Source organism: Thamnophis elegans, chromosome 6, assembly GCF_009769535.1.
Source record: "Thamnophis elegans isolate rThaEle1 chromosome 6, rThaEle1.pri, whole genome shotgun sequence".
Classification (NCBI taxonomy): Eukaryota; Metazoa; Chordata; class Lepidosauria; order Squamata; family Colubridae; genus Thamnophis; species Thamnophis elegans.
Genome location: NC_045546.1, coordinates 33,952,654 through 34,024,742, shown reverse-complemented (window position 1 = coordinate 34,024,742; position 72,089 = coordinate 33,952,654).

The following is a 72,089-nucleotide window of genomic DNA, read 5'->3' as shown; positions in this document are numbered from 1 at the left end:
CTGATGAAGAAGATGAGGAACAGCTGGGTCCAGTGCCTGATGTGTGGATGTGCAAAAAGCATAGGAGAGGAAATCAGTGGAAATCTATGGGCCAATCCTTGGGAAGAAAGAGCCACTGCTGCTAGTGAAACCCCACCCTAGCCCTGGGGGATAAAAGGCAGGGGGCGGAGATAAATAGATCTGGCAGACAATTCATCTCCAGGGTGGCTGGACTTGTTCGCCTTCATTGAGGAAGAAACGTTTTGCTGTGACTTCTGGGGCTCATATAAAGGAACATTGGCATTAACTTCAGAGGGTTTGTCGTGTTTGGGGAGATGGGTCACAACAATGACATTTGGTTAGTGGCTTCCTGTATGTAGGAGGAAAATATTTTCTGTATTGGCGATGGTTTGTCCATTGACATATTTATCTATTACTATTCTCCTGCTTTGGTTGTAATGCTCACCTGATTTCTCTTATAGAGTATGCATTGATTTGCAGAGCCTCATTAATATGCCTTAATTCTCAGACCATTTCTCACAGGCTTGCAGATGCATCCGGTATAGCTATTTGGTATTTTGATCATGCTCTTCTTCTGGCCAGGATGATGATTGGAATCTTTGTGTAGATAGTGATCTTCAGAGATGGATTTCTAGAATTCTGTGCTACTTAGCTTTAAATTCTTATTTTTGATGAAATTAGGATATTCAAAAAGGAAATTTCTAATCCTTGTCCACTTCTGAATTTTAGGTGGACATCATTCAGATGTTCTGGGAACTTTAGAAGTTGTAGGAATAGTAAAGACAAACTGGGGGAATTTCTAGAATGCCTGATTCAGTTGGATTTATTGGAATGTGATCCATAGGCTTAGTATGTGCATGTTTGCAAATTTATAAGATTGGTCTGGCTTTCTAGTTTCCAAATTTCTCAGAGAAACCATTTCACTAATGGACTAGCAAGTGTACATATAATATAATCAGTGATGCAACATACCTACAGCTATTGCATTTGTCTCATATGAATTCAGAACAATCTGATAAATTACTTACATTATTATTGTATTTAGATTACATCCCATTTAACATCAAATGCTCAGAAAAGAAGTTGCTGTGTAATCTTATCTATTATTCTGTCTATGTTTGTGCTTGCTGTAGGAAGAGTGGAAACAGAAATCTGCTGCATTGGAAACAAATAACTTTTTCCATTAATAATAAAGTCATGTTTGGTTATGTTTTCCATCATGCCCTTCAGATTGTGAATGCGTTTTATCTCCTTAGTTTGGATAATTATTTGGGAAGCAATATTTGGATATTAGACAAAGAGGAGTAACTCTTATTTAATACCCAAGAAACAACATTGATACTTTAGAACTGAAATCTACTTATATAATGTCTGGAAAAAGACTTTATTGCAGAAACAACATTTTTAAAATTGATCATTACTTGACTTCTTGCCCCTTTAAAAAGAAGTATAATACTAATGTTCGCAAGCAATATTCCAGACATGAATGGTATGGAGAACAAGAATGATCACAAAGGTGGCAGAAGTGAGGAAACAGGGACAAAAAAATAAATCAAGAATCAAGATTGAGGCTGCAATCATGTGATACGTGGATCCCTGTGGCCAAAGCATAGAACACATTCTAATTTTTAATTAAACAGAAAACATACAAATTAAATATAATTACCATTGTCCCTGTACTTAATTTTCTTTTTTATTCACCTTAAAAGTTGAAATCAGTAAAGAATGTCTGAAGTTAGCTTTGGACTTTGGCTTCAAAATAATAAAATCAGGACAGCCATTTTAGCTTTGTAGCTTCTGAAAGTTATTGCTTTTTACTGCAAAGATTTGACAAGGTTGAAAAGAGGCAAAGTCTATCTCTAAAAAGCTATCTCTTTTTATATTGATTGAATTACCTCATATATAATCAACATAAAGTATACAGTAGCAAGAGCACAATATTCACTAACTTTTGGATAATTTCCCTTCAAAGAAAATGTATCAACCTTAACAGAACATTTTCTATTGCACTAAGGATTTGCCTTAATATTCCAAGTAATTAAACCTTGAGTTATTTATTAATATTTGCATATCTAGCATCTCTGATGGCTTTAGGATACAAAGTTAGGTGACCTGGATAGTGCAGCAGTCTGAAGTTTTAAATAAAGTTGCTGAGCTGTGGAAATGTTAGCATGTGTTCGTTTCCTTTGAGAATCTGTGTTGGCATAGTTTAAAATCTCCTTGCCAGAAAAAAATCCTGGAAAGTATATAACTATTCACATTATTAAAAAAATTTTTCCTACTTTATGCATTTTAATGTATCAATAGATTAGGTCAACTACTAAAATCTGGATCTTCTTTAATACTTATTGAAAAAAATCCATACAGGATGTTTCCTAATCAAGTTATAGATCTGATTTAAATTCAGGAAAGAAAAACTAATCAAAGAATTAGTCATGCATCTCTTCTGCCATGTCTCTGTATTAATCTTTTTAAAAAGTCTTCATAAAATTCTGCCATTAATAGGTGTGGGTTAAATTAAATCAAAGTTTAAATTAAATAAAATATGTGTATAAGTAGTATCTGCAATTGAGATAGATCAGTTCTGTGCAGAAAAACAAGCACTCTTCAAAGATTGAATTGACTTTTGGAAGGCTGGAAAATCCTTAAAAATAGAAAATAGTCTCCCTTTCCTCCTCCCTCCCGCCTAGCCCCATCCTCTGCTGTTACTTTGCTTCTGGAATGCAGACCCTTCTTCCTGTGAATCCAGATTACATTCAACCATAAAGGCTAATGAACAGAGGTGGGTTGCTTCCGGTTCAGCCCGGTTCGACTGAACTGGTAGTGGAGGTGGCAGGAGGCTCTGCCCACCTTCCCAGGTACTTCTGCACATGCGCAGAAGCATTGTGTGCAAGCATGAGAATGAGCAAACTGGTGGTAGTAACTGTCGTTACTTTTAAAGCCCTACATGGTATCGGACCTGGCTACCTGAGAGACCGCCTCCTGCCAATTACCTCGCAAAGACCGATTAGATCGCACAGACTAGGTCTTCTCCGGATTCCATCTGCCAGCCAATGTCGGCTGGCGACCCCCCGGGGGAGGGCCTTCTCTGTTGCAGCTCCGGCCCTCTGGAACGATCTCCCTGTTGAGATCTGGACCCTTACTACCCTTCCGGCCTTCCATAAAGCTATCAAGACCTGGCTGTTCTGGCAGGCCTGGGGCTGTTGAAGTTTCCAGCCCCACTTTAAGTTATGAATGTTGCTATAATTTTAAATTGTTGTATTGTCTTATATATTCCCCCTCCCTTTTTTATTGTAAGCTGCCCAGAGTCTTCCGAGAGTGGGCGGCATACAAAACTAATAAATACAAATACAAATACAAATAGTAGGCTGGTTAGCAACCCACCACTATTAGTGAAGGTGGTGAAAGGGAGAGAGGAAGAGAAAATAATTTTATTTATGAAATGTTACTGCTTCTGAGTATTTTGTAATCAAGGAAAAGCATATATTTGCACTTTAAATCCTCAAATACTTCTTTAATATTATTATTGTTTTATCTTAAAAGTTATCACAACTGTTCCAGTTAAACAATATTCCCAATAACTTCTAGATATAATTTTTGAAAATGTTCATATGGTTGTGGCTGATCAGTTTTTCTTACTTCTTATCAGGGAAAGTGGAAACCAAAAAAAAAATGACCATGTTATAATGAATGTTTCTGGCTTCCAGAGTTGTAAGATTAAAACAAAGCTCTGTGCAATAGTAACATACATGACAATTTTTATTTTCTCACTTTCAAAATAATAATAGTATTCTGAGTACTTGCTTCAAAAGTAACTTGCCTGAAATTCTGATTAGCTACATATATAATATATTTCCATATAATCAATAAGAATTTCAGGCAGGTTACTTTGATCTTATATCCAAGATGTTCTGTTTTCAGATTTCTGGAAGCCTATAATTTGCTGCTTGGCTCAATGATTTAAGTTTCTTTCACAGAAAGTTCTTTTCCTTTGGGATTCCATGTCTCTTGCTTTTTCAGAGGCTTTGTGTAGCCTGAACCTTAATGATTGTTGACTACAACTATCCTCCAAACTGGAATTTGTGTCACAAACTATGCTTGGGTAGAAATTCAGTAGTATTTAATCAGGTCAAGACTGTCAGGTACAAATTATACTAAACTGAAAATTCCTGGAGAAAGTTGTATCTTTTTTCAGAAGCCACTGAAACTGACTGTGCTGTGGTCCTGTTTCTTAAGATATAAAGGCTGAGGGAACCAAGTACAACAATAGCAGCTACAATATTCTTTCAGGATAACCTGGAGTTGATCAGCAGAACTGAAAAAGAAGTTTGCAGCACTAGATGACTTAGGTGAGAAAGTGGATAATGCATAATGTTTGTTTATCAATCACATTTATGTACCACCCATCTCCCTGAAAGAAGAACTCTGAGTGGTGTACAATAAAATGTTAACATATAAAACAGTATATATAAAAGTTAAAAAATATAAGACAAGGAAAGAAATTAAAATTAGTTAAAAGGCAAAGGGAGGGCTTTCGGGAAATTAACCATCTCTATGGCTGTGTGCTACACTGAGCTCCCCAGGTAGAGGCGTGTCTGAGTTCCTTTTCAGAAAGCCATAATGTTGAAGTGCTAAAGTAATATAATGCATTAGGAATACCACTAGTTGGGACCAATATTCAGAATGATAGTGAACAGGTATGAAGGGAAAGTGGAGATGGTTATTGAATACCCAGAGTTTGAATCATACTGAACTGGGAACAGTATTAATATGGCTGTGTTTCTTGTTGAAATGTATCTTGATTGTCCGGACACATGAGAGCATGATCCATGGACATATCTACTAGATATCTTCATATGACTGGCTATAATGCTTAAGTGGCACAAGCTGAAATTGCATAGATGGCATAATGATGAGTTACTTTGGTGGAATGTGACTAAGCTGATGCTTATAAAGCAATATCTTGAAATGCTTTAGGATTTCAGCAGGAGAAGCAATTTGAAGATGAACAGGTTCTAGCAAAGGCGTGTATTACATTCATATGTAATAGTTTATGTGAACTTGTACATTTCCCTGGCTTAATATTACTGCTTTTCATCCTTGTGCAACATTACAAATTAAAAGAGACCCACAAAAAGAATGCTCAATTCACCACACTGGTTTGTGTTAGCCTGACACGTTTATCACCTTTATCCTAATGTAAGATGTAATATAGCTCTTAGCAGAAAACATATTTGCAGAATATTATGCATCCATATTGCATATGCTAATTTGCCTTAAACCTGGACTAAGGGTAACAACCTTTTTCCAAGTAAATTTATCTTGAACTCCCAGAAGAGTTGTCTTGGGAACTTTCTCTGACTACTAAACACGTTAGCACTTTTGCATTCATACTGTTCTTCTTGATAGGCATACTCTTCCTTCCCAGCCTAAAAGTTTCTGTTCTAAAACTTCTGATGTGATGGCAAACACATATGATTGATGAGTTAAATATATTATTTTCTTGATTTTTTTAGAGGACTCACTGTATTTCCCAGTATTTTCATGGTATATTTATTAAACATAGTTACTACTGAAGATGACTTAATGGCAGTGTTTTTTCCCCCCATAGCTACCAAGGGAAGACTAAAATCAGAAGCATTGCCATTTACAATTCTATTTACTATTCATGTGTGATATAAATGATTCTATTTACTATTCATGTGTGATATAAATGAAAATTCTTAGCTTTCATTAGCCCATAATAAAATAAATGCATCAAAATATTAGAACACATAGATATCAGCACTCATCTATGATATTTCACTCAAGAATAATTGAATTTTGAATTGTGAGCCGCCCTGAGTCCCCCCAGGGAAAAGGGCGGCATACAAATAAAGGAAACTAAACTAAAGGAAACTAAACAAGATTTCACATATTCAGATTATTTATTTATTTTTATTTAGCACATGAAAAGATTTTTGCTGAACCTATACTTCTATGTAGTGTTGCAGTACAATTCTATTTAAGATTTTGGAATGCTGTGTGTGTCAAGGCACCTCACCCTGTTCATTGCCAGTTCATTGGCATAATAACTTGCGAATGATTGTTACTTTGACAAAGTGTGTGTGTAATTCTTTCACCAGAAAGACATCCTGAAATAAATTTCCATTGCTTGGTTGAGTTAACATTTCAGAATTTTGAAATAAGATAGAAGAAATCGCAGTCCATATAAACGTTGTTTTATGCTAGCATTGGTATGGACATGATTTAGTGGCCAATAAGAACAGAAGGGAGAACGAAAAATTATTGGACCATGGAAGCCACATAAAAGAGAAAGACTGATGCAGAACATATTTGCTTCTTAAATGTCACAACATTTTGAAGTCCAGTTTAGCAATTTAGCTATATGATTCTAAGCATGACAGAGATTATTTTTCTGATGTATTTATGCCTTCCTCACACATATTGTGACTTCTGATTAGAGATAGAAAAAGAAGAAGCTGCAAACAAAAGTGTATTTCATATCAAGAATCATTAGGAAAAGAACTAAAACTAACACTATAAAAGTGCTTTATACAAATCTACGTTGCAAGTAGACCTCAAATATATATTGCAGAAGAGCAACAACAAATTTATTATATACCTAAGACCAGATATATTGTAGAACTTGAAATGATGACAAATATGACAATCGATGTAATAATTAATACAACTCCACTATGAGGATAAGTTACAATAGTTAGCATTCTAAATGCTAAATAGGAATCCTTCTGAAAAAGTAATTAAAGGAAAACAAGAAATATAAAATAATTTTTACATAGGCATTTTTACATACATCTTCAGGGAGCGGGTGCAACACAGTATCACAAAAGAAATTCTGCCCCTTTTCTATTTGCTTCATAATGTCACATACAAGTATAAGAGGGCAGAGATCATGTTTTGATATCATGATGTGAATTTCATCATTTTGATGAAAAGTGAAATTGCTGCAGTTACAACTATATTCAGTATGCTGAAAATGAGGGTTTTTTCTCTCTTGTTTTTTAAAGTATTAAAATTTATCATGAAACAGGATTGTGGAAGACTCAGGACAGATAAAAATAATTGGATATTTTACAATGTATAGTTAAGCTAAGGAATTTATAGCCACAACATATTGATAATTACCAACTAGTACAATTTAAAAGGGAATTGGACATATGTATGCACCATGAAACTCAATAGCTATTAATGATTATGTATCTTCATTACTCCAGTAACACAGGCAGTAAGTTTCTTGATACCAATTGCTAAGGAAAATAAATTTAATGACACTGTCATTTATTCTGCTTGTGGACTTCCCCAAGGTATTCAATTAATCACTGTAGAAACCAAATGTTGGACAAAATGTTCACCTGATTCAACACAGCTCTTATATGGTTTTTCTATGTCTTTGTTCTTATCCATTCCAGAATATATCCAAAATTGTAGAAATGTGCAAGAAGACACATAGAAAAAGCAATAGTTCCAAAGACACTTATACTGACCATATGCCTGGGTGACTTTGGTTGAACTAAAAACTAAGCAAATTTGGGCCTAATTAATGCTTATTCTTTGAGAAATCCAGACTGGATTAAATTGGAAAGTAAAAAAGAAGTTAAAAAAATACAAGTATACAGTGATGTATTGAACTAACATTTCAAAGAATGCTAGAAGGATTCCTGCTTGGTTTGAGGACTTTACTTTTTATTGACTGAAGATGCATTGTTGATTCAAGGCTATATATTGGATAAAGAATGATCCTACTTGTCACACCTCATTTCTTTGTGTATTTAATCAGGACGACTGAAAAGGAGGGACAGCCAGCTCACATTGGCTCAAATGTGAGATCATCTGTCTCTCTACGACATACTGTGAAGTCAGTAATTCATCTCCTGATCACGACACAGTTGAACTACTGCAACCTGCTTCATGTAGGATAATGCAATCTGGAGATAACTCAGAAGCTTCATTGTCATTGTCAGCCATTCCGTCATGTCCTTGGCTACTCTATGGATCAGCAGTCTCCTTCAGATCTGCCTTAGTCATCCCAGTGTCATCCTTTATAGTGCCCAGCAAATGGTTACTAGTTATCCCCTTCTCTTTTTTCTGCTGATCACTTCCAACATGATGACCTTTCAAGTAAGTCCGCTCACATGACATGGCCAAAGTACGAAAGCTTTTGTTTGATGAACTTGGCTGCAAGTGATATTTTTGGTGAGATTTGGTTGCATATTTTTTTCTTGCTGTCCATGGGTTGCATAGTAGCCATCGTCAACATCATAATTAAAATGCGTCAACTCTTCTGTCTTTTTCACAATCCAAGTTTTGCAACCATAATTAACAATTGGAAGGATTATTTTGTTAATTCATCTGTATTTGGTTGATAGACTGATCTTTACTCTTCCAGATGTAGTTTATGCTGGACACTGTCAGTCATCTAAATGATCTCAGGGCTGAGGTCACCACAATTTGATCAATTTTAGAGCTCAGGAAGATGAATGCCTTTATTGGTTTCAATTAGCCATGTTCCTTTTTTCCCCCAAAGACAGGTGAACACTTCCTAATTTTGGCAAGCTGGACAGACAATTCTTTACCTTTTGAGATGAAGTTACAAATAGTTACTGGCTGAATGGAGAAGGGCTACTTATCAAGCAATGAACTAACAACCGACTTTTGAAAGGAAGTATTTTATTTCAAAATACTGTGTTTGTTATTTATTAAACTCTGTAGGCATTCTTGCATACAATTAGATGCTACCACTAGAAACCCTTAACATTTACGATTCTTTTTGTCCTTGCAGACAAGTCAATCTCTGATTGGGTAACTTTAATAAACAGAAATAATAGTCTTTGTTAAAGAAAACTCTGTTCCATTTGAAAAGACAGAGTTTATTCCTTAAGACCAATAGCATATCTACTCTAACACTTGTAAAGCAGATTGATCATATGACTTACCCTATAAAGTTAATTTAACTCCAAGAAATTGTGGAATTGATTTTTGGATATTAATTTCAGCTTAATTATTTTTCAGAATCACATAAGATTATATTATTAGTTCCTTTGAGTATATCAGTCAATGAAAACAAATATATATATAGGCATACAGCAGGGATGTATAAGCCATGGTTGCATTTCACTTAGCTATCTAGTAAAGTATATCCCATGGTAGTGCAATTTTTAAAATAAATTGATGGTAAAAGGCATATAATTAGACCTATTATAATTAAACAATTAAATAATCTGCAGTTTTTAAGCCTTAACTTCTTTGTTATTTGGGCCTATCTAGCTTTGGAAAATGACCTCATTTTCTCTGAAAGTTGTATATGTTGCTATTGGGTGTCCTCAATGTGCATTATGATCAGCAATATGTCTTTGATATGTGTCTCCATATTGGATGCATCTATGTGTCTCCATATTGGATACCAAGGAGAGACCAAATATGGAAAGACTTAGATTTTAAATTTTCCATAGCCACAAATGTGGAGTAGTTAGGGCACTTTCTTACAGCCTTCATTAGAGAGAGTTATTGTTAAAGAAATAAATAAAAGGGAGCTACTTTGAGCTCTATGGAGAATGGGAAACATAAACACATTTTGTAAAATAATTAAATAAGCAGCTCAAATGCATTTGTGCAAAAAGAGACAGATGGAGACGAAGAGCATAGAGAGCTTAGAAAGATGGAGAGGAAGAACATAATTAGACAAAGGGATGTAAGTAATATCTATCAAACAAACATTAAGTTTCTCTATGAAAGTACCTCTTTGGAGCTCATCTCAGTAAGCTTGCTTCTTTGTTTATAGAAAGGAAATGATGATGAGGCCAGACTGGTGGACTTATGCTCAAATATTACTTTTTAACTATTCTTAAATCTAAGGAAGAGTTGGAGTCAGAAGTATATATCTGTCATTGCTTTACATACTATTGAAAGAAAGGTTTAAACTAGATAAAAAAATGAGTTTGAGTCTGTAAAAAATGTTTCTGTCCTGAGGATAGGACAAGAAGTAATGGACAGAGCTTATCAAAGAGACACCCAAGCTAGAATTAAGGACAAATTTCCTCTCAGTGAGAACAATTAATCTGTGGAATGGGTTGCCTCCAGAAGTTGTGGAAGTTTTTAGGAAGAGATTGAACATCTCTTCTTAAGATTTAAAATTTACATTGAACTATAACTTAAAGGATTTTTTCAAAATAAAATGATGTACCAATGGTAGCTTTTAATATCTGACAAATTTCCAAAAATGTTTGTGTTTCAAATGTATGTTGGAAATGTAAATATAAAGAAGGAACTTTTTATCAGTTTTGTTGGACTTGTGGTAGAGGAAAGAAATACTGACACAAATTTCATATTTTAACACAGGAAATTCTCAAAATGAATATAACACCCAAACCAGAAAAAAGTAGTTTAGGTTTAATGGACAAAAAAACGGGGGGGGGGGAATGGTATAATTTCTTCCAATCAATCATTGTCAGGTGGTGATCAAAATGGAATATTTCAAATTTTCAAGTGTTGCCACAGTGATTGAAAAGATGTCATAGTGAAATATTTATTTATTTAGTTTTATTTACTGGAGTTTATATGCCATGCCACTTCATGCTAACAGAACTGTACTCTTCTGGATATACAAAAATATTATTTTTTATTTATTGAATTTATATTGCCACCTATTCGCCCATGGTGACTCAAGGTGGCTTACAGAATATAAGTTCACCTCTGGGAACGGCTGATTGGGGGTATTCCGGGAGGCCGATCCACCCGCTAATCAGCTGCTCATGCTGTATCTGGCTAATGTGCTGAAGCTGACCAGGCTGTTTGCTAAGGACGCTAGCTAGATGAATACCAGTGGATGCTGGTAGGCAGAGGCAGATTTTCTTTTCTTATTTTCCACCAAAAAACTAAGGTGTGTCTTATATTCCAGAGTGACTTATATTCCAAAAAATATGGTAACAATCTATTGCACAGGAACAAAAGAGCTGCTCAGCACAGGAAAATAAACTGTCACTAAGTAAATACTTTTTTAAAAAAAATGTCCCATGCATATTGGAAACATTGCAATTCATATTAATTTTGCCAAATTTTAAGAAAAGGGTATTTTTAATTATAATTGTGATGCTACCAATTGAAGGATTTACTGTAGTTGTGAAAGAGCCTGAGAAATAAGGCACTTTAGTGTTTTTCTTAAAGAATATTCCTAAGTGTTAAAACATTTGGGAAATAGAATGAAAGAACAGCTAAATGCAGATCCCAGCAAAAAAGGCCTGTTTCCAAAAAAGCAGACAAATGCAATTAAAGCAGTGTAAAATAAAAGAACCTGACTTAGAAAAAAATAAGATTAGTTTGAGAAGTGCTCACATCCTGCAAAAAGCAGAACCTGAAGGCATGACCCAGAAACAGGAAAAGCACAAAGAAAGGAGAGAAGGACAGCATAAGCAGTTAAGTATGAACATTACCATAGGCATCACTGGTAGAGTCTTCTCTAGCCTGGATTTTGAAGGGAAATATCACCACAACATGTATAAGAATTTAATATAGACAAAGCATATTAATAAATTCTTAAAACCAGGCAAAGCAACATTTTCATAGTGTAGTGCAAAGGTGAAGTTAATCATGGCTATGGTGTAAAATGTTCTGCAAAAACAATATTCTGAACTAGATGTCACACATTTTACTAGCCAAGCGTATTATCCTGAACCGCATGTTGTTAGATCTTATTCTGAGTGAAAACAGATTAACTGATGAAAACAGATTAACTGATGCATACCCAGGGGCATACATGTTGCAATTACTAAGGCCAATGCTAGCGTTTTGTTAACATTTTTATTGTTTGTGGCCCTGAAAAGGACCGTTTAGGTAACCAAACATGGTTACTATCATGAAATTGGCCAGCCCTTATTGCTTATCACCCGTTGGCATCACTTCGGCATAGATGGTATAAGCCTTTGCATTTGATCTTTGGTGACAATGTGGTGCCATGCTGCAATAATGGATTCAATCACCTCCTGTTTGGTCTTCAGATGCTTCTTGTTTATTTGGTAACCAATCTTGGCTCACAAGTTCTCAATTGGTTCAAATCCGGGCTCTGAGCTAGCCAATCCAGGAGTCGAACACCATGCTTCTTCATCCACTGCTGGACGGACTTGGCTTGATGACAAGGAGCATTGTCATCCTGGAAGTAAAAGTCCTTCCCTAAAAGTTGCTGAGCTGAAGGAAGCATGGTCTTGTCCAGGACTTCAACATATTGTTTGGAATTAATGATTCCCTGCACAATTTGTATCCAACCAATACCAGAAGCAGCGATACAGATCATCATGTGCATTGGATGCTTCATAGTACTGCCTAAATTCTTCAGCTGAAAATCTTCTGACATACTTATTGCAGAGATTCCCAATGAAGTAGAAATTGCTCTCATCACTGAAGATGACCTTGCTCCACTGTTCATTGGTGCATGGCATACTTCTTGGCCCACGCAGGTCGATAAGAGCAGTGAGCGTCTGTGAGAAAAGATTTATTTCAAGCCCTGCAACCTTTGAGCCCTCTGGCAAACAGTCTGCAATGCACTGTGCCTGTGCACACTTTTACACCACATATTTCACCCCAAATTCTTGTAATCTGAGGTGAGGAGTTTCTTGTCAGCCATCAAAATGCATTGCAGTGTCCGATCTTGCTGTTTTGTTGACCTTTTGGTCTTACAAAGTGGAGACTGTTATCAACTGAACCAGTTATTTGGTATTTTTTAACCACTCTGCTCACTGTGGTGCAATGGCATTTCACTCTCTTGGCTATTTCTGTATAGGAGTAACCCTTTTCATGAAGCACAATGATGCAGTGCCACTGCTCAGTACTGGTGAAAGCAAAAGCCTTCATCCTTTCCCGCAGCCAGAGCTAATTTAAATTTCTCGATACTTTTCATGCCTATTTATAATCAGACAGTATGACAACATTGATTGGCTCATAGATTTAGCTTTTGGGCATTTTGATTGGTCAGCCAAAGCTCGGTGCTGATTGGCTACTTTCAATCCTAACATTCTCAAAGTTATGTTTATTTTAACAATAAACTCACTCAAAACCTTAAAAAGACTTTGGTTATATTAATAAAAATTATGCATCTCAATCCAACTACAGAAATTTTCATCAAAGTACTAATTTTGCATGGTTTCTATGAATGAAAAGTTGATTAAACATGTAAACACAGCTTAAAACTGAAAGCGTGCAGGACTTTTTCACACAGCTGTAGTCAACTAATGGTCATTGCTAATTTAGCATTAGATAAGAGTTAAAGGAATTTGAAAAGGCTGAACCTGGACTGTTTGTGGGAATGTAACAAGTTTATGCTAATTGCTCTCTTGACTTCATCTCCAGGCTCTACCTCTCCTTCTCCTACAATAGGGTGACAAACCCTTTTAGAAATAAATAAATCATAATGAAAGTTTGAAAACTTATTGACGAAGGTCATAGATATTTTCAGATGAAATAAAAGTTAAATTGCTTAACATAATTATGAAAGCAAAAAGTAGCTTAAAAGAAGGGTGAGAAAAGAATATCATGGGCTATTATTAAAAGGACACATACATCTAAAACCTGAAGAAAGAAAATTAGTAAAACCATTTATATCTATTCAGTGTTGAGTTAAAATCCAAGGGGCTATTCAAATTATTTCTGCTGAATATTTGATCCATTTTTGTGAAAATTTAGGAAGTAAAATGTTTCTTTTGGGACCCCTACATGGAATGTCCTTGAAGTAATTCATGTGATAATTTCCATTATGTTACAAATAGGACTGAATGTACAAGAATGTTGCAGTTTTGCTACTCCCCCATATTAGTTTAAGGCAGGGGTAGTCAACCTTTTTATACCTACACCCACTTTTGTATCTCTGTTAGTAGTAAAAATTTCTAACTGCCCACCGGTTCCACAATAATGGTGATTTATAAAGTAGGGAAGTCAATTAAATTTGAAAAAGGAAAGTGCTTCAGTATCGGACAAAACCCGTACCGCCCACCATGAAAGCTGGATCGCCCACTAGTGGGCGGTAGGGACCAGGTTGACTACCACTGGCTTAAGGCAACCATAAATACTGTATGTGGCAAATATATGAATGAATGCTAGCTGGCAACAATGTTAGAATTTTCTATATCTAATTGCTGCAATCCCATGGACATCCATAATTTGAAGCTGACATCTCTATCAGTAATTTTATTCTGTCTTTCTATGGAGAGTAGAAGTTTTGTAAAGAGTGGTAAAATTAATTGGAACTGCAATAAGAACAGGAATAAAAACGTCGTCTCTTATTAGGATTCTGTTCCTAAGCAGACCTCCAAGCTTTGTTCCTTGAAGTTTTGAGAACTGATATATGAATTATAGCTGTCAAGTAAATGTACTTTTTCTACCTCTCATCTTTATACTTTTCTCTGAGAAATGCTCAGTGTGAATTGATAAACTTATCACTGGAAAAGATTTATATGATTATAGGCTATATGTTAATGGCAGTTGTGTGGTAATGGGGGAGAGAGAGATTCCTTATTTTAGCAAATAATTATGTTATTAATAGGGATGCAGAGGCTCAGTGGCTAAGATGCTGAGATTGTTGATCAAAAAGGTTGGCGTTTCGGTGTTTCAAATCCCTAGTGCCGTGTAATGGAGTGAGCTCCCGTTACTTGTCCCAGCTTCTGCTAACCTAGCAGTTCGAAAGCAAATAAAAAATGCAAGTAGAAAAATAGGGACCACCTTTGGTGGGAAGGTAACAGTGTTCCATGTGCCTTTGGCATTTAGTCATGCTGGCCACATGGCCATGGAGACATCTTCGGACAGTGCTGGCTCTTTGGCTTTGAAACATGAGCACTGGTCCCTAGAGTCGGGAACGACTAGCACATATGTGCGAATGAAACCTTTACCTTATGTTATTAAGTTAGAAGGTTTAACCTAATCTCAACATTAAGCAGTGAAGTATTCAATGTAATCTAGGCATATGATAATGCAAGTCTGCATTTTTAAGAATATTTCAGCACTTAAAGAAAATTATGTGTAAATCAATTGCTGAGAGAGTGATCCTGTTGAAGACATCTTTACAAAAAAAAAATATCTACACTCTGTAATTAAATTATACTGCTAAGGTTCCATGCACTGACTTAAGTGTTATCCTTAACGTTATCTTGAAAGCATTGCAACTACCAACAACAAAATCCATAACAGCCTGGGGAAATTTACTGGCATAGTTGGTTTCATACTATTCACAGCAGTTGAAATCTTACACTGATATGAAAGCTCTTAATAAGTCCTTGGTGAAAATAAAATTTCCACACAGTTTCCCTGTTACTAAGACATCTCTATCAGTAAACCTATTAAATATATGGCAGAATAATGTTGATTTACATTTAAGGCACTAAGGAAACTTTTTATTACATTTATTATAGAAAAAAGTTGCCTCTCATGTGGAAACATGCTGCAAAAATAACAAGAAGGTAGTGCCAACAGTAAAAGGAGATTTTGCTGTTCGGATAGTGGGAATTTTATCTTAAATATAATATGAAATAATAGTATTCCAAATATAATTTAAATATTGGCTGGACTAGAAGACCTCCAAGGTCCCTTCCAACTCCATTTTTTTAAAAAAAATTATTTTCAAACAAACATAAACATGCAAAACATATAACATAAAAACTTCTTCAACTACATACAGTATGTCGATTGGTTATAAAATCTTTCTCTGTCCTTTCCATAGTCATCACTTGAGCTTTATCAAAAATCACTTATTGTCAATCAAATATATTTGTATGCATTATTATTGTACTTATTTGTTTAATCACTATTGTTTTACCATTGTAAACAAGGTATTCTAAATATGTATCCATTTATATTATGATTCATTATATCATCTTCAATATATCCAATAATAAAGGTTTTTTTGTATCCTAGTCCAAATCATTATATTATTTTAGCATTAATAATATTCTCTAATAATTTTCAATTCCATGTTTTTTCCATTATTAGTATCATCAATCTAATATATATTTATACAAATTATTATAATGATAAAACTTCCATTAATCATAGCTATTATTGCATCCTTTTTATATGAAGCATATTAAATTTGAAGTAAATTTATATTATGGCATTTCATTACATCATCGTGAAATCATCCAATGAGATTACATCTTTATATTCTATTCTATATAGAATTATTTATCTTTTATAAAAAGGCTTTTCAACATCATCTCCATCATCCTCACTTACCGTTTATATAAAATTTCATATTATCAATCTACTATATATAAATGCTTTATTATCATTATTGATCATTTATTTGACTATAGCTATTATTACTTTATCTTATACATAATACTCTAATTTTATTGTGACATTTCATTTCATCATCCTGTATCCTTCCAGAAATAGTACAGTCCAATATCTCTTGCCATTTGTAGAATCTGTATTCTAAGTGTTTTCTTGGTAAGTCTTATGTGGACTTCTCTTGACAACTTGTTGTTCATTGGATATCTTAAAGGAATTCAAAACCCTCCATGTGTTCCTTTCATCTGCTTGACTTTTGTTATCACTGGTGCTTCTGCCGAAATTACTTTCATTGTTTCTGTCAAATTTTCTTCCCTTTCTTCATCTATAGTTTGACATCTGAGATAGAGTTCCAGTTCATCAATATTTCCTTTCCATATTCCGCACTTATAATTTCCCTCCACACGTGATTTTCTGTAATTATTAAGAGTTTTCGAATTTCTAACATAGTTTTTTGCAATGTTAGTTCCTTTTCTTCTTCATATAGTTCCATTTTTCCAAGTTATAAACACTGCTACTAAAACATCCAAGGCTTTTGCTAGGTTTCAAACAAATTCAGTGAAGTTTTTTCCACTGACCCTTTCAGGCCGATAGCATTGTAATATCAGTTGTTGCCAAACTCTAGCCACTAGATGGCAGTGTTACATCTTTTCCCTTTGTTTTTGGCTCTCTTTTCTAAACTCCGAACTCTGGAAAGGGTTTTTCTCCAGAAAGAGAAAAAAAAATCATTTAAAGATTACGATCCGGATGAACCTTGCGATGAAAGAGGCTTTTAATCCACAAACACAAAAAATGGGAAAAGTATAGAGGAAGAAGGGAAAGAAAAAGACCAGTCCAGTTTAAAAGTAAGAGGCATTTGTAAAAAGTCCATCCATAGAAAACAAACAAAATTACAGTGAAAAAGACAACACAATAGTTTTAAACCAGGGTAAATTAGCTGCTTGTTTCCTTCTGTCTTCAATTTTATTTTAACTCTGAGTCTTTTGGGTTTTCTCTTCTCTAATAATAAAGATTTTTCTCATCATTTCAACACACTGTCTCTCCTGTGCTGCTTCTGTTTCAGGGGCTTGTCCCAAACTTCTGCAGCCATATTGGCTGCTTCTCTTGCAGCCGGCAAAAAGAGCTTTTTCCTGGATCAATCAGGGGCTTTGCAATGCCCTGAGATCAGCAGGACATGCCCTTCACTATCACCGTTCCTTCAGAATGGTTTAGACCAAAAAAGGATAGTCCAGCAACAGAGATATCAACAGCAATCCTGGAACCCCAAGATTGCATGTTGTGTCGTAGCGATGTCAAGCCCCGCCTCCTCCAATCCATTCTGATTGATTGATTTTATCCTATATATATATCCAAGTTATACCACTCAAATTCCTGTTATCCTGATCATTTAAGAGAAGCAGGCAAGTTATTTGAAATATCTAAAATATATGTCTCCATGGAGTCATTTTCATTTTTATAGGAAGACTCTAGTCTAGAACAAATGTTGAATTGTCCAATGCCCAGGGCTTTTTAGAAACTCCTTTCTAGTATTCATTCAGCACTGAAAGTATCAAGGTTGGCATAGCCCTGTTCTTTGCAACTGGAAATAGAACATTTGTTTAGAACTTACACTGTAATATCTCAGTAATCATCTTCACCCTGATTTAAAGCATCACTTCCATTCAAATCATTAAAATAAATTGAATAGTTTCACATATTTTTCAAACATATCCCAAGTCCAATAATCTGATGAATCTTTTCAGTTCAAGAACAACAAAGCAGATGTTTTTGAATCAAATTTCTATATAAGCACCATATTTTTTTTTCATATTGGAAGTTTAAATAATCTAGGTTAGATATATATGAGTGCTATGGTTGGATATATATAAATATATTCCATGCAGAGCATTCATGTACCACACAATATAATCGAGCTAATCAATTCCCAGTTGTCTTAAGACTCCATGGACGCAAGAAGAAGCAAATAATAGTAGCTGGTCCATGGTTGAGTCAATAATACTTTCTGTATCATTTAGACTTGGGTTTTTTCCCTTATACATACTTTTAAAAGCAGCTATTTTTTCATTACATAATAGGAGAAAGTTTGCTAATCATCTCACGAAAAGCTTATTATAAAAATAGCTATGATCTTGCCTACATAGCTGCTTGATTTGTTTGTGCAGACTGGCATTACTGAAATATTAAAAAAACAACCTTTATGTATTTTTCATATTTAGAATCTGGTATATTATGTTATTCAAAGCTACAGTCAAAATTCTTAGCTCTTTGTAACTCATTTTCAATAATTTTAACTCAACTCTTCTGAATTGTTAGTTCATTCAAATGATAACAATATCAAGCTTATTAAAAAAGAGAGAGCGAAAGAACCACAACTAACATAATTCCCATTAAAAAAAGAATAAACAAGCTTTGACAAAATATAAAAATTTTGTCTGAAATGCTGACAATTTTATTGCAGATTTCACAATGTTTTGAAACAAGATAAGTCTGCTTCTTCTCTGCATTATGCGAGCTGCACATGTAATTTATAATACCCATTTCACAAAAATAGGCAGATTCTTTGGATATTCTGGGCATATCTAATTGAGTGGCCATTTGGCGTATCTCAATTTAATTAATTGGAATGAACAAGATGTCCACATATTTTTCCTTTCCTTTTTACTTATTTGACTGTTACTTACAACCAGAAAGCTTTCTACAACAGTAGTCCCTAAAAGTATGTATCTTACAAGTATCAGGTGAAATATTAATTTTATTTGATATTGGTTAAAAATCCTCCATATAATTAGATCTCAGACACTGCCTTGTTCATTTTATTTTATTTTATTTTTAAAAAATACAACTTCAAATATATTTATTTTTAAAAAACGCTTTCAGATTCAATACAGATGATATCAATGTTCTTGTAAAAGAGGGCTGGTGGATGGTTGCAACACCATACTTTGAAATTACAGTTTCTTGAACATAAAAGGAACAAATGTAAATTAGTTAACTAAAAAAAACATTGAAGAGAGAGGATATAGAAGAGATGTTGGAAGAACCACATCAGTTTGTCTTTTCTATGGAGATTCTCAGTCATCCAGGTCATAGTTGTCCCAAAGGTGCTTTTTCAAGAGACAACTGGACTTTCTGTTTTTTTTTTTTCCCTTTGAGGATGTTTTACTTCTCATCCAAGAAGCTTCTTCAGCTCTGACTGGATAGTGGGGAATGGAACGATTTATACTCCTTGTGGACAGTTGGTCATTTGCATTCTTTTAGCAAGTCATTAAGCCACCTGGAGGTTTATTTGTGTCATTGGTATCACCTGAGTATTTCAAATGGGTGTGGAGCCTTTTTGGAACTGTTGAAAGGACAGTATTGTACATTGCAGATAGATGATGTCATATTCCTCCCCCTCTGTTGAGAGGGTGCTATTCAATTTTGACATACAGTAAATGGCGTTGTTGACCACCAGTGGTTCTCTCTGTCCAAATGTGGACTTTATTGTCTTCAGAAGAGTTGCCCTTGTCTTTTGAATGCTGATGGACTGCTGAATCTAGTCCTGATGGGTTTGTTCTCCTAAATTGTGCCAGGCGTTTATGAAATGGTTGTTTTGCACATGACTCACTGCATTGTACTGCATATACCACATTGCTTAGTTTGTCTCTGGCATTTTTATCCTTAGGGTGGACTCTTCTGCCTTAGTGTCCTATAAAATGATGTAGCAGCTTATACCAAATTGTAACTCATAATGGATTGTTAAACTCAAATCTATTTCATCAGCTGTATGACCTGAAAAGTCAACAAAATGTAATTCCAGCCTAAAACTGAAAAAAGAATAGAAAACCAGTTGGTGAATATATTTGAAATCTTTTTCTGCATATAGCAATGTAGCTATGTTTAAAATTTCTAAGGATATATTATATTAGGAGCTACTCAAAGTTTTATATAAGTTGGGTAGCTATATAAATGTTAGGAAGGAAGGAAGGAAGGAAGGAAGGAAGGAAGGAAGGAAGGAAGGAAGGAAGGAAGGAAGGAAGGAAGGAAGGAAGTGACATGTCCACTACTGGCATATAATATATTTTGAAAACAGTGCCATGTGATTAATGAATAGCCTTTGTTACAAAATGCAGCCAAAATTAATTGGACAGAGGAATTAATGTTTGTTTGATATAAATCCTGGACACTAATTATTGCTCAAAGGGAGAAAAAATACCTAGTCATATCTCAGCCTTGGGTAGCACAAATATATCTCTGATGTAATTTTATTTGTTGAAATAAAGTTTATTAATTGCCCTGAAAATAATCACAGAACAAGTTGTGGGTATATGTGGGTGTTTTAAAGATGCACATCTGCTATGTAGGACGTTTTCTGCAATTGCAAAGCTTAACAGCCACAAATATGTTGCTTTGTTTTTAACACCTTTTGCCAAACCTAATTACTGAGTTGTATAGCTGTTTGGTTTAGTGTTGAAAGAAAAAAAGGGCCATTAAAATGTAGTTTTTGCACTCTGAGGTTCAGGAACATGACACTACTGTATGTAGATCTGCACTGATAAACTTCCATCACTTTCTTTAAGATTCAACAGTCACTGAGCGCAAGTTCTCAGTTTTTTTCTGAGATGACTATCCAGATTCAATAGATAACCTTCATACCCCTTCTCTTCAGTGGTGGGTTTCAAACATTTTTAGAACCTCTTCTGCAGGTGTGACTTTCTTTGTGGGAGGGGCTTGCCAGCCATGTGACTTTGTGGGAGTGGCTTGCTAGTCATGTGACCGAATGGGAGTGGTTGGCCACCGTGTGACTGTGTGGGCATGGCTCACTTAACAATACTCTTGCTTGGCAACCAAAATGTTGGCTCAGAAACTCTGGCATTTAAAGCACGCAAGTTTTAAAGCTGTCAAGTTACAAGACTCTTGCATCCCTAACCCTTTAAAAAAAAACCCTAGGGGTGTTCAAAACTGACAGCTTTAAGACTTGTGGACTTCAACTCCCAGAATCTTCCTCCAGTCATGTTGGCTCAGGAACTCTGGCACTGAAGTCTTAAAGCTGTCAAGTTAAAAGACCCTTGCACCCCTAACCCTTTAGAAAAAAACACAGGGATGTTCAAACTTGACAGCTTTAAGACTTTAAGGTTTAGATAGGACTCTTAGAGGTGGGTGGGGTGATTGGTGAGCCAGCCAATCAGTGAGTGGTGGGTGGGGAAAGCGTGGTGCGGAAGGGCGGGGGAAGGGAGCTGGAACCGGTTCTAAATGGCATGGTAGATTTGTGGAACCTCTTCTATGGAAGAGGCTAGAACTGGCAGGAACCCACCCCTGCTTCTCATAGTCAACAGATTTCAGTTTTATTTTTCTTTCTGCAAGTTCCACTAAAGCAAACTGAGCAGTATTCTCGATTTATTGAATTGATAAACAGACTGTAAAATGTTTATGGTATGGTTGTTTGAAGATAAAAGCCATACATTGCCACTGTAACTCTAAAGTCTTAATATTTCTTCTAGCATTTTTGCTGTGGCAGAAATAAAATAGACTTTTTATCACACACACACACACACACACACACACACAATTAAATGTTTGAACAGTCTCTCCATGGAAGCAAATAATTTTTATATTTGTTACCAGTTTCTACAGATCATTCAGAGTAACAGAAACAATTTCAAAGTACATATTAATTGGATAAAAAAGAACAAAAATAATTAAAAGTTCTTGAATAAACTGAAAACTGATGTCTATGCAGAGACAGACATATACATTTGTTTGTTCATTTGTTTGACCAGAAAGAAGTTGTCTCTTGGTTATGATTGCATTACCCGAAGCCTCCTGGGAAAATTAGATTTTTTTCCCCAATCAATCTTGTTTGCTTCATTTGGCATATATTCAGGGTGACTTAGAAAAATCAAAATTTGGTTTTTGGGTAAATATATTATGAGCCTGGTTAGAACTCTAAGATTTGGGACTGTTCCAACTTGTGTTAATATTAGTGTGATTCATTGGTCGGGCCCCTGCTGAGCCCTTTTTTCTTTTTGGGTAGTATTGTTGTGTTTTACTCTTTGAATTAGTTATTTTCTTTTGGAAAGTCAATAGATTGACAACAGGCTCATGGAGTAGGCTTTTCAATCAAAACTGCTCCGCTGAAGAATATATCTCTATATCACAAGCTGGAATAAAGGAATTTCTTCAAATCTGAAGAACTACCAGATATATGTTTTTTATCTGGGCTGATTGTGTTTGTAGGTTTTAACAGTTTGAATTGTTTGCCTTTTTTAATGGATCATGTAAGCTTCCCAGAATCATTTGGACTATGGCTATATTAAGTCAACTACATTAATTTAAATATAATGTTATGGAATTTTCTAAATGAAAAGGAACTCTCTTCTATCTCAGTCTCAGCATTAAGCATATTACTGAGATCTTCCTCAAAGTGCTTTTCCCTTCAGCTTTAGTTTATTATTTATGTCTAGACAATGGAACATATAAAATCCCCTTTTCATTAGAAATCAAGTTGGGGCTGCCTAAATATAAGGACTTTTGTTTATTTGTTTTGAATGCTTGCATATGAATGGTTTATAGAATTGTGCCTTTCACTCCCTCACAAAAAAATGTTTAGCAATAGCAATTAGACATATATACCACTTCATAGTGCTTTACAATCTTCTCAAAGCAGTTTACAGAATCAGCATATTGCCCCTAACAATCTGGCTCCTCATTTTACTGACCTTGGAAGGATGGAAGGCTGAGTCAACCTTGAGCCTAGTGAGATTCAAACTGCAAACTTGCAGGCAGCCAGCAGGCAGCAGAAGTAGTCTGCAGTTCTGCATTCTAACCACTGTGCCACCACAGCTCTTTAAAAAATGTGTTGACTTTTAAGTGTTTTTTTTAAATAGTGTCTTAATTTTCTCAGGTTTTTTCTCTTTTAATCAGGTGGTAAGAAACTATATTGTAAATTGTTTATTGTATCATAAATATGTGGGATGAGCTCAGTTCTTCTTTTTGTTGAAGGTTTCTGGGAGGATGTCATTATTTTATGGTGTTGTCTGGAGTTGTAATGTCTTATTATAAAACTGTCATGAGATGTATTTGTCTGGGAAGTAGTAAGTAAGTATAGTAAATTAATACATGTCATCGAAACATAAGCGGCAAATTAGACAAGATGTTTTTTGTATGCTTATCCTTCACCTATGCAAATATTTTTAAATATTTTTATGCAGTTCGGGATATGTAGCCATAAAGGAGGATGATAAGGAAAACATTAAATTTCATTATTTTCCTTGTCCCATTCAACATTAGATTCCCCATACTTTTTTTTTCCACAGTGGAAGAAAATGTCCCATGCTTATTCACGTTTGTTTGTGATTACTGTGAGAACTGGAAAGAGAGCAGAATTCTGTCAGCATTATTCAACAAAAGTTTATATCAAAATATTATAGTTTATGTATTTATAGAAAAATTACATATTTTTAAAAACAATATAGTATATAAGATTGCTACTATTTGTACCAATGATTTGAATTTATTGCAGTTTATGCAATATTCCTGCCAAATTGATCTGCAGCCTTTGCAAATCAGAAATGCTTGGACTAAATGCTATGGACTTAAGAAATGACTTTATTAGCAAAATCTTTCAAAGTTATGTAATCAATTAAAAATGGGCTATCTGAACATTAAAAAAATATACAGTACATGTTCTACCTATGGAAATTAAACTGTATAAGATACTCTTTTAAAAGTTGAAAATACACTATCAGTTTGTTTTCAATGTCTCATAGAATTTTATGTAACAATTTTCATTTTATTTCATCAATTTCTTTTTAATGGCTAATATCAAATCATGTTATAACTACCTACCCATTTGGTTATATTAGCCTGGATTTGTTCTGACACATTTGAAATTCATGTTATTTTAATTTTAACAAATACAACAATGACTAAATGACTTTTCTCAGTCTTATATTCTATTATTATCACTTGCATAAGCTTTCAATTCTAATGAATGGTGCAATAATTGCTTGGACATGGGATAGTAGAGAATAAAGAGATTTCTAGAAAAATATTTGAATTAAAAACAGAAATGAAATAATGGAATCTTTTCCTTATTCCCTAACTCAAAGGGTTGGTATATATTATATTTACATTTTAAAGACTTTTAAGACATTTCATCTCAAATAAAAGAAGAAAAAGAAGGAAGAAAGAAAAAGACTTGATCCTCAAAACAATCTTTATCTACCATATTAACTACTTATAGTGAATCTATTTTAATACTGGGAAGGGAAAACTATTCTGCATATTTGGCAAATATGGTATTTTTAAAATCAATACAAATTGAGTGTATGTTGCTTAAAATTGCAAACAAAAATACAAAATATAGTCTTATTTGATAAAAATTAAGACTTATTCAAAGGCTAGAATAATCATTGTGTATATTTTATATGCAATTATTTTAAGCATCTAAACAAACTCATTTTTCTATTATGAATCACATGTAATAATTTCAGCTAACCTAACCTAGCTGACCATCCAATAAATCTTGAGAAAGCTGCAAAGAACAGTGAAAGATAGTGATACATTCCTCTGCTTTTGATTCCACAATCTAGTATTATTCTTTTCACAATTTTCAATTTTCAAATTATATGATGACTCTAGAAGCAATGCAGAAGCATAGCAAACCCTTTATATTTCCATAATGGCTAGGTTTATACAGGATAGGTAGCCAATAACTCTTAAATTCTATATATAATGGCTAGGTTTATTCAGGATAGGTAGCCAATAACTCTTAAATTTTATATATATATATATATATATGTTATATTTATGCTGATAAATAAATAAAGGGAGACTAGTATAGATCTATTTCAAGCTATTTAGCTCTCATCAGCTATCCACACCCTTACTGGGAATCGAACCTGTGCTCTATTGCCTCTAAGGCAGATGTGTTAACCATTGAGCTACAGGGCTCGACTCCTTATCAGCTTTAATAATATATATATATATATATATATATATATATATATATATATAATATATATATATATATATATATATATATATATATATATATATATACACACACACACACACACACACACACACACACATACACACACACACACACACACACAAATTATATATATCCACAGTATCTCAATATCTAAATATCACTGCTGCTATGCTATCTCAGAATCCATTCTAAGAGAAATACCTGAAAAAAAGATTGAAAAAAGTGTGTGTGTCCCGTCCCCCCCAGATATCTGGAATCATGAAATTATATTGTCACTATTATACCATTGGCATTAACATGTATAGGCACCTCAAGATTGGATTTTTAAAAGAGACTCTTTGTGGGTCTTGAAGATGGATCTAAAATTGCAGCATGTGTCTGCATAGGTGGACTACCATGCTTGTCAGATATGTTTTATCACATTTGAGCTAAAGCAGATACACTGTTCTTTGTTTACTGACTCACTTCATTGTGCTCACTACTGATATTGTTTGTGTCTGTGAATATATGCATATTTGTATGTGGAGGTAGAGAGTAGAAATAGTCTATATGTTCTCTGTCTATCTCTGTCTTTCTTTCTGTCTCTCTCTCACACACACAACACATGGAATTATACTGTCATCTAATGCTAAAATATACCATATCAGGGGTGAAATCCAGCAGGTTCTGACAGGTTCTGAGAACTGGTAACGGAAATTTTGAGTAGTTCAGAGAGCTGGCAAATATCAACACTGACTGACCCCAGAGTAGGGAGGGAATGGAGATTTTGCAATATCCTTCCCCTGCCATGCCCACTAAGCCATGCCCACAGAACAGGTAGTAAAAAAAATTGAATTTCACCACTGTACTATATGCTATATATGCTTGCTTGAGGAAAAAAGTATTCAAACTTGTATAATAATTAAGTCACAATATAGATTTATAAGAAACTCACTGGGTCTTCTATCATGTAGGTTAATATTATTTTTAAAAAGAAATCTTGCATGCATGCATGTTGCCCTTTCTTTAACTTTTTTTTAGCTCTTTGATTATGAACAAAACAACAGCAATAAAACATAGTGCTTCATAGCCAAATAACCAAAAGATGTATTTAGCACAGTAAATGGGTAATGAAGCATAGAAGCTGCCCACAGGTGGAATTGCAGCCTTTTATTTGTGTTGCACAGCAGTTGTTATCCAAATATGTACTGATTCTCCTACTGGAAATAATAAGGCTTAACTTTTCTTTTTCCATTTCCTTTTTAAAGCTATCCCTGTTGACCATTACATTTTGAAGTAATGAATTTTCTAGTTTACTAAATGGTAGTTTGCTAGGTGCTAAATAGTACATCAAGAAGTACCTTTTTGCTTTTCCAAATTTTTAACTTAGTTCTGTAAACCTTGATTTCTTATATTATGAAAAATGAAATACTTCTCTTCACTATAATAATGTTTTTTTTTTCATTTCCGTCTCTTTTTTTAATGCAATGAAGTAAACTTAGTGTGACTTTTTTTCTTTATAGAAATAAAAATAGTTCAATTACCTTTACACTTTTATTATCCTATTCTCAACCTTCTTTTTTAAATCACAACTTGCCCATTCAGACAGTGGTTAGGTATGAAATGGGTGAAAAATAAATATCATAAACTAACACACAAACAAACACACCAACCAACCAACAACAAACAAGCATTGGTTAATTTCAGAAGAATCCACATGGACATACAAAATATCAGGAATAAAGTTAAATATAGAAAACTCTGAGGCCTAAGAGAGATTGTTGATTATAGTTGTGCAGTTCTGGTTCTGGTTCAACTAATTCAAATTATTAACTTAAATAAGAATTTAAATCAACATTGTTTTCTATAGATGACACATAAATTATAACACAACTTCTGATGAAATGTTTTGATTGAAGGAGAGCTATCAAAGAAGGTATTTTGTGTACTTATTTTTTCCATTTTTAATTATTTGTGTTACATCATGTTCTTTAATAACCATATGGACCACTTAATCCTATTAAATAATATGTATATTCTTAGTTCATTCTTATTTAAGGCAAGCAGCAGAGTATACATTTATTAATTGAATAAATATTACTGATCCAACAGCCAATGGTGAGACCCATCTACTTGGCCTCTGGAGGGCTTGGATGACAGGGCTCGGGTGAGAATAGCAATAGCACTTAGACATATATACTGCTCCATAGTGCTTTACAGCAAACTCTCTGAGCAGTTAATAAATGTTAGCAACCACAATCAGGGTGCTCATTTAACTGACATGGGAAGGATGGAAGGCTGAGTAAACTTTGAGCCAGCCAGGATCAAATTCCTGGCAGTGGGCAGAGTTAGCCTGCAAAACTGCATTCTAACCATTGTGCCACCATGGCTCCTGTGAATGGTCTATTGAAACTCAAGGCAGAAACATGGCAATATGGTAGCACTGAAAAAAACACAACTTTCATTCCCTTGGGAATCACGAGTACTGAATTTGGGACACATTCTCTATATTAGTCTATTCGAGGTACCTAAGTTTAAAAAATGTTGTTCTATCATGCACCATTTCATTTAGTTATATATACATACACACACACATACACACACACATACACACACACGGATTAAAAATCAGAAGTTAATATAGTTAACTACCTGTGTTTTTAATAATTTTCCTCTCATGTAATATTAACTGTTACAATGTAAGTATCTAGCATGAAGCAGTCAGGTTTTAAGAGTTTTAGGTTGTGCGTTTCAGCATTCAGTTACATATTACATATGTGTATTGAATCACACTTCATATTTTTTTAAAAATAAATATGTGTTAGGATATATAGAAATGTAAAAATATAAAGGTGGAATCTGGTCTATTTATCAATAATTTAAGTGTAAGGTTTATCCAACGAGAGGGATTAATATCTCCACAAGTTTCATACTTACAGTAAGTATGGCTTTTACTTTTATAGTCTTGATATTTTGTATCATGGAAATGTAGAAGATAAGTGAGATTATAATGTTTTATCTGACAGTTGCTGCTCTTATCCTGAAATCAGAATTGCCTACTATGAATATTGAATAGGGAAAGTGAACATCAAAACTAAAATGACTATTTTATTACATTTTGTCAGATCCATGATGAAATTGGTACTGGATGAAGGCAAATCTCAGTTTTTTATTAATATAAGTACCCAATTCTACTTCTGATTTGGAAGAGTTAAAGAACTGGTTGCTAAGTAAATCTATTATTGGTGGCATGTTTTTAAAAATGTACCAAAAATGAAAGTCATCTGTAACTTTAAGTGTAAATAGTTGCAGCTCTTTTTATTGTTGGAATATTTGGTCATTTCATGACACAATTGTGTTGAATGAAGCTAAAGGTGATATAAGTATATAAGGAAAGAAAAGTAGATGGTTTACAAATCATTGATTAGATAGGAAATGACATATGAATAATGCAATTGACTACAAAGTAGTGAAATGACTCTAGATTAACAATGCAAATGTTGTCTAGTTCTTTCTGATTTTGACTCTCAAAAGAAAATAATATTTTATTTTGTTCTAAAATATATGACGTCCACACCACCAAGAAGGGCTGTTATTTTCCTTGAAGCATTTCCTATTATTCTCGGATTTAAGTGTCACTTCATAAAAATAAGAATGTGTACTTCGGTAGATTTTCTAGGATTTTTCCCAGCTAGGATTTGAAAATGTGCATACAGATTTAAGAAAATGAATCATTATAAAATGATGATTTCTCTTTATGTCTAAAACTTTATCACTTTTAAAACATTTTTTTCTTGGATGTTTTGGGACCCTATAATTAGCATGATCCTCTGATGCAGACACTCTTCCTTTGTAAGTCCTTGCTTTAAGAAGAAGCTGAAGAGCAGTTAAAACAGTAATGAAGACACCTCCTTGATTAAGTTACACAGCAAATTGCCAAGCCTGTTTGCTCAACTCTCTTGGGAATTTGGAATGCAAACCAGATGGTCTCAGATGGCATATTCAGAATGAGATGCTAGCATCATTCTTGATTCCTTCCTCCTAATTTGTACTTCAGGTGCTATTATTATGGCTCTGTTTTCTAAGCTTTGACATGGATACACAGCATGAGATCGTCTAGACATTACTGAACGACACCTCTCAATATCCTTCAGTATTGCCATTCTGGCTGGGGTACTGCTGGGAATATAGTTCAACAACATTTAGATGGTCCCATGTCGTGTACTGGAGTATCTGTTACACATCCTGTTTAATTTCTCATTACCATTTCTGAAGATACTATCTCTAGTTCATTACCAAAGACATTAGGCCAGAGGATTAAAGATGTTCTCTTAGCCACTTCTGATTAGTTCCTCCATTTAGAACAAGCTGGACTATTATTCCTTAATATATCCCTTCCTTTCATTAATTGTATCTTAATAGCTTTCTGTATTTTTATTTATCAAAGGTCCCCCCTTCCCTTTATTTTGGCACACAGCAAATTAAAAACAAAACAAAATTAAAAACAAAACAGACATTTGGTGTCCCACTTTTCAAAACCTTTCTACATTACTAAACTGCCTAATTGTCCTATTCTTCATGCTTGGAAAATTCTCAAATAATATGTAATTAATTTTTTTTAAAAAAAGACATCCAGTTACCATTTAGGACTTAAAACAACTTGGAGATGTATTATAATCCTATTTAAACATAAAAGTGGACCCTGTCTTCTACATCAATGTGCTCTTGATAATCCCCACAAGAACCTGAAAAGGATGAGAAAAGGATTAGAGGCTAAGACAGTTAATGGGGATAAAAATTTCACCAAAACAATATAAGCTGCTTCTAATCACTATCCTCACCTTGATCATAAGAGTTATCATGTGACTCTTTAAATTCAGCAGTTCATCATTGAACTTATGATGAAGACAATGAAAAAATAATAATCTTGCAAAAAGTACTTAAGATTGTTGGAAACAGAGAATAAGTATGGTATTTGATTTATCATCATACAAAACAATGGCTTTATTTATATTTATTCAAATTTCTTACAGAACTAGACAAAAAGAAATTGTGTGCCTGAGAAATTGGTTAAACATGCTGCAGTGCAGAAAAGTTTTGTCATAATTGAGCCATGGGGCAGGGAATCCCTATATACTATATGTATGCTGTTTGCATATTTGTTATTTAGAAAACAATTAAAGGATGTATTAAATATTAGGAAAGCCTGCTTATAATATCACCTCCCCCATATATTGTTATAGATGTTTCATTGTCTCACTTCTGTACTCCGTGAACCCGATAATTTCAAACTGCAATGTCTGTTGTACAGAAAGTATCAACAATGAGATGACACTTTTCTTTTTCAAACAAGGAAGTCAGCAAAAATAATTTGAAAACATACATATAATTATACATTGTTATCTGCTGAAGCCTTATAATGTCCTGCCTAAATATTTGCTATCAATATTTTTGCATGATTGAGTAACATAGAAGACTAAGCTGTCTTGGGAAGAAGCTCAATGGAAAGTTCATCCATGCTTCATTTAGATGTGCATTTGATGCTAATTAGATCAAGAAAATGGACAACTCCTGAAGATTATAATGACAAAGAGGTAGGTAGAACACTGCATGTCAGATACCTTAGGTTCAAATTGTTTAAGTCTTCTTTCTTCATAAGTAGCACCTTGATGTTTTTCCAGTATAAAACCGGTAGTGATTTTTTTCTTTTTTCTTTTTTTAACAAGGAAACTACATAGCCCTATAATCAGCTTCAATAGCCACTCTTTTTGTAGTAATCTGAACCAACTCTGTTATGAACTAATATATGCTAATATTTTGACTCAAGCATAATGCAACCCTCTAAAGCTTTGCAAATTCACTTTTTTTCTGTTAGAGCTCATAATCTGAATCGTCTTAAAACCAATCCGAGCTGATCTCAAATTATCATTTTAGTAACTAAAGCTATTCCAATCTCAATATGGAGATTTTATCAGAATAATATGGTAATATTTCTTTTCTTTTTTTTCTTTTAACCACATGTCCACATTACATTTTACATATTATGTACTTCAAAATCTAATTAAAAAGAAAAATCCGACATTCCCAATCATTTTCAACATTGCCCAGAATTAAAAACTTGCTTTCCTAAGAAAAAGTACATTTATCTGAGGTACTTAAATCCACAGATTTCATTATTTGAAATTCTCATTGTTTCCTGCTATTCAATTGAGCTGGAACTCTCACATGTCTGTTGCATTGATAGACATAACAGTGGTCTCAATGGAGATTTCAGTCATAATCAAAGCTCTGAGATTAGCATAGCATTACTATATGACCATTTACTCTCAAGGGTCTTCTCTTAAACTTTCAATGATAGTCTATGCTAAATTGTTCAATGGGAAATGAGGCAAGCTTCTTGGCAGGGGGCTAATCAAGCCAGGATAAACATGCTGGCTCCAGGTAAAGGGCACTAAATCCGTGTGAATAGTATTATCTGCAGCAGAGTGATATGAGATGCAAATATATGCTCAATTTAAAAAGAGCTCTGCATTCTGATAAACTAACCAATGTAATGTAATCTCCCCTCACCAGCACCATGTGTAACATAATCTTGACTCACCAGTATCATACAGGTTTGCCAATCACCATTGTTCCAATAAGAAGAAAAGATGGGAATGCAGTGATCTTTGCTGATTGTTCACAGAGAAGATTATGGACCATTCTTAAGCCAGTGTTCTCATTAATTGTTCTAAATGCACCACAATCATTCACAATGGTCAAACTGTGTGTCCATTGAAGCTTTAACTGAAGAACATTTTTAAATGATATTTCCTCCCCCACATCTGAGTTTTAGAGAATGCCACTTCATTTTTTTTTCATATAGGGACAATTTTGTTCCTGCAGAAGTAAATGTATAAAGAGAAAAGAGGAAAAAATCAAAATAAGAAAACCATGTCAGCAAAGTATTATATCTTTTTACATATACTTGTACTTTCTGTCAGTAAACCTCCTTTGCATGTACGATTTTGTCTATCTTCTTATGTCACCAATACAAGAATAGATAGATTAACTTGATGCAGTTTTAAAAGAATTACAAAATCTTTAATGTCAGTCCTTTCAAGCAGATGAGATAATGCTCTATGTTCACTTAAACCAATGAATACAAAATGCAAAATGTTTAAAAATGTGTATGAAGCAACAGACTAAAAACAATGTTTCATATCTTAAGCCTTTGTATGACTTTGTGTGGCTTTCTACTTTCATGGTCAAATATGCAAGTATTTTCCTTATCTTTTAAACAACCGTCCAAAGAATCATTCTTTGACTATTTTTAGAAGGGGATTGCCAGAAGGAAGAAAAAATGTTTTTCTCATCTGAAATATAAGTAGCTTTGAATTATTTTGATATGGAGGGAGATTGGAAGGGACGGAAGGAGGGAGGGAGGAAGAAAGATTCTCAAAAGTTAATTTGAACTAAGTTGCATTAGTTGTATGGCCCAGCAATCCACAGGACAAAGACTATAAATTATAAGAATTTTCCTAATTCCTTCTATCAAATGCATTTATTTTTTATCTTTCTTCTCTTTCTTCTCTTTCTTCTCTTTCTTCTCTTTCTTCTCTTTCTTCTCTTTCTTCTCTTTCTTCTCTTTCTTTCTTTCGTTCTTTCTTTCTTTCTTTCTTTTGTGTACCTTTAGTTTTGTTGTTGCTAACATTCTTTCTTGGCTCTGAACTTTATGCATTCTTTCTTTCCTCAATAAAATGTTCATTTAACTTTATCCTGATTGCAAGGAATTTTCCCAAACTGTTCCAGTCTTCTGCTTGTGCTATTTCCTAATCTACAAAGTGTAACTTCAGGCATACTGTCTTTCCCTTAGCATTTCCTCAATGTAAAGGCATGTCTAATAACCTTGCTCATGCCCTCTGGGTTTTACTCATCTAGAATCAAATGAACAGAAGGAGATATTTTCAAGTGTACTTCCAAGTCCATTAAAACAATAATAAAAATCTACAATATCTTTCTGTTTTGACACAGAAGTTTTTAAATCTTATCTTCCTTAAATCTTACCTTTCCGTGTTAATCAATATGCACTTTAGTAATACTATTGATTTTTTACTATTAAAATTTTTGTATACATAGCCCTTAAGGGGCATACTTCCAAGGACATATGGACACGACACACTGAATTAATCAGAACCTGGTGATTTTCATCCTCACATTTTGCAGCTGGCACCATTTTACCCAGTAGAAAAAGAAAGCATGATCTTATTATAGTCTCTAGATTTGTTCAAAGTCCAAGCATAAGGCTGCCTTTTAATAGTAATCTCATTAGAAACTCTTCCAAATATGGTATCCAATCTCTTTAATTCCTTTCATCCAATCCTCTTAGTTCAGCAGAAATATATTTATGAGAGATTAGTAGTACAGTGAAAAGTAACCTCAGCTGATAAGAAAATCATTCTTTTTCAACCTGCCTTGTGTGTACGGACCTAAACATTTTCTTTTGGTAAATTATATGAAAGCAAATTGATGGATTATGCTAATCTGCTGTTTAAAGTGAACAACAATTCTGAACTGTATTCTAGAATATAGTATTTGGGAGATGCAAATATAAATATTCTTTTGGGAGATGCGATGGTTCCATGTTTAAAGATGACGAACTTGTCAGCTGACAAGCTCACAGTCCAGTTGTGAGACCTGAACACTGTGCAATGTGGTGAGCTGCTATTATTTGCTTCAGCTCCTGCCAATATAACAGTTCAAAAGCATGCAAATGCAAGTGGATAAATAGGTACCACTTCAGTGAAAAGGTGATAGTGTTCCATGCACCTCGGTGTATAATCATGCCAGCCACGTGACTATGAAAGTGTCATCAGACAATGCTGTCTCCCTTACCTAAAAAACAGAGATGAGCACAGCCCCCTAGAGTTGGACATGACTAGACAGAGGAAACCTTTACTTATATATTTATCCATTTATATGCAAAGTGACTTTGCAAACAATTTATAAAAAATAAAGGTTAAATTATGCTTAAATATTTGGAAAATCAGAATGCCGAAATGAGATGAGATTGAGATGGGATGGTAGATTTTAATTCTAGGAAGATAGATATAGTATTTCTGTCCAAAAACAAATGTTGCCTAGGGATGACTCAGCCAATATAATGGTTGGCTGAGATGTTCCTATTCCTATTTATGTTGCTTGTTTGAATAGCTCCTATGTTAACACATAAATTGTTGAGTTATTGAAGAGATAATTCCTCCAGAGATGTCTCAAGTATCTCTGCAGTTTCTGACCAATTCACCTGAAACATCCAACTGCCAAGACTAAGGTGACCAGACGTCCCGCTTTTGGTGGGACAGTCACAATTTTTAATAATTTGGCCCATGTCCTGTGGTGTGTTCAAAAAGTCCCGATTTTCCAAAAGAAATAAAATCAATTTTAAAAAGGACGCCGTTAAAAAAAAAGTTTTTATTTCTCTGAAGTGGTCGTTCCCAATGTGGCCTTTAGAGGGCAGTGGTTTCCCTCCCTCCCCTCCTGCACATGCTGACACAGGCCATTTTTCTACAGGGAGAGCAATGGCTTTCCGCTGGCAGCAGCGTGGCAAGGCAAGGAGAAGTCTCGGTCCCGGGCCAAGCGGCTCAGCCTCCAGGTGACCCAAGGGGAGGCAGGCGGGGATCCGGTTGGGAGAGGCTGGCAATGGGGGTGGCTTTTGAAAGGGTTGGGGGCGTTGGGAGAAAGCCATCGGGGGAAGGCTGCTTTGCAACCGCCAGCAAAGTCCCATTCCCTCCCGCTCTTGCCTTTCTTTCTGCTTGCTCCATCCCAGCAGAGGCTGAGCCTGCCTCTTATTTGGACCTCCTGCATCCCCCCCCAAACAGAGCACCCCATTTCAAGCAATGAGGGGCACCAAACAGGGCAGGGTTGCAAACACCTCCCTTCCCCCAAGGCTGTAGGCGAAAGCTGATATCCAGCGTTCCATCCCTGCCCTGCCTTCCCAGAGCCATCTCTGTGGAGGGCCTTTTTGGCTTTAACGCGAAACCTTGAGGGGGGAACAGGGCGCGCCCAGGCACCTGTCTCGGACTCTGCCCCTGAATCAGGAACACTGGAGAAGCGGGCCCGGATCGCTGGCTTTTTAAATCAACTTTTTGGAAGGTGGATGGGAGGACGGATGGGGTGAGTACTAAAGGCATCCCGGCTGAAATCACTTTTTAAAAAAAGCCATTTTAAAAAAATCCCACTTTTAAGGTGGTGAGCAGATCTAATTCTCCTTCCGACTCCCCACAACAGAGAAAGGGAGGGAGGGGAAGAAAGTTAGGGAAGGAAGGAAGGAAAGAAGGAAGGAAAGGAAAGAAAGAGGGAAGGAAAGAAGGAAGGAAGGAAAAGAAGGAAGGAAAGGAGGAAGGAAGGAAAAAAAGGGGAAAAAAGAGTGACTAGTCTCATTTCATTCAAGCAGGTTTTCATGCCTAAAATGGGACTAGAAACTTCTGATTTCTTGTCTGGTGCCTGAACCACTACTAGGCAAACTGGCTCTCTTATCCATATTTGATCTACTGTGACCAAATATCTTCCAAATCGTGCCAGGAAAGAAGCTCAGCACAGCTGCATTGAGCAACAGGAATTATTTTTACGGCTCTGTAGTTTCTCCTTTTGCAAAACTAGCAGATTAAACAGCAAACTCGCCACAAGATTGCAAGTAACTTCTAAAACTTCTCCTCAAATAGCAGTTATCTGAAACTACCCAGTGAGCAGAGTTGGGTGCTGATATTATTGTATCTCTATATAAAGCCATGAATTTGTTATAGAAGGTCATAGACAAATAGCTGTCCTTTGGGGTCATTACAGGTGTCTGGAATAGAAGAACATGGGTGTTTTCTGATACGGAAGCATTTTGTATAAAATAGAGTGCAACATTGGCTAAAAAACGATAGCTCCAAACTTAGTTTTAAATTCATACATTTAAATTCATTGCTATTTTCACATACTATATTCCAACACTTCAGGATACAGTGTTAAGCTTATTGCATTGGGAGATTTTGTACAACGTTTGCTTAAAATGTTTAAGAAAAAAATGGTTGGATATTTTGTTGTTTAGAATGTAAGGCAAGCACACTTCAATTTTAAGGGACTGGGATTATTCCCATATACTGTACAGCTAGACCTCAATTTACAACCACAATTGACCCTAAAATTTCCATTGCGAAGCAAGACGGTTCCTCATTTCATGACCTTTCTTTCCACATTTGTTAAGTGAATCACTGCAATTGTTAAGTGAACCATGCAGTCATTAAGCAAGTTTGGCTTTTTCCGGTCACTTTGCTTGTTGGAAACCAGCTGGGAAAGTGACAAATGGTGATTGTATAATCCTGGATACTGCAACTATCATGAACACAAGAGCCAAGGTGGCGCAGTGGTTAAATGCAGCACTGCAGGCTACTGCTAGATCAGCAGGTCAGCAGTTCAAATCTCACCGGCTCAGGGTTGACTCAGCCTTCCATCCTTCCGAGGTGGGTAAAATGAGGACCCAGATTGTTGGGGGCAATATGCTGACTCTCTGTAAACCGCTTAGAGAGGCCTGAAAGGCCTATGAAGCGGTATATAAGTCTACTGCTATTGCTATTGCTATTGCTATGCCAGCTGCCAAGCAAATTTTGACCATGTGGTCATGAGGATGGTGCAGTGGTCATAAAGGAGAAAAACAGTTACAAGTCAGAAGAGCAACAAAGATGATTAGGGGACTGGAGGCCAAAACATATGAGGAACTGTTTCTGGAACTAGGTATGTCTAGTTTAATGAAAAGAAGGACTAGGAGAGACATGATAGCAGTGTTCCAATATCTCAGGGCCACAAAGAAGAGGGAGTCAAACTATTCTCCAAGGTATGTGAGGGTAGAACAAGAAGCAATGGGTGTAAACTAATCAAGGAGAGAAGTTGTGAATGTTCCAACACTGGAAGTTTTTAAAAAGATGTTGGATAACCATTTGTCTGAAATGGTGTAGGGTTTCCTTCCTAAGCAGAGGGTTGGACTAGAAGATCTCCAAGGTGCCTTCCAACTCTGTTATTCTATTCTAACATATACTGTTTTAAAGAAGCACAGAGGGAACAATCCTCCAGGCTTTAGTACTATCACTAAGTGTTGTAGTTTATGATTCTTGATGAATGTATTCTATATTATTTTTCTTTATGTACACTGACAGCACATTCACCAAAGACAAATTCTTTGGGTCTTTAGGAGTTTAGCTTCTCTCTCTTGAAAATGTAAGGTAGCATAAGGCATTATAATGCAAGCTAGCCTTAGCTTTCAAACAGTTCATTTAGTGACCAAAGTTACAATGGCATTGAAAAAAGTGACTGATGACCATTTTTCACAATTAGCGACCATTTTTCACACTTAGCGACCATTGCAGCATCCTCATGGTCACGTGATCAAAATTTTATGTTTGGCAACAGATTCGTATTTATGATGGTTTCAGTGTCCTGAGGTCATGTGACCTTTTGACAAAATATAACATTTTTAATCAAGCCCCCACCCCCACCCCAGTCAATGGTGTCCCTCTTTACCAATCTGAAAATCTGGTCACCTTAGCCAAGACTCCAGTCAGCAGAAAAGGCTTGAAATGCCTCTTTTCCTCCTTGGTCATCTAATAAGAAAAATACCTAATATACAAGAACATGTTACCTGGAATAGATCCTCAAAGCCCATACAAATACACAGACAGTACAAGAACTATAAAGGAACAAATTTCTTTAATAACTTCCAGAGAGTGTTGCTAAGAGTTTATACAGAATAACCTGAATTACTAAAACACAGTGCACATTTCAACAATTCAACTCTTTCTTTGCAAAAAAATAAAATAAAAAATAAAATAAAACCAAAACTGCTGTCTCTGAAATTGTCTTCCAGCAGTTTTTCCATTCCCCTCAAGTCTGCTTGATCTATTCTCCTGGTCTGCATTTCTTTTAACTTGGATTGTCTGAATTCCAGTCTGCTAGTTTTGTTTTGTCTCTTCGGGCTGTGATCCTCTACAAGACAATCTACTACAAAATTTTCTCTTTAGTGAAAATGCTGGACATTCTCTCTTTCTACTAGCTGAACTGCCTACTGATATTCCTGAAGTATTTGTATGCCTTCTTCATTCAGTTGTTCCTCTCCCCTTTTTAGCTGCATAGACAGTAGAATACAGATACGCAAAAAGTTGTAGGACAAATAGTTTAATCTTTTCTCACTTTTATTTTTTGCTTATTTACAATAGTTTGTTTTCAGTAACATAAAGCTTTCTCACTTATGTCATTCTGGGGCCTTTTTCTTGGTTTTAACTTTTTTGTTTCCTATCCTATCAATTTCCAGGTTAAATCTATTCTGTCTCTCTTGTTTCTGATTATACATCTTCAAATGTGCACCTGTCTGAGTATCCAAGATACAATTACTTAACATATACTTCCATAGCTTTTCTCAGCTTTGCTTCTTACCTCTCTATTCTTTGGGACAGATTCCATTGCTTTTGCAGTTCTGATGACCTCTAGACTACATGATGTAAACTAGAAGCTTATTATCACGTCTCTTAAACTCCAACTCAATTTATTATCTTTGAGTATCTATTTTGCCTTGGTTTTGACTTACTTCAGTTATACACCTGTAGAAATATATCTTTAACACCAAATTGAGACTTCACCTGACACTTGTTTGCTAATTTGCACAAACTTATTTCCTAATTCTACTGCCACTATCAAGGTTATGCAGTAGACCTCAAGTTACAACAATAATGGAGACTGCCCATCATGATCATAACTCTACTTAAAACCTCTTGTACATGGTAGCCATGTAGCTTGTCATCTTCTCTGATTCTCTTCAAATCTTTTAGGTAAACTCCGTGGCTTCTCCATAACATTAATTGCACCACTGGAGATACTGAGGCCAGAGTCACTGGGATCACTGGAAATGCTACATTTTGCACCTGTTGCACTAAGTGTTATTACTGTCACATTAGGCACCTCAACCTCTATTCCATCTTGACACCGTAGCACAGCATCCATTGCTCCTTGATCTGCTGTCACTCCTGATTGGGTATTACTTGCCATCTGATAAATCTGTGAAGATTAATGCCAAAGGCAAATGGTAGACTCACAGGAGAATAGTTCAATTAGCTGTGTTAGAAGAAACATTTGTCTAGTTCAGTTCCAAGTGGGGAGAAAGACACTGAAAAAATTGAAGGCTGATTGGAAAGATGGTTTAATGAAACAGAATCATCAAGCACATGGTCCTGGTGCAGTTGACCACATGGAATAGAGAGTCAGGGTTATTTATTCCCTTCTTGGGCCTTGGATCTTGACTGAGAGATAATCCCATCACCCTGAGGCTGGATGTCTTTTGCCTTGTAGATAGGCTGACCCTACTAAGAAAGGTGGGGGCTATTTCTCCTTTAGGGAAATATAATATTCTTTCCTTTTAATATTTCTCAAAATATTTTATTCTTCTAGGAGAGATATAACTTTCTACAGCTGTTTTATTATTCAAGCTTATAGAAAGGTGGTCCTCGGAATGATGATTTTCACGTGGGTAAGGCTCAATGACATTCAAGGGGGGGGGGTTCAGAATTGGCCCAGAATTGTGCCAATGTAGGGATTTCAGATGAATTTTCCATTTGATTCCTCCTCCTGATTTTCAGCAAAACCATACTAAAACATGACAACATGACTGAGGAACACTGCAAATGACCATAAATGAGATCAATTGCCAAGTATATAAAGTGTACTTACATAACTGGGGAAGGAACAAACATCAATATTTTGAATACAGTTGTAAGTACCCCCCCCTTCTCCAGGTAGGTTGGAGCTCTGAATGGTCATAAACAACAATCAAGATCTACATCTATTTGAAACATATAATTCTACAAGTATCTCTGGACTGGCAAAATTATTTTTGTTTTGCAACTTAGTTTTATAAAATGAGGAATCTTCACATGACAATTTATTTGCAGTTTTGTTACTACTAAGGAAAGTATATACAGTATTTGTGTTCACTTTATACAGAGAGAGATTTCCTAGATATTTTTTAAAAAAAATATCATTGCGCAGACATAACCCAAATATAGAAATTTCTCGAACAACACTGATAGTTTGTTTTTAGTTTTGAGCTATATTGTACTTTGCAAAATCAGAAATGTGAAGATTTTGATAAGCATGATATATATGTCCAACTTCTATATGTTTGGGAACTGCAGGTACAGTATTAAAAAATGGATAGACTACATAAACGACATTTATCATCTAGCTCTACATAATGCCAATTACCTTCTGAATAACAACAATACAAATTCTCATAAGAGGATTCTAGTATAAAATCAGGATGCTAGAAATCCATTTGTAATGATTGCACTTAGTGCCTCCCAGGAAGATGCTCTTGTTTCTTTTGTAAATGTCTAAACCATTCACACATAGTGCATAAAATTATTAATGTTCCCTGATATTTGCTTTGACAACTGTTCTGTATCTTCTTAGCCTACTACATTGTGGTTCACAGGTCCTTTTTTTCCCTCTTCATTTAATTTCTGTCTATTTTTTGGGACAATTATGTAATATAAGAGTACCAATCTTCAAAATTGGTACAGTTCCCACAATTTCAGCTCTCTTTTGATCCTTGAGTGTCACATTTAATGATGCTCATGAAAAAGGGAACTAGGGAAGGACAAAGACCTAGAAAATCTGCCACTATGTGTATCAGGATTGCTTAGATGCAAAACGGAGGAAGTTCACATCAGTTCAGCACTAATTTGATTATGCATTAACAGGCATATAAACTCATGCAACTAATGTATGTGCATACAAGTTAGCTGAATGGGTTTATTGCATTTGTCTTCTTTTTCTTTTTTGTTATTGATAAGCTTTAGAGGTGCAATTTCTGAATAACATTTTTTTTTCTGGAAATCGTATTTTGAAAGATGTTAATCTTGTGTCAGAAGGCCAATCTTTCAGGCTTAGCAACAACATCTTTTCTTTGATGCACACTTAATAGTAAGAAAACATAAGAGCAGAACAATGGCTGTCATCACATCCATAAAGAAAAGTTAAATAAATATATCAACGTTACTATTGTGAGAAAGAGATTTGTTCCTCTATTTTCTCTTGACACGGGTCATAGGTAATAATTGGCTTGGCTCCAGACATCATCTTCACTGGCTCCTCAGTCATTAAGTAATGCAGTTGCTAAATTAAACCACAACTGTGGTTATGGTTTCCAACATATGATCTTAATTTAGCTTCCTTCTGCTTTACAGACCTGCAAAGGTGGGCTATAGCTCCCTATTCCAAACTCTCCTTTTTTAAAAAAGAAGAAGAAATTAATGGATATATGTAATGACTGAAATTTGAAATCAAACATTATGGAAGGAATTATTCATGAATTCTGAATAGAAATGAAGAATTAATACCGTCAGATTTACTAAGTTCTGGTAAACAAAGCAGTGAGATGAGATATTTTGCATTTGGAAACACAACAAGAATATATTTTACTGTGGAATGTTCCTGTTCAAGATTCCAGACCTCCCTTTCAGTGTTATATGACTCCTATGATTTTTAAAGGTGTTTCATACCTCAAGAACAATTAGATTTTATACAACTGTTGAAAAATGCTTCTGACCCAGATTGCTTTTCAGTAGAATGGCAAATGGCATTTGCAGGTCTATTGGCTCCTATACTTTGGAATTATATAGTCTTTTAAGACTGGTAAATTGCCACCTTCATTTTATTAGGCATAAAACTGGTAAAGATCATACATTAGGCCTATCTCATTAATTAATTTGACCACTAAGATCTTAATGACTATGTGCTTGCAGAAGATCTTATCATATATAAAACACAGTTCCCACTCAGGGATCAGATGATTTACAATTATTAATTGATATACTGTTGTAGCTAATGTCAGAATGACGTCTGTGGACATTAACATTTATTATTTGCAATCTGGAATCAGTTATAACAAAAGAAATGATTTCAGATACTTTTAAGTTATAATATAACATTGCAGACTCTTTGGTGTTATAAGGTGGCTTTCAGCAGGACTACCATATGTATTTTTACCCTTGCTACTTAATTTATCCTTGAACTTGAAAGCTACGATCTTATTGCAGTCTTAAGATATTAGTTTGTAAAGTATAGTTATAAATTATTTTTGTAGAGTGATGATATTTATCAATTTAGATCAATGTTCTATGTAATTGTAAATGAAATGCAATATTTTTGAAACTTTAACAATAATAGAGCTATTTAACAGAATAACAGATTTGGAAGGGACCTTGGAGGTCATCTAGTCCAACCCACTGCACAAGCAGGAGACCCTATGCCATTTCAGACAAATAGCCATTCAGTATCTTCTTAAAAGCTTCCAGCAATGGAACATCCAATACTTCAGAAAGCAAACCTTTCACTGGTTAATTATTCTGATTGTTGGGAAATTTCTCCTTAGTTCTTGGTTGCTTCTCCCCTTGATTAGTTTCTTGGATGAGAAGCGAAATGTTTTCAAGGAAAAACAAAGTCCAGTTGCCTTTTGAAAGAGCACCTATTGGATTTCCATCAAATAAATGTTACCTTAAAATAAAATATTTTTTATTTTACATGAAAGCAAGAAAGCATCTCTATCAGGTAGCAGAGACATGCGAAAATGCTGGAAATGAGTTATCCATTTAGAGACAATGGCATATTCCAGAAGAGAAAGGAAACTACTTGTATTTTTATGAAGAAAATCATATGGACAGACAAGATAAAGGGATTTGGTGAGAGATTATGAATGCCTCAGGCTAAATCACACTCAAAATACTACTAAGGAAGAGTAAAGGATTTTTCAGAGTCCTAATATTATTATATGACACGGCAAGATTAAAGTTTTCAGAATATCTATTTTCTGATGTCGTCATGTAGTAAATGAAAATCTGAAGTTACAAGGTAGAATTATAATGGAATGATACATGGAAAGTAAGAAGCATGAACATGGGAAAGCCCAACACAGTGGTAGAATTACACATCAACACCTTAGGTATCAGAGAATTAAAGAAAATTAAAGTAGACAAAAATTAGACCTGTTCAATCAAAATATTATACTTAGAACATTAAAACAACAACAACAACAACAACAACAACAACAACAACAACAACAACAACAACAAGGAATCCACTAGTACCAAAGACTAAAAGTGTCAGTAAATAAAAAAAAATATTAGCTAGATTCTGGTTTATTCAACCAGAGATGCAGAATAAGAGAAAGCCAGTTACTGTTATGATCAAGTTCATCTGAAATCTGAAATCAAGTTCAATCTGAAATTAAGCAAAATATGTTGCTTGTAGTTAAAGGTTGAATGCCAAAGCTGGAAATATTCAGGAGGAAATATAATTGGGACTGGAAGCAATAAGGAGACATATTAGTGTATGTATGTATGTATGTATGTATGTATGTATGTATGTATGTATGTATGCACGTGTGTACTAGTATTTCAATGAATTGAATGAATTTTTGGTTGAAAGGGTTAGGAAATTCATGTTTCAACTATGATTCTAATATTTAATATAACCACACACCCACACATATTATTTATTGTTTAATATTTCAATCAACCTGAAGTTATAAGATTCTTCAGAGATCTGATAAATATTGGGTAAAGTTTTTTTATATCAATGTTAGGTTTCTGCCTATAGCTTTTTCCAACTTTTCTTCCGGAGATAGGCTTGATATATTTATCATATCCTTAGTATATTTTAACATTTCTTCAGATTTGTTTTATTTGAAGAAATAACAAACTCACTTTAAGGTTAAGGTAAAGGTTCCCCTCACACATATGTGCTAGTTGTTCCCGACTCTAGGGGCAGTGCTGATCTCCATTTCAAAGCCGAAGAGGCAGCACTGTCTGAAGACATATCCATGGTCATGTGGCTGGCATGAACTAAATGCCAAAGGCCCACGGAGCACTGTTACCTTCCCACCAAAGGTGGTTCCTATTTTTCTACTTACATTTTTTACATGCTTTCAAACTGCTAGGTTGGCAGAAGCTGGGACAAGTAATGGGAGATCACTCTGTTATGCAGTGCTAGGGATTCGAACCACTGAACTGCTCACCTTTCTGATCAACAAGCTCAGCATCTTAGTCACTGAGCCACCACGTCCCTTTTAAAATCACCTAACATTTCATTAAAAGATAGCTATGATTGTTATGTCTGAAAAAGTTAATTTCTATGATTTGTACCTCCGTTGTTCTGCTGCATTTTGACTGTCCAATTGGCCCAATATGAAAGATGTCCTTGGATTTTAATTTAAATTAGGGATGCTTCCTATACTAGGAAGTTTATAATATAACATGACTGTCCACTGAATGATGGATATTCTTTCTGCAATTTTATATTGAAGGTAAATATCTGTGCACTGTGGCTCTTCTTGAGGTGTTAACTGGATCTAACTTATCATACTACTTTAATTTATGAAACACTTCAGCTTGAAATATCAAGTCATTCTATCTCATGTTGAAGTATCAGCATGGATCAATTGAATTTGATTGGATGTTTTGATTTGGAGACTTCAGACCATATGCTAATGCCCTCTTCATTGTCCACTTTATTTCAACACTTTAACTGGAAGAGAATTTTGACTGAAGCTTAAATGAAATGAAGTATTCTTTTAAAAATTTGCTCTCCTAGTAAGTAAATTGACTTTGCAGTCAATCCATATGAATTTAATTAATATTTGTTATATTTCAGAACGCAAATTGTGTTTTTATATATCAAACTAAGTAGTCTTCTGCAACAAGACTGAAAGGAATTTTTCTTAGCTGCTCCCATTTTATTCTGTTGTTTTGGACTAGTTTTACTGTGGTAACTGTTTCCTTGTGATCCACCAGAACTGGTCCAATAAATAAGCATGAAAAGTTTATAAACATATAGTTAAACTATGTACATTAATTATAATTGTAGTGAAAATATGTGATTAACTGTACATTGATTTTTTTGATATTTTCAATTTTGTTTATATTGATTTTCCCCTGTGAATGATAAAACATTTGTATTGTTCAATTTGAAGCAGCTTAACCAGATTTATGGTGACATGTGAAGTGAATACTCTGTACACTCTTTTGTTTCATTAATGCCTTGGCTTCTTCATTTTAGTTAAAATAAATATCTCATCATTCTTCTAAATATTGAGCTAAGGAAAAACTAACAACAAATATCATACTCAAGTAATGTCTACATTTAATTAAGCCAAATATTATAGTTACAGTTCTCTCTTTCTCTCTACTCTCCCCCCCCCACACGCACTCACTCAAAAAGACAGAGAGAGAGAGAGAGAGAAAAGGGAGAAAGAGACCACATACAGTGAATATATGTTATTTATTAATATTAACTCTGGCTTGACAAAAACTCATCGACATTCAGTACTAATATAGATTTTCATCTACACATCTATAGGTGAATATAAAATTATACCCAACTATTTTAGGAGCATTAGAAGTAGCTGATCATTCATTTAGACAAGCATCTGAACAAATCAAAAGTTAAAATAATAAATAAATATTATAATGAAACTGAAACTGGAGCCATTCACTATTAAAAGACTAAATAAACATGATGAGGCTTTCAGATATTCTAAAGGCTAAGTGAATAACAAGCGAACTTCAACTGTCAAGAAGTGTTTTCATATAATAGCAGTATAGGACATAATGAATACAATTCCCTAAGGGACTTGCCTACTGATGGATGACAGGTTCTTAATCTTACTTACACTCTCAGCCATTTCAAGCTTTGAATTAGCAGTATCTAACAATCAATAAAATCTTTCAGTAGAGATATTATATGATTTCTTTCTTTTTTTAATAAAGTTTTTTTTATTTTTTTCATTTTCATAATAACCACATGCTTACTATTACATAACCAATATCATATTATATTGTTAAATGTTTACATCAATTCATCTTACCATATTTAATTTTAATATATCTTTCTCCTCCTTTTTTAAAAGAAAAAAAGTATACATATATAGTAATTGAATTTTTAAACTCCCCGCCCCAGCCTATTTTTGGCTGAGATGTAGGCCTGGTTACGATTCCCAGCTATTCTCATCATTATATTTATATAGTTATGCATCCTTACACAGCCCAAATTTGTAGTTCTGTCTTTATAATTTCAATAATTTTCCATTACAAGTATATTTCATGTTCCCTCTACATTTTTCCATATCTTGATTTAGCTTACCCTTATTTGTTTTTAAATAACTATCCTTAATATCGATATTCATTACAATTTGATTAATCTACTATATAGAATAACAAGCAGTACACATCTCACTTTGTTCATCATCTTAAGAGTTCTATATGTCCATGTTTCATATATGTTAACCTATTCTTAATTGTCTTTCCATTGATTCAATCAATTAACAATTCAGTTTAATTATCATGTATAAAAGTGAATCATATATGTCTACTTTACATTCTCCACATAACAGTTTCATCTTTGTCCATATTCCATATATTTTATCCTTTATTTAATTATCTTTCCATTCAATCAGGTAGCAACTCAGTCTTATTATCATATATAGGAGTAAACCACAGAGATAATATGTGATTTCTGTACTTTGTGTCAGTTAGTAACTAGCTGAGGTATTTTGCAAAGTTATGGTTTTTCAAGCATAGTTCTCACATACAGTGCAAAATAATAGTCATGTTTATTATTGCTGTTTATTTAAATTTAATGGCCACTTAGTTCTATGAAATCTAGACTATGCACAAAACTAAAAATATATTAAAATAATTACAAATATGTGTAGACAGTACTAAAATTACCTAATAAAAATAATAAAGAGATAAATCAGTCATGAATAGCACATGGACATAAACAATATCTACATACCATTCAAAAGAGACAATTAAAAAGCCAAAAAGAAATAAAAGATCCAAACACCTCCTCACCAGGAATCAAAATCCAGATGAACAGAAATTAACACCAATATTAACATTAGACCAACAATCAAAAAACAAACAATACTTCTGTCAAGGAACTGCCAAACAAACAGTAAATGAGAGACCAATCAAGAAACTACCAAGACTAACACTGGCAGGGCCAGTCACTAGTATATAAAATGACAGCAAACACTACTCTCTACTAGCATTGATGATGCTACCTACTTTGGTAATGAAATATCTGAAAGAAAACAACCACGCTCAGACATTAAAAATACAACCCGAAGTGTTCTTTAACATAAGCACCATGACAACATTAACAACAGTAGAGCCTGTCTGGATATACTTGAAACTTGTTCTCCTTGTTCTGGCCATCATATTTAGAATATGTTTGACAGGAACAAGTAATCAGGAGCATTCACTGACTTTAAAGTACAGAAGAGTTTATTATTGTTACCTATAATACAAGGTGCTAATCAAATAATGGTCAAAGCTCAATCATCTCTAGAGACCACCAAATTAACAGAATTAATGGGGGGGGGGGCTGGACAGGTCTTTTGTGACAATGCAATGACTCTAAACTGATATCACCTTTAACCATACTCTCTAGCTTAGCTTCTTCTTCTACATCATTCAACATATTGCTTTCTTAGAGTTGAATATTAAGAAGAAATAGAGTTCATGAGTCTACTTTTCATTGTTTGAATAACCTTTTTGATGGTTTCAATATGGGATACATGGAATTCTGTGGAAGACCCAACCTTTTAAAACTAAACATACTTTCCAGTTAAAAAGATTAGCCTCCACAGGCCTTCTTTATTGAGATAGCTAGAGTTATAATTATTAAACGTTATTACTATTACACTAAAATATTGCTAGTCAAATGGTCAGCTACTTGGTAGTCCTAATTCTACCAAATAGCTGAGTGGCCTGGCTAAAGTTGTTTGATTTCTATTTGTTTTTGAATGGGGAAGCCTTGTTTTTGTTTTTGCTGATATATAACAAAATAAGGTCTTAACTATAATTCCCATTTTATATCTCCTTTGCTTTATTGCCAAGCTTTGTTATAATCTTGTTAAAACATGTATTATCATTTTATTTAACTGTATTTAACCTTAACTGTATATCACATATAGCACTGTATTTGATATACAGTTAATATATTGTTTTCAAATTATTTTATTAAGAATTAAATAAAAGTACATTTGTACTAATAATAGCAGTTTTGTTTTTGCATTATTCTTGTAAGCAATAAGAACAATTTCCCAGTTATCTCTCATTTTTAGTATAAAACAAAATTCTTTGAACTACTGCCCAAAGGGAAAAATATGCAATTAACATATCATAAAATAGTAATAATTTCTCTATTAGGTTCTCTTTGTGAATATAAAGTATATTTTACTTCTTAAGTAAGACTTATAATGTTCTGATAAGAAATAAACAGCTGTAACAATTACAAAATAAAAGTGAACAGAAACTATTATGGGTTTTCTTACCAAGCATACGGTCTTGAGTGAAAGCATTGTTAGTAAGCAATCCTGACTATGATCCAAATCTAGATTTCACACAAGGACAACATGGGGCCCATGCCCCACAGGAGGGCAATTTGATTTTTAAGGGGGGCAATTTGAACCTTGTTTAAACAAAGTTAATGGCCTTTTAGGCTTCCTCCACATGAGTAGAGTTCACTTTTTGAGTAAAGTAAGAATTATATGTCCGGGAGGGGGGGCATCAGGATTTTAGAGATGCTTAGGTGGGGCATGGCCAAAAAAAGGTTGGGAGCCACTGATCTAGAGCCACATTTTTTTATTTCTCCCAAGAAGGAAACTTATAATTATGTCAATGTGAGTTTCTCTCACACTACAAATAGTTGTTTTAAATGAAGTCCCAAGTGGAATCATAGCAGTTCTAAGACAGAACCAATTTGATCTAATAGCTGAGGCACTAGGAGATTTTGAGTTCTAGTCCTGTCTAAGGCATGGAAGCCAAGCCAGTCACTGTTGCTCAGCTCAATTCACCGCACAAGATTGTTGTAGGGAATATAGGAAGAGGAAGGAGTATTAATTATATCCATTGAATTATTTATAAAAACAATAAAAGTGGCTTTAAAAAATCTTTTTAAAATTCTTACTATTGTATACTTATCCAAACCATAATCTGAATTAGGTTTTCCTTTAGTTGTTTGAATTTTTGCAGACATGAAATTAGTGATAATCTAGATAATATAAGATCTATTAGCTATAAATTACAGTTGAGAAAATATTCTGATAAAAAACATCTAACAGTGCTAACCAAACTTCAACATGCTAAATGGAAAGAAATGGAACAAGTAAATACAACTTGTACAACATGATTTTTAATGAAATGTAGAGTGAATATCTGAGCCAAAGCTCAGTTGTACCCAAAACCAAATTAATATGCATTTTAATAAGTAATAGTAATATGGTCAAGCAAAATGAGCAGGGCTTGTGTACACCGCAGAAATCACTGTAAACAACAGAAATATGTCAAAATACCAAAAAAAAACCCCACTTAAAAGCAATGCTAAACAAGAGCCATACAAGTAAACCAACCACAATCTGAATAGCAATGAAGTTCATTTGCATTAGAAAGCTCACAGAAATTGAACTGCAAAGGTCTAATCGGGCAAATAAATCAAAACCTCACCAGAAGTATCTCAGATAGTAGAGACAAATGAAGGGGAGTTAGTAGTAGAAATCAGCATTTTATTCTACTACAATACTAATTTCAACCATTTTTCTTTCCAATCCAGGAATTCGCTACATTACCATTTCAAAAATAATCAAGTCCTTTAACTGAAAACAAAAGGAACTGAAACATAGAATAACTGAGCATCTAGAAAAAAACACAAAAACAATGGAATAAAGTTGTCTATATTGAACCATGGTCCAAAAGAACAGCTAGTCCAAGTATTAACAAATGCCAATACTGTAATATCATAAGCACTAGCTTACTGCACAAAACTAACCAATGTATAATACAGCTGCAGTTACAACTGATTACCTTGAATGAAAGATTAACAAACAAGAAAAAAGCCAAACATTTTACCACCAAATTGGTGGAACATAAGGTTGGAAAATAAAATTGATGTGCTAAGATCAGAAGCAAGCACATTAGAACAGATGAGAGAACAGAAACTAAAGAACAAAAGATCATAGAATATTTGATTAAAAAATATCGCCTGCTTACCAAGAACTTGGAAATTGTTAAGCGGAATTATAACAATAGCATTTAGACTTATATACTGCTTTACAGTGCTTTATAGCCCTTTCTAGATGGTTTTACAGAGTCAGTGTATTTCCCCCAATAATTTGGGTCCTCATTTTACTCACCTCAGAAGGATGGAAGGTTGAGTCAATCTTGATCCTGGTGAGATTCGATCTGCCAAATTGCAAGCATCTGGAAGTCAGCAGAAGTAGCCTGCAGTACTGCATTCTAACCACTGTGTCACCATGGCTCATGATGCAGTCCAACAGCATCTAGATCAGTGGGTCTCAACCTTCCTAATGCCACAACCCTTTAATGCAGTTCCTCATGTTGTGGTGACCTCCAACCATAAAATTATTTTATGTTTTCTGTATTTTTTCAAAAATATGTGTTTTCCTATTGTCTTAGGCGACCTCTGTGAAAGGGTCATTTGACCCCCAAAGGGATCCCGACCCACAGGTTGAGAACCAATGATCTAGATGCTAGGCTTAAACTGTCCCTTTCCTTCCCCCAACCTTGGTTGTTAATCTCTAACAGAAGGAAGGAAAAGTAATTAATGGCAATACCGATGGTGTAAATCATTCTGACTTCATTCATCCAAAATAATTTTACTGGATAGAGAAAGCCGGGTGATAATCAGGGTGAGTGAAGTCCTTTTATTTTCAGGGATTTTTTTATTAGTTATGTCTTTTAGTGTTAACATTAAGTCTCTAATTTGTTATGAATCTAATTATGTTTTATTTGCTTCATTATTTACTATATTCTATTTCTGGAATGTTACATAGAACAACACATCTTTTTCCTGTTTAAAAACAAAACCACTCATCTTCCACTTGCTTTTCTTTGTGACCTGTTCTTGTAGGAAAGTATATAGGCTATTTTCCAGTGTTAGAGATACTGTCATAATATTCACTTACTCCATCCTTTCTCATATACAGAATTGAAATCATAACATATCAGAAGAAATAGAAAAGCCACCAAATTTCAAAGGGATCCAACCCTCTCTTTCAAGGAGGCCTCTGCTTCAGCTCACAAATCTGATTCATTAGGAATATTCAACTGATGCACCCTCAAACTGAAACAGTTTCAAAGCTTTGAGCAGACCTACTGACTGCAGACAGGATTATTTCATCTAATGCAGTAAATATTCTTGCATAACTTTGATGAAGATGTGATAAACCTGGAAGTATTCAGTCCTGCCGAAAACTTGGGAAATAATATTACCATACACCTAATACAGAGACTCTTTTTTAATTAATTGACATCAGTTCATTAATAAAATATTGTGTTCAAATCACAAACACATCTCATATAGTTCCCATTAATTTTTTACAGCATACACAAAAATGTTTGTTACTGATTTCTCATAACTCTGGTTCAGCCAGGAAGAACAGAAAATATTTTTATTGAGAAATTTAATCTCATTCCAATATTAAACATATTTTTGAATGTGATATTCTCTTGAGAGTTATTTACATCACCAATTCTACAAAGAGTCATGTAGATAACAAATTATGAATTTAGTTCCTATTAATCAATAAAGTTATTGAACAATACACTTGTACTTAGCCTGCTTTAATAATGGAATTTACAGTACTAGCTATTTAGGTAGGGTGACCAGACGTCCCACATTTGACGGGACAGGCACGATTTTTCATCGTTTTTCCCGCGTCCCGCCTGCTTCTCAAAAAACCCCGCTTTATTTCGGTGCTCGCTGGCTCCCCCGCCCATCATCAGCTGCCGCTAGCTCGCTCGTTCCGTTCCCCAATCTATTCTATCTACACTAAAAATCTAAGCCAGCCCAGCCTGCCGCTCACTGATTGGCTGGAGTCTGCTTAAGCATGCGGCGCGAGTTGTGACTCTCACGAGTCTCCATTTCATTTTGCCTTCGCCGTTTGTTTTTGCTGCACTGCCCTGGTGAGTAACTCCGGTGCCGGTGGGAATCTGGAGGCTTCACCGCTTCGGGTGGGCGGCGGCGGCCTTTAGCAAGGGAAGGGAAGGCCTTCCCTTGCGAGCTACTCATGAGAGGAACTGGGGGGGGGGAACCGGGCAACCTGAGAGAGGGGAAGAAGATTGTCCCTTCCCGCAACTCCCCGGATTTTGGAAGCCGTGTGTGTGTGGAAGGCGGGGTTTTTGAGGAAAGCGCTTGGCCGTCCCTGTCAGCTGCAGCCCCAGACGGAGGAGCAAAGCCCAAGCTTTCATTGCCGTTCCCGCCAGTCGCAGCGGGGAAGCCGGCGTCAGTGACTCCGAGGTGCGCTAACTGAAATGCGGTCTTCCTTCAGTCTCTGCTTGCAGCCTCTGGGATGATCGTTGGCGGGTGGGGGAAGCAAGGGCTCAGCTGAGCTGGGGAGGCAGAGATGAGAAGTGAGGGCTAAAATGCAAAGCGTGCCGAAGAGAGGAAGCAAAGGATCCCCAAAGCGAAGGACGGGAGGGAAGCGCTTGACCAGCATGTGAGAAGGCAGGCTGGAAGTGGCCGCGGAAGGGAAAAGAGGCGGCCACGTGTATTGGTTCTCCTTGCAGTAGATAAGGGAGGTTCGTAGCAAGGGTCCGCTGGCAGGTAGGCTTGGACGGGGCGAAGGCCTCAGTCGGGGGAGCGAGAATGGGCGGGGAGGAAACGGAGCCGAGCCCGGGGAAAGCAGCGAGACTAGCCATGAGGAAGCCACGGTGCCTGCCCTCCAGCTCAATGGATACCTGGCCAGTAAACTCATGGTACGGGCGAGGGTTGGCCGGCTGGGGGTGGGGGTGGCTGCTGCCGAGGCCTCCAGCCTTGCAATCCTGGGCGGGGAAGGTGAAGGTTAGCTCCGGAGCTGCGGAAGACCGTTGCACCGGGAGGCCTCTGCCCTGGGGATCCCCCGCTCCACCCATTCGGATTAGCCCCAAACCCAAAGGAGCCTGGGCGCAGGGGTGCAGGCCAGGGAAGACGGTTTGGGGGCTCGGAGGAGGAAGGGGTGATCTCCCCCTCCATTCGTCTGTCCCACTGCAGAGCTCCTCCCGGGGGAGGGGGAGGCGGCGAGTGCGTTGATCCCCGTTTGCAAGGGAAGCGTCGCTGCCCACCCGAAACCTCCCGATTCCCATCGCCGGAGTTACTCACTCACATGAAGCTGCCTGCCCTTCCCTTTTTCTTTAAACGAGCTTCAGTTTCCGAGGGGGGGAAAAAGCTTTATGTGCCAGGATTATTGAATTCCTCATCAATTGAGATCCGCCCACGATCAGGGGAACTGAGGCACCTGCAAAGGCGTCACATCGCCACCACCCATGTTCACGAGGCGCCAGGCATCGCAGGGCACAGAGGAACTCAGCAGACAGACGGGAGATGGGGGAGGGAGGAAGAGATCCCGTCCAGGGTAAAAAGAGGGAAAAGCGGAGAGCCTACCCTGGACGGGATCTCTTTTTTCCCCGGTGCTTTCCCCAGGCTCGGCCATCTCTGCTTTCACGTGCAGGGAGGAATCTCCTGTCCTCCCAGCTCCCTTTCACCCGCAGCAGAGATCAGGTGGGCCAGAGGAAGCACTTTATTCAGTTGATGCGTGCAGGGAGGAGGGGATATATTCGTCCCTGCGCATAGCCCACTGATTAAAATACTTGCTTTTCCTCACCCGAGCTCTGATGCCGGCAAAAGAAAAGTCCTTTCCTTCACCTGAATCCCGCCCGAGCTCTGATGCAGGCATCGTGGGGTCCGTGCAGGGAGGAGAAGAGAGATTCCTCCCAGCACACACTCCACTGACTAAAGCGCTTTCACGTGCAGGAAGAATAAACTGACAGTTGGTCAGAGGGAAGGTGGTGGTGGGGGTGGCAGCTGAGTGTCCAAGGAAGCGAACCCAGACGGGCATCGCAGGGCGCAGAGGAATCCAGCAGACAGACGGGAGACTGGGGGGGAGAGGGAGGAAGAGATCCCGTCCAGGGTAGGCTCTCCGCTTTTCCCTCTTTTTACCCTGGACGGGATCTCTTCCTTCCCCCCTCCCCAAGTCTCCCGTCTGTCTGCTGGATTCCTCTGCGCCCTGCAATGCACGGCGCCTCGTGAACATGGGTAGCGGCGATGTGACGCCTTTGCATCCGTATTGAGGTTGGCATGTTTCCAGGTTGGCCTTTGCATCCGTATTGAGGTTGGCGTGCTCTGGGAGGAGGGGGAATGATGGAGGGGAGGATGGCGGCGTGGCGGCTGGTGCCTAGAGCAGAGCCAAAAAAGGTCCATGACGGTGGCTCAGAGCCGAATGGAAAGAAAAGGCGCTGCAGGCCTGGGGAGTGGGGGAGCGGGAGGAGTGCTGGTGGTTTGTTTTTGGGGTGGGGGGCGTGACGGGGAAGGGGGTGACTGCGTGGAGAGGCTCAGAGGCGGACCGTTCAAGCTCCCTTTCCCAGCGCACGCCCCTCTCAGCACCGTCCCCACCGACTGCCAGGCATATCCGCCTCTGAGCCTCTCCGTTTTGTTCTGAGAACGGGCTGCTCGGTGAGAGGAAAGGGAGCTCCCTGGGAAGCGAGAGCAGCGAAGAGGTGATGCAGTCGCAGAATTCCCCGACACTCGCTTTTTTTTTAACCCAGCCTACCTCGTAGGGTTGTTGTTACGGGGCTAGACTAGGAAAGGCAGCCTCTCTCCCGTTTTCGAGAAAAAGTAAGGATGTCCATCTGGTAGAACAACCACCTGTGCAATTTGGTGGCGATCCGCGAACGTTCAAGCCATGTAATGCGTGGGAAGGCATAGAATAAAGTTAGCATACGAAATAGGCTTTGGTTATGTTTAGGTTGCCTTAGCTAAAATGTGCCAATACCGTCCTTGTTGGTAAGAATTGTTGTCATGTTAGAAGAATGACTAAGGCTGACAGCCTAATCTACTCTGTGTTAAATAAATAAAATGGATGGAAGGAAATGAAAGAATACAGAAAAGGTTGGTGAGGCATTTAGTGGCCTATGGATGAGAATAGTGGCTGTTTAGTAAGAAAATCTGTTTGGAATGTGCATATATATTCATATGTGGCCATAGCAAAATAATAAATAGAAATAAAAAAGCATGAGTGATTTTTACTGATTTTTATGAAAGTGAGAGGATTAGTGAAGACTAGATGCAGCAAGGATCCCACTATCTTACTATTTTATTTTTCTTTATGTACACTGAGAGCATATTCACCAAAGACAAATTCCTTGTGTGTCCAATCACACTTGGCTAATAAACTATTCTATTCTATTTTACTCTACTCTATTCATTTCTATTTCAATTCTAACAAGGAGTTTAGCTTCTCTCTCTTGAAAATGTAAGCTAGCATAAGGCATTATAATGTAAGCTAGCCTTAACTTTCAAACAGTTCATTTAGTGACCAAAGTTACAATGGCATTGAAAAAAGTGTCTGATGACCATTTTCACACTTAGCGACCATTTTCACACTTAGTGACTGTTGCAGCATCCTCATGGTCACGTGATCAAAATTTTGATGTTTGGCAACAGATTCGTATTTATGATGGTTTCAGTGTCCTGGGATCATATTTGACAAAATATAATTTTTTTAAATCAAGCCCCCCCCCCCCCCCGGGTCAATGGTGTCCCTCTTTACCAATCTGAAAATCTGGTCACCTTATATTTAGGCAATGTCAGGGAAAGATAGAATCTATTTCATTTGTCAGTTAAAAAAATATATATGCTCATCTGATACTGCAGTGTTAAGCCAAGAATATAAATAAACAGAAATATTAAATATATTTAATAACACTATATGGCATCATGGGGTTAAATATTATGCTGATGTTTTTAAGAAGAAACAGGTACAGAGCAAGGATTTGAAAGGATATATCCTTCTCATTTATGATAACTTTTGCTCTTCAATTCATTAACAATTTTAAAGAAAATACTGTAAAACCACACAGATGAATGATTATTTATAAAACAAATGTTTTTAAGACATATTCTACTACTGAAACTAGTGAGTCTTTGCTAATGTCCTTTAGGCAGATTTCCTATTTTAGTTCAAAGTGATATCCTTTAAATGTCAAGGTAATAGTAATAATTCATCTACATAGAGAGAATTTTCTATTGCATTACCTTTTTTTCTGCGTGACTCTGAGGTAAATCACTATTAGTCATTTTCACAGGAAATGATATTTTCATTAAAGCTGTCATCCAGAATGCTTTAATACATCAGCATGAATTAACCAAAGGCATATTAATTTTACTGGTGTAGTACATATTAGTCTCATCATGTATTAAAATGTACAATATGCCTTAGAAAATGTATTTATTTCCTGAAATAAGTACATGGACAATGCTGCTGCCTTAATTACTTGCGAATGAACAGGTTTTAATATTCTATTCAAGACATAATGTTTCAAAATATGTTTTTCAAAATGTATATAGCTTTCTACAAACCCTTCTGTACTGTCATATTGTAAAATCACCTGGAGGTGGGGAGGGTGTGATCTAAAATTGATGATTCAACATCGAATGATTTCAGGTTTTTAAGTATCATATTTTAGGCAAATTGGGTGTGATTCTGAGGATAATTGAATGTCTCAATCAAGTTTCAAGCACCTACTGTAACTATAGACTTTTTTAATTTATAAGGAATTAAATTAATGTTAGAATGTAAAGCATTTATAGAAATCTGATGTATGAATTCATGCTTACGCACTCATAGTAGCAGAGGTGAGTGAATTTTAGGCATTCTTTCTTTAATTAAGAAAAGAGTTCATTTTATTATACTCAATAGACTTATTCTACAGAAACTGCATAGGACTACAATTTTAATGACTTATGCCTTATAATATTTTAAAGCTTTCAGTATTCCAATATCCACAAGTCATTCAAATAAATTAATGCCATCTTTCTGTAAAATTAAATGGTTGAATGCACATCTTAACCCGAGATTGAATAATATATTCAGAGACAAAGTATAACCAGAATACTACAAATGTTGTAATGTACATACCTAAATATGCTAGCTAGCATACTAATATGAACTTGCAGTAAATTCCTTTAAACATAATTAATCTTCATCAATTTGTATGGTAAATAATAGGGGAAATATCAATAGTAGCATATGCTTATTCCTTTCAGAACTGTAACTCAGCAGGAATACAACAAAATACTAAAGCAATGAAGTAAATGGAAAAAAATAACAAAATCATAATACCAAATATAATTTTAATCTTCTAACATTTACAGGAAATTATAAGAAATTATGATTTTTAATATTTACAGAAAATTATAAGCAATAAAATAGATTGCTGTTCCCAAATCTAAAGAACATTTTAAAAAGTGATTTATAATTAAAATAGTTTACAAATCCTAATAATTATAGAGCCGAAGTGGCGCAGTGGTTAGGATGCAGTACTGCAAGCCACTTCAGCTGACTGTTATCTGCAGTTCAGCAGTTCTAATCTCACCGGCTCAAGGTTGACTCAGCCTTCCATCCTTCCGAGGTGGGTGAAATGAGGACCCAGACTGTGGGGGCGATATGCTGATTCAGTAAACCGCTTAGAGAGGGCTGAAAGACCTATGAAGCGGTATATAAGTCTAACTGCTATTGCTATTACTACTGCTATATTCTCACTTTCAAAAAGTGAATGGATTAAATTTTCTGGCTTGTTAGGTACAGTGGTGTTTGAATTAATTGCCTCTACTTTTAAAGTTTATGCTTTTAAAAGACATAAACTATATATATATATATATATATATATATATATATATATATATATATATATATATATATATATATATATATATATATAATTATTAGGATGATTAGATGATGCTGTCAAAGTCAGATAAGCAGTAAAGGAATTTTGTGGAAACCGAAATGGATTTATCTTTAATATTTTTTATACTGAAGGTAAACTGAAGCATATATCATATAACTTTTTCTAATCAAGAATAATTGCATAATTAACAACTGAACAATGTTTGTGTAGGGGGATGGAGACAGACATTGCATGGGTTTCTTTGAACAATTTACAATTATTTCACCATAACTACTTATATCAAAATGAAATGCATCCAGAAGGATAGGGACAGGAGAAATATAGTTGTAATGAAAGATAAATAGTTTACGGTTGTTTATTCATGAACAATTATTGTAAAAAATATAAGTGCAATAAAACAGGAATGCACTATGGATGTAAGCAGAAGGACTGATACCTGGGATTTTTCAAGTAAGCATCCAATTCCTCACCTTCCACACTAGTATCAAATCTCTTCTAATTGTTTCCCTTTTAAAGTGTTGAGAAATAATTAGTGAAAATCATTGAATATAATAGATGGATTAACCTTTCAATTTCAATTAGGTTGAGTTTTTCATTCTGTAACATAATTCAATTCTGTGTCATTTTTCAGATTTGTTGGCAGAGTTTGTTAGAATCTTTATTGATTCTTCATTTGCTATAGAAGTCCTGTACTTTTCTGACTTGGTTATGTTATGACTGCTGAATTAACTTTGTTTACTAGAAATTCTTATAAAAAGAGAACATTCACTAAATCATATTGGATACTGACATCTCTGTTATACAGAATTTTACTGCTTAATATTTGAATCAGTTGCTACTTATCCATTGTCCATTGACATACTTTGGCACAGTAAGTTTGAACTTGGAACTCTGTGTTTGGAGATTGTTTTTCTGAATCTGCTTCCATTTCCCATGTCTTTATAGGCCTTGTCTCTCTTAACAGGTCTACTGTAATATCTTTGTCAAGCATGGTTTAGTTTCTCTTCTTTCCTTGGCAATTCCCACTGTCTGTTCTGACATCCAGTTTGGTTCCTTGTGTCTAGATTTTTGGTAGTTTCTTGTATCTTGGTTTTGATAGTTTCTCTTTTTCTCTTTTCTCTAGTTTCTTTTTTTGACTCTATGCCTGTTTGTCTGATTCCTTCAAAGCATCTACAAAGTACTAGACAGATTTGAGCAATGAAGAATAATATAGAAGTGTTTTCATGGTTTCTAACTTAACTTTTGTTTATACAGACTGATTTTGTATTTGCCTTTTCTATAGCTAAACTAAAGGACACAGTGCCTCAGTGGCTAAGATGCTGAGCTTGTTGATCAGAAGGTAGGCAGTTCAGCAGTTTGAATCCTTAGTGCCACATAACAGAGTGAGCTCCCGTTACTTGTCCCAGCTTCTGCCAACCTAGCAGTTTGAAAGCATGTAAAAATGCAAGTAGAAAAACAGGGACCACATTTGGTGGGAAGATAACAGCATTCTGTGCACCTTCAGCATTTAGTCATGCCGGCCACATGACAAAGAGACGTCTTCGGACAGCGCTGGCTCTTCAGCTTTGAAACGGAGATCAGCACCACCCCCTATGTGCAAGGGGAACCTTTACCTTATAGCTAAACCACATTGCTGATCTCATTATAATAAGTATTATATGTTAAAATAACTAGAAGACAACTCAGAAACTGCACTTGGTTCAAAACACAGCAGCAATTGAATTATTGATGGGGGTTAGCTGCTTTACACTTATACTGAGAGTCACTGTACTGATTATAGGTTTGCAGGCCCAGTCCAAGTTCCAGTTTTAAACATTAAAACTCTGAATGGGTTAATACACATTTTTAGTCAGAATGTCCTGTCCAATCAGTATCAACAGAAGTTACACAATTTTCTTAACAAATATGAAATAAAACTTTTTGGTGAGGTAAGTGGTTGTGCATGTGTCTGTTTACTTAAGTATGACCTATATAGCATTACAAATAACCTGCACTGTATTAATATGACATCAGAATTTCATTTTATAACTGTGTCCAAATTAGTAGATTGGTTTTAGAAATACAAATTATATTTGTAAATCTCATTAATATGTAAATTAAATAAAAATGTTTACCTTGCCTACTTAATATTAGGACAGCCTGTAATGTTTGAATTTCTCTTCTTAAACTGCATAATTGGATATAGAATAGAATAAAATAGAATCTATCCTATCCTATCCTACCTTATTCTATAGAATAGATTATTGACAAAGTGTATTTGGACACACAAGGAATTTGTCTTTGGTACATATGTTCTCAGTATAGATAAAATATACATTTGTCACAAATCATAAGCTCCAACACTTAATGATCAGGTACAAAACATACATTAGTTACAGTCCTAAAGAAGGATATGCGATAGGGAATGTGGTATAAGTGAATATTTCTAAATATAATTAAAAACTCTTTTCAAATCTCCACTCTTAATATTCCAAATAGCAAATAGAGTCAGTGAGAAGAGGTCTGAAAATGGCCTACATTCAAGCAAGTTCATAGTTACATAAGTATGTAATAATAATAAACTTGTAGTTTATTAAATACATTATTAAGCAAAATCTACATCAATAAATCTACACTCTTTTCCCATAAAATTGAGACTAGTTAAGGATTTTTTTTTGCCAGTTTATAGAACCAGCATGATTAGTCTTGAGATGCTTTTAGAACTAGGCAACTGTCTCTAATTAATACCTGAGAAACGTTTAATCCAAAACTATGTACCTAAAATTAGGGTTTTTGATCATGCAGCACTGCTCTCACAAATCTTTGCAGTTCTAATCAATCACATGTGAGATTTACTAATTGGTACTGTTCAAAACTAGCTGTAAGGTTTCCTTACATTAGCTATGTTCTGGTTTGTATAGGCCAAATATCACATATATCTATTATACTGTTGTTGCTCTATAGCCCCACCTAGTGGCCAAAGAGTCAACTATGTCCCAACTATATTGTCTGAAGCTGACTCCTCCCATTTACCCATCAGCCTGCATTCAAGCCAAGTGCAGGCTAGGAAGCCAAACTTCATTTCTTTCAGCATTTGGAGTAGGCAGAAGCAGCCATTTTATTTTGTGGCATATGGTTATCCAAATACAAACCCTAATCTTAACCCACACACAGAGCCTTTATTTACTTAATGTTATGTTCAGCAGTTACTTAATACTGTCCAGTGGTGGATTTCAAAAAATTTTCAAACCTACTCTGTGGGTGTGCCTCCTTTGTGGGAGTGGCTTGCCAATCATGTGACCTGGTGGGAGTGGCTTGCTGGCCATGTGTTCTCTCTCTCTCTCTCTCTCTTTCTCTCTTTCCTTCCTTTTGTCTCTCTGTCCCTTTTTTCTTTTTTTCTTTCATCTCTTTCTCACTTTCTTTTTTTCTTTTTTTCTTTATTTCTTTCTTCCTTTCTCTTTCTCTTTCTGTGTGTGTGTGTGTGTGTGTGTGTGTGTGTGTGTGTGTGGTGGGTTTCAAAAATTTTTGGAACCTCTTCTGTAGGTGTGGCCTGCTTTCCGGGTCCACTGGTGGAACCTCTTCTAACCGGTTCGGTAGATTTGACAAACCGGTTCTAGCGAACTGGTGCGAACTGATAGGAACCCACCTCTGATACTGTCTATCTTATTTTATTTATGAAGAGAGGCAGACAGGGCTGTATTCTGTCTGTGCTGTTGTTTAATATCTACTCTGAGTCAATTTTCAATGAAGCACTGAAAATATTGATGCTGGCCTCAAAGTAAATGGTGTTCAGATCAACAATTTAAGATATGCTGATGATACAGTTCTGCTTGCCAGTAAGCATGAAGACATTCAGCTCATAAATAACTGAAATACATGGCTTGAAGCTTAACATCTGAAAAACCAAGATCATGGTCATCAGCAAACAACCCATTAATTTACCATTGATAAATTTGGAAGGACTATCACTAGAAAAAGTTGAAAGGATCATGGTTTTAATTTACATGAAAGCTGGGTCATGATAAGTGAAATAAAGACAAGGATAGTGAATGCTCGAACAGCATTCTTCAAAATGAAAAAGGTCTTCTGCAATCATGACATAAGCCTAAGACTGAAAATCAGGCTTGTCAGATGTTACATCTTTTCTATCCTGCTCTAAGGAGTAGCGAGTTGGTATCTGACAGAAAACCACTTGAAGAAACAAGAAGCATTTGAAATGTAGATTTACAGACGGGTGTTACGTATAAGCAGGTTGACAAAATCACAAATGAGGAGGTGATAAACCGCCTGGGAAAGCACAGGGAAATCATCAAAGCCATTAAAAAGCAAAAGTTAGAATACTTTGGACATGTGATGTGACACTCAGAAAAATACAGCATAGTTCACTTAAACTTCCAGGGAAAAAATGAAGGCAAATTAGGTCGAAGCAGAAGAAGAATATCATGGCTTCAAAACCTAAGGGACTGATTTGGACAAAACTCAGCAGCATTTTTTCATGTGGCTGTTGACAAAAATAGGATTGCCAACATGATCGTCAACGTCCTATGATGGATATGGCACAAGAAGAAGAAGTCTATCTTATATTTTCCTCAGTTTCACCATACCCTGTTCTTCCAATAAAGCATTCAGATTTATGCACTCGGTCCATTTTATTGGAGGATAGGTGGGTTTAGCTCAGTGGTGGGTTCCAGATTCCATTCCAACTGGTACACGTGCATGGTGCGCGCATGCATTGCTCCAGCTGCTCAGTGGAGTGTCACGCAGGCGCTGTATGCACCATGCATATGCGTGGAAGCGCAAAAAGCTTAAAACACAGGTAAGGAGTGTGGGCGGGCACGTGGGCCCTTCAAAGCATCGTACCGGAATGGCACCTGGTGCTCTGGGCAGGATCCGGTACACTCGTACCGGGGCGTACCGCCTGCAACCCACCATTGGTTTAGCTGCCTGTCAAGTTGCACCCAGACTAACATGCAGTGGGGACAGTACACCAAACAAATGTATAAGATGAATAAATCGAGATAACAACACTAGGTAAACACTAGTAAAAATTATTAGATGGAGTGGAAATATGTTTATAACATTTGTTAGCTAGAAAAGAAAGGAAAATATTATCTGTAATAAAATATAACTAATAAAATTAAAAACATTTTAATAAATTGTCAGGTAAAGAGGCTGATGCAATGTATTATGCAGAAGTAGAATTGGTGATCTGAAGGGATATGAACTTTTTGTGACTGGAGTTATTGAAAGATAATTCCAATAATCAGGCAGTACAAATCTCTATATGGTAATTTTAATTTGTGAACGAGTTTAGGAATAGTGAAGTATTTTTAATGTCTGATGAGGCATGCAATGTCTCCTGATTGTTCCCTGAATTTATTTGTTACGTTTCACCATTTTTTTTCTTTCAGTGATACTAATGAAAGCCTTGGCTGATATTTAGTATAAGTTAAAATATATGTTTGTCTGGCATGTATATGACAATAACTCTGCTAATAGATGCATCTGCTTAGAAGATAAGTAAACAACAGAGAACTGCAGTTACCTTTTGAAAATTAAAATTTGTTTAGTATCTTATGATAGATGCATGATTGGGATGAAACTAGCACATGATATAGTAGAAGTAATGCATATGGAATTATTGGACATAAATAGTATTGTTTCATTTGGAAGTTTTTAGAAATAAGACAGCTCAGTTATTCACAAAGCTATGGCTTAAATAAATTTTGAATAGGATGATTATTATATACTACAAAATTTCTTGTTTCTATAAACTTGAACTCAGTGAAACAATGCATCATAGGATAGTTCTACAGGATTTCAATTCATCCTCTCAGTCATGGAAAGGCATTGGGCAACATTAACTCAGTGTCAGCTATTATTTCTCAGCCCAATTTTCTATGTAAATATCGTTGCAGGGGAATGTGCTATGTGGCTAAGAAGAATATGAAAACAAGTAAAAGTACAAATTGTTGTTTACAAATTGCAAATTGTTGTGAATACTTTTACAAGTTTGCTATAATGATATATATGCATAATTGTCCAAGCTACACAAATGAATTGCCATTTAGAAAGGGCTGGAAAAAATAATATTCTGAGACCGTGAAAAGCATCTGATCATCACTTTTAAAAATATTGGAATCAATATACAATAGTGTATACACATTTTGTTACCATTGTTCTTACATTGGTTATAATTCAGTTACACAATACTTTTGGCATATGGTTTAGCTTTTTAAAAAATATATAGAAAATGTATATTTGAAACATGGGGTGGCAATCCCAAACCGGTAATGAATGGCCTTCTACAGCATGTTTATTACATTAGAGAAAGATAAATAATTCGAACATGAATTAAACTCTGATAGCCAAAAGACAATGTCTGCATTATAATGAAATTCACCAGTAATGTGCAATGCTTGTCTTCTGAATGATGTCAAGTTCTTTTGAAATGTCAGTTCACTCCTGCTGTAGGCTGTTCTATCTATAAGCTAATAAAAAACTGAAAGGGGTATGAAATGCTGAGAATGATGATACTCTGCTTTTCAAGCAATTTACCATGGTCAAGTAATGGGAGAAAGAGGCAAAAAGAAGAAGATTTGCAATGTCAGTTTCTTTTACACAGAATATTTTGTCATGATCAATAAAAACATTTTCACCTTGGATTTAAAAAATATATCTCTAAAAAAACCCATCCAAAGTGTTATCAGATGTGAATGATCTGACTTGCTATAACATTTCATAAAACATATTCTTTTTATTTTTCACATACTGCCAGTGAATACTTTGTATTCAAATTTTATCACTTTAACATAATGAATAATAGGTTTTTATACAATAAGAAAGGATATTTATACAAAAAAAGCTACGATTTATTTATTACATTCAAGTTTATATGAGGTTAGGTATTGGCATAAAAGTTAATAATTACTTGATTTATCTTTTAAAAATACAAAAACTACTTTAGTTTCTTTCTTATTTAAAATCCAATAGTTAATCATTATATTCTCCAGCAACCATATCCGTAGTTATCCAGAATGACTTAAGTTTTCCATATGATCATGAACTCTATGAAAAGCTGCATGTTTCAACAAATTCCTCATCTGTTTTTCATAGAAGTGTCCAGCTCCAAAGGTAGCCCTTTTTCTAACTAGAAGGCCACAAGCATAGTAAATGCTAGTATGCTGGAATAATTTTAACTTGCTGTATCAAAAACAGTACTTTGTATATATTGTCTTTTTTCTCTATTAGGCTTATAGCTTTACTAGCTGAATACCCATGTTCCGCTATGAAACTCTATGATCGGGTTTGATAAATTGACACTTACAGCTCCTCTCCCCTTCTCTCCTCAGGCTTGTCCCATAGATGCCTCTTCTCTCCTGTTCCCCTTCTCTCCCTCAGGCTGGCCCCATTGATTTTCTCTTAACTCCTCCTCTACCTCAGACTTGACCCACAGAGGTCTCTCCTATCTTATACCTTCTCCCCGTCAAGTTGGCCATATTGATCCTCTCCTTTACTAGCTGAATACCCATGTTCCGCTATGAAACTCTATGATCAGGCTTGATAAATTGACACTTACAGCTCCTCTCCCCTTCTCTCCCTCAGGCTTGAACCACAGATGCCTCTTCTCTCCTGTTCCCCTTCTCTCCCTCAGGCTGGCCAAATTGATTTTCTCTTATCTCCTCCTCTACCTCAGACTTGACCCACAGACTTGACCCCCTAAAGCTGGTCATATTGATCCTCTCCTATCCCCTTCTCTCCCTCAGGCTTGCTCCACAAAGGCCTCTCCTATATTATCCCCTTCTTTCCCTCAGACTTACCCCACAGAGGTCTCTCCTATCTTATGCCCTTCTCTCCTCAGGCTGGCCCCATTGATGCTCAGCTATCCCCTTCTCTCCCTCAGGCTTGCCCTGCAGAGGCTTCTCCTATCTTATCCCCGTCTCTTCCTCAGGCTGACCCCTTTGATCCTCTCCTCTCCCTCAGGATTGTCCCACAGAAGCCTCTCCCCTCCCCTTCTCTCCCTCAGCCTGGCCCTATTTATCCTCTTCAAACTCCCAGACTGCAGGTCAGATGAGTACACGCTGGTGATGCCTAAGTGGCAGTTGGAACAGAGTTTTTTTCAGGTTGGGCGGAGTAGTAGAATGTCTAACTCCTTAGCATCAGAGCAGGTGAATAATAATGTAAGAAATACTAATAATCTGATGATCATTTTGAAAAATCCTTTCTTAGCAAATACCTATAAGCCCAGAGGAACATACATGCCAAATTTCAAGTTTGTAGGCTTTACAGTTCTGGAGATTTTGTGAACTGTTATACTTAACTTTCTGTTCACAAGAAAAAAAAATGTAGAAAAACATTTGGAATTAAAAAGCTCAATAAGAAGACTTATCACAATAACCATCTTTTCCATTGGTATCACTTACCTTCTCCCCTTGTCTCAAAAATTATAGACATAGAGGAAGAACTTTTATTGAAGATCACAACATATGGCCAGTCATTAATAAAACTGGATAGATTGTCAGATATAGCAGCTGCAAGCTTTGAAATACTTTAAATACAAAATCAGTGCTTTAATGCAAAAATAAATTAAGAGTCTTATCAATGGGAAGTACAAGGATTACACCAGGGTACAATTCAATAGCCCCTCTTTTCTTTTCTACTGGGGTGATTTAAACTTCACTCAGTTTTAATGCTTATTCATACCAAAGTCAATATGCAGTAATGTATTTTGGAAGTAATATCCATCTAACTCAGTTAAATTTACTTTATTGGAAACAAACATGATAACTGTATTGTGTGCCACTTATAAATTTTACTATCCAATAATGAATTTTACTGTGAATTATGAATATAGAATTGGACTTAATAGTGACTCTGTCCTGACTGTGCCAACTGAATTGGATGCTGTCAACTGTATATTCATTTGCAATATAAACTAAATATTAGGGATCCTTGTTTGCATAGAATATATATATATATATATATATATATATATATATATATATATATATATATATATATATATGTGTGTGTGTGTGTGTGTGTGTGTGTGTGTGTGTGTGTGTGTGTGTGTGTGTGTGTGTGTGTGTGTGTGTGTGTGTGTGTGTGTGTGTGTGTGTACGTGAACTATCAGCAGTCCAATTGGGCAGACCTCCTATCTTTTGCTGAGGTTGCGTACAATAACGCTGTTCACAGTAGCACAGGACTCACACTGTTCAAGTAGTGAATGGCATGGACTTCATTCCAATGCCTGAGTATCCAAGGGATCCCCCCTCCTCAATCAGCTTGACTAATTGGATGTCGATGCTAAAAGCAACCTGGGAAAATGTCAAAAAAGCCCTGGCTAAAGCGGCACAAACCTATAAGAAACAGGCAGATAAACACTGGGCTCTGCAATGGCCATTCCAGGTGGGAGAGAAGGTTTACCTCTCCACAAAACTCCCTAGCAAGAAACTGGGGCCAAAGTTTATGGGACCATTCCCCATAGTAAAGATCATCAACCCACTCACAGTGCAATTGAATCTGCCTCAATTGCTGGGAAAGATACACCTGGCGTTTCATAGTAGCCTCAAAACCCATGATTGGATTCACTCTGAGACCACTACCATGGGAGACCCTGGACCCTCTGGTCATAGGGGGCCAAATCCATTATGAGGTTCAACGAGTCCTTGATTCAAGGTGGCACAGGAGACAACTCCAATACTTAATCAAGTGGGAAGGCTATCCCTTGTCAGATGCATCTTGGGTAAACAGTAAAAATATCCAGGCTAATCACCTAAAGCAAAATTCCATGCAGAACATTTAAGCAAGCCTGGGGGAGGGACACATCCCTAAATTATATATCTGTACTCAAATTATTTTTGTTTCACATTGGTCATTTTCAGGAAGTGAAGAGAGCTGAATGTAAACTTGTAAAGTATTTCCAAGCCTATTATCAAGTTGACATTGAAGGGAGGGAGAATTCAATGCATACCTTCGACCAGGGTTGGATATCAGATTTCTACAGCAGGTGTGTGAGGCGCAAAATTTTACAGCCTGTCCAGCACCTCATTGGTGGATGTGATTTATGACACAGACTGAAGGGAGGGGAGACACAGGGATAAAGTTCAGACACCATTAACCAGAAATCAGATTTGGCTCCGCAGCAGATAATGCCAAAATGTTACTCCTAATAAATGACTGGATTTCTTTTTAACTCTGTCTCAAGGCTCATAAATTAATTAGAGCATCTTTTAGAATCTTCACAACATGCTGTATTCAGTGTATAAGATGCACTGATTATCAGCCTCTTTTTTGAGGTAAAAAGGTGATCTTATACTTCGAAAACTATGGTAATTAGTGTTTAAGGATAACTTACAACAACATAAATAACATAAGATTATAATGAATTATAATCCAGAGGTGTTTCACGAGAAGAGTACTCTACTCCTCTGCTCACAATAGAATCCCTTATGCCACCAGGCTCAAAATTCTGGCCTTGGAAATTCTGGAATTGTGCCATCTATGGTTGGACCTAGGCATAGTACATAAAATTGTCTGCAACAACGTCCTACCTGTCCAACGATTTCTTCAGCTTCAACCACAGTAATACATGGGAAAACAATCAATACAAACTCAAGGTAAACTGCTCCAAACTCGATTGCAGATTCCAAACTGACTTCAGTAACAGAGTGGACAATGCTTGGAATACCTGACTCCATTGTTACACCCTCAAGCCCTCACAGCTTCAACCTTAAGCTGTCTACTGTGGACCTCACCCCATTCCTAAGAGATCTGAAGGGACGTGCATAAGCATACCAGCGTGCCTACCATCCCTGTCTTACTGCCCCCATTTATTTGTATTCATTCCCTTTATTCATATCCATATTCATACATACCTGCTATCTTGTACATGTTTCAAAAACTAATAAATAAAATTGTTTTCACAAAGAATTACATGAACAGAAAGCACAGGAAAGAAAGAAAGAAAGAAAGAAAGAAAGAAAGAAAGAAAGAAAGAAAGAAAAGTATAAAGAAAGAAAAGTATAAAGAAAAATGTCTTTCCTTAAATGCTTTCTTGAAAAAAACTATTAATTCTCGGTATACTATAGGCAGGGTAGTTTCAAAGACACTTTTTTTCAAAAGGCAACTGGATTGTTATTTCCTTGAGGAAGAAAACATTTCACTTCTCATCCAAGAAGCAAAATGTTTTCTTCTTCTTCCTCAAGGAAAAACAATCTAGTTGCCTTTTGAAAAAAAATACTTTTGAGACAACTATGACTGGGATGAATGAGAATCTCCACAGACATATAAGCAGGGTATAAAATCCCAAAGAATACTTGATGGTAGTGATAATAGGGTGGATGTGGATGTCTTAAAAATGTCTTCAAGTAAAGTTTATTTTACTACAGGGTCAATCTACAGATAATTAGATGAAGTTAACATTTACCATGACTTGTATCTGAATAAATAGATAGACATTTTAAAACTATCACAATTAACTCTTGTGATATTTATAGTAGGTTAAAACATGATCAGAATGAGTTTGATACTCACCACATGAGTATCTCACTAATCTAAGATATACCAAGGTTTTTTTTTTTCTAATAATTGCATTCATTAAACCATATGTTTCTGAAATTATTTACATTTATACAGAATGTGATAAATCTTTATATATTTATAATTGGTATAATTATACCATATAGTGCTAACAGACAAATTAATGGGACCAAATTATTTATCTCCGATGACAGAACACTTTAGATTTGGGCATGTTTTGTTTTCTTTTTGTTTTGCTGTAGTGATTAATTGTCACCATATTACCTCCAAAAAAGCTAATTTTAATTAGCTGCTTGCATCTTAGCTGAGATTTTAGATGATTGAAAATATATTTAAACAATAGGGGAAAAAAACAGAAGAAAAAGAACATCAAATCCATTGTAATACATAAAAAAACTTTAATAATTATATAATTTTTTTACAGTTCAATATCTTTTAATTGGGAATTGAGATGGAAAATGAAAAGAAGTAAAGCTAAGCACAAAGTCTTTTACTGCTAGTAAAATTTGCAAAAAAGTTGACTTAATCGCCATCCATTTATGATGATACAAGCCCTTCAGTATTCAGGATAATAAGGTGCAGAAATTAAGCATTATGGAAGTCATCCATTAATTAATTCTGAAGAAGCAATTTTATCACATATCATGTGTCTTTTAATTTTTGTGAGTAAATATTTTGGAGGTAAATGTTTCCTAAGCATTATTAGTACAGAATGAATATTTTAAACTTCTCCTTAACAGTTTTGAAACATTTCTAAGGCAAACTGAGCATTGAATGCTAATTTTGTTTTACATATTTGTGGAACTATTTTTTCTCTGACTTTCGCTCGCTTTAATTATGCTCATTAGTATTTAGCAGGTACAGTCAAGGACAATAGCTGTTAGCCATGAATATTCCAGTGGAACCATCAGTTCTTTCAATAAGTCATCCAGTTCTATTCCTTTAGATCAGTGGTCCCCAACCTTTTTATCGCCGCGGACCAGTCAGCCTGTGATAATTTTACCGTGGCCCGCTGAGCGCGCGCAGGGGTGGGGAGGCGTTGTTCGCGACGACACATTGATTGTTTATATATCAGATTGTAAATATATGCCAAATAGATTGCAATCGCTTTCTGGACTTCCTCTAAATTTGCAGGTAAATGCTGCAATAGATATATAGCTCCCATCAGATTGATGATCACCCAAAAATGTTATTCATTGAATTCACTGTGAATCCTTTCTTAGTAAGTGCATTCAAGCCAGCCTACTACTAGCTGGTAGCCTCTCTGTCCATTCACCAAATTATCTGGGACAGGGGTGTCAGAGTGACATCGAAAATGTCAAGGTAATAGCCATGACTATGAAATTAAAAGCCTATTTATTCTTTTATTTGCATCACATAAAAACCAAGATGGTTCCCATCTTGAATTTTTCTAAATACATCCTACATACAACCATGATGCAGGAGTTTTCATTCAGCAAGAAAAAGGAACCGGTGACTTGAGCCAAGTCAACATCTGGAAATCTTATCCCAGTCATATCCAACCTAGCTTATTTTTTTGAGATCACCTCAAGGCGAGCTGGAGCGGGACGCGCTGCGCCACGAGTTGGAGAGCTTGGAGAGGCTGAGCGCGCAACTTGGAGAGCTGCGTCTCCGCTGCCTGGAGCCCGAGCTGGCCCGGCGGCAGCAGCAGCTGGAGTGGCTGTGGGCCGACTGCGCCGCTCTGGAGGCGCTGCTGGAGCAGCTCCTGGCCGAGCACGAAGGGCTGCAGGAAGCGCGCAAGCAGCGGCCGGCCGCGCTGCTGTCTGCCCCGCGCGTCCTCCGGGCCGGGCGCTCCGAGAAGCGGCAGCTGGCCTCCGACTATGCGCTGGTGCTGAGCTGGAGCTGCACGCAGAGCCTGGAGCGATACGAGGCCGAGTTGCGGGCGCTGCAGGAGCTGGAAGGGGGCCGCCTGGGCCAACAGGACCTGCGCAAGCTGCGCGCGCAGAACCAGGAGAGCCGCCGGCGCCTCGAGGAGCTGTGGCACCGCTGCCGGGAGCTTTGCGCGCTGGGCGAGCGGCTGGAAGAGGAGCGGCTGGCGCAGCAGGAGAGCCACGGCGCCCAGCTGCAGTGATCATGGCCCCCGGCCGCTGCGCGGCCCGGTGCCAGGTACTCCGCGGCCCGGCACCGGTCCGCGGACCGGGGGTTGGGGACCACTGCTTTAGATAACTATATCACTCATATTGCATTCCCAATTTAAAAAAAAACACCTTTTCTCTTAGTACAAGATGAACAGAAAGATTGTATTACTCTATGGACTGCAATTCAAGAAGTTAAAACCTTTTCTCAGTGACAGCAGACAGATCAGCTTTCTAAGAAAAATGATAAACGTAGAGATGTGCTACATGAATTCTGACTTGATTCAGGTACAGATGGATAATTTGGAATCTGATTTAAAGTATATGACTCATTTTTTTAAAAATATAACTTTTACTAAAGTTATATCTTAAAAGTATAGCTTTAAATGTTTTAAAAGGAAGATAAACTAATAGAAACTG